Source organism: Dasypus novemcinctus, chromosome 17 (genome assembly GCF_030445035.2).
Source record: "Dasypus novemcinctus isolate mDasNov1 chromosome 17, mDasNov1.1.hap2, whole genome shotgun sequence".
NCBI classification, from domain to species: Eukaryota; Metazoa; Chordata; class Mammalia; order Cingulata; family Dasypodidae; genus Dasypus; species Dasypus novemcinctus.
Window position 1 is genome coordinate 90283415 of NC_080689.1, and position 60948 is coordinate 90344362.

At 39.9% G+C, this 60948-nt stretch overlaps 1 long non-coding RNA gene and 1 other non-coding gene across 2 annotated transcripts; both read left to right on the top strand.

Moving 5' to 3' along the window:
- Nucleotides 1-22819: 22819 nt before the first annotated feature.
- LOC131274092 (uncharacterized) lies at nt 22820-36682 on the top strand. The gene is made up of 3 exons (XR_009181302.1): nt 22820-22895; nt 25132-25218; nt 36375-36682. It is a non-coding gene; the product is annotated as an uncharacterized lncRNA (long non-coding RNA).
- Nucleotides 36683-54938: 18256 nt separating this feature from the next.
- LOC111762516 (U6 spliceosomal RNA) lies at nt 54939-55045 on the top strand. The gene has a single exon (XR_002795614.2). It is a non-coding gene; the product is annotated as a U6 spliceosomal RNA (small nuclear RNA).
- Nucleotides 55046-60948: the final 5903 nt, after the last annotated feature.

A 60948-nucleotide genomic window follows, 5' to 3' on the forward strand; every position in this document is an offset into this window, starting at 1 on the left:
GTTCATAGTAAAGCAGTCTTACAATATTTGTCCTTTTGTGTCTGGCTTGCTTCACTCAACATAATGTCCTCCAGGTTCATCCATGTTGTCAAATGTTTTACAACTTCATTTCTTCTTACAGCTGCATAATATTCCATCATAGGAATGTATCACACTTTATCCATTCATCAGTTAATGGACACCTGGGTTGTTTCCAGCTTTTGACAATCGTAAGTAGCACCACTTGTGAACACAGTTGTGCGGATGTCTATTTGTATCACTGCTTTCAGTTCTTCTGTATGTATACCTAATAGTGATATTGCTGGGTCACTGGCAAATCTATATTCAACTTCCTTAGGAACTGCCCAGCAGTCCTCCACAGTGGCCGCACCATTCTACATTCCCACCAAGAGTGAATAAGTGCTCCTGTCTGTCCACACCCTCTCCAACATTTGTAGTTCTCTGACTTTTTAATAGTGGTCATTCTGAAAGGTATGAAATGATATCTCATTATACTTATGATTTGCATTTCTCTAATCATTACTCGTGTTAAAAAATTTTTCATGTGTTTTCTTGCCATTTGTATTTCTTCTTTGGACAAATATATATTCATGTCTTCCCCATTTTTTAATTGAGTCATTTACTTTTTTATTATTGAGTTGTAACATCTTTTTATATATCATGGATATTAAACCCTTATAGGACATATGATTTCCAAGTATTTCCTTCTGCTGAGGCAGCTGCCTTTTCACCCTTTTGACAAAGTCCTGTGAGGTGCAGAAGTGTTTAATTTTGAGGAGGTCCCATTTATCTATTTTTTCTTTTGTTTTGTGTGCTTTGGGTATAAGGTCCAAGAAACCACCATGTCGCACAAGGTGTTTAAGATGTTTCCTTACATTTTCTTCAAGTAGTTTTTATGGTCCTTACTGTTATATTTAGGTCTCTGATCCATTTTGAGTTGATTCTTGTATTGGATGTGAGATGGGGTCCTGTTTCATTCTTTTGGTTGTAGATATCCAGTTCTTCCAGCACCGTTTATTGAAGAGACTTTTTTCCTGTTAACATGGACTTGGTAGGTGTGTCAAAAACTAGTTGACTGTAGAGGTGAGGGTTTATTTCTGGACTCTAACTTCTATTGCACTGATCGATGAGTCTCTCTTTATGCCAGTGCCATGCTGTTTTGACCACTGTGGTTTTGTAATATGTTTCAGGGTCTGGCAGTGAAATCCCTCCCATCTTGCTCTTCTTTTTTAGAATGCTTTTGGCTATTCAGGTGCACATTCCCTTTCAAAGGAATTTGGTAATTGCCTTTTCTATTTCTGTAAAGTAGGCTGTTGGAATTTTGACTGGTATTCCATTGAGTCTGTAAATCAGTTTAGGTAGGGTTGACATCTTCACGATATTTAGTCTTTCAGGATGTGAACACGGAATGTTATTTCATTTGTTTAGGTCATTTTAAATTTCTTTTACCACTGGTTTGTAGTTTTTCCCCATATAGGCCCTGTACTTCTTTGCTTAAACTGATACCTACATATTTGATGTTGTTGCTATTGTAAATAGAATTTTCCCCCTGATTTTTCCTCAGATTGTGCAGTACTAGTGTACAAAAACACTGATTTCTGCATGTTGATCTTGTATTCTGTGCTTTGCTGAACTCATTATTAGCTCAAGTAGCTTTGTTTTTGACTTTTTTAGAAATTTCTAAATATAGGATCATGTCATCTGCAAATAGTGTAAGTTTTACTTCCTCTTTTCCTATTTGGATGCCTTCAAATTTTTTTTTTCTCTAATTGCTCTAGCTAGAACTTTTAGTACAATGTTGAGTAACAATGGTGATAGCAGGCATCCTTGTCTTATTCCTGATCTTAGATGGAAAGCTTTCAACATTTCCCCACTGAGTACAGTATGGGTTTTTCATATATGCCTTTTATCATACTGTAGAATTTTCCTTCTTTCTTATCTTTTGAAGTGGTTTTTTTTTTTTTAATGAAGAAAGAATGCTGGATTTTGTCAAATGCCTATTCTGTGTCGATTGTGATGAATTTTTTTTTTTTTCCCCTTCAAGTAGTTAATGCGGTGTATTACATTGATTGATTTTCTTATGTTGAAGTAGCTTTGCATACCAGGAATAAATCCCACTTGGTCGCGATGTTGGTGTATAAGTCTTTGATAATGCTGCTGGATTCAATTTACCAATATTTTGTTGACAATTTTTGCATCTCTATGTTGATTAGAGAGATTGTTCTGTACTTTTCTTTCCTTGTAGTGTCTTTATCTGGCTTTGGTATTAGGGTGATGTTGGCTTCATAAAAAGTGTTGGGTAATTTTCCCTCTTCATCCTTTTGTGAGAGTTTAAACAGGATTGGTGTTAATTCTTTTCAAAGTGCTTCCTAGAATTCGTCTCTGAAGTCATCTGGTCCTGAGTTTTTCTTTTTTGGGAGATTTTTGATGATGGAGTCAGTCTTTTTAAATGTGATTGGTTTCTTAAGTTCTTGTATTTCTTATAGTTCTTGTATTTCAGTGTAGGTTGTGCATTTCTAGGAATTTGCCCATTTCTAGGTTGTCTAGATTGTTTCTCATAATATCCTCTTTTGATTCTTTTCATTTCTGTGGGGTTAGTCATTACTTCCTTCATTTCATTTCTGATTGTGTTTATTTGCTTCTTTGTTTCTCCTTTGTTAAACTTGCTAGTGATTTGTCAATTTTACTGATATTCTCAAAGAACCACTTTTGGTTTTGATTTTCTCTATTTTGTTGTTGTTGATCTCAATTTCATTTATTTCTGCTATAATCTTTATTATTTATTTCCTTCTGCTTGCTTTGAGGATTGGTTTGCTGTCCTTTTTCCAATTTCTCTAGGTGTTCAGTTAAGTCTTTGAGTTTAGCTCTTTCTTCTTTTTTAATATAGGCATTTCCATAAATTTTGGTAATTTATATTCTCGTTTTCATTTGTCTCAATACATTTACTGATTTCACTTGCAATTTCTTCTTTGACCCACTGCAAATTTACCTTTTTCCTGTCTATTATTGATGTTCAGTTTCATTCCATTATGCCCCAAGAAGGTGCTTTGTATAATTTCAATCATTTCATATTTATTGATGAGCTATATCATGCCCTGCATGTGTTGTATGCTGGTGAAGGATCCATGGGCCCATGAGAAGAATGCATAACCCACTGCATTTGGATGCAGCATTCTGTGTGTCTGTTAGGTCCAACTCGTTTATTATTTTTTAAGTTCTCTGTTTCATTGTTGATCTTCTGTCTAGTTGTTCTATTTCATGATGTGAGTGGTGTGTTAAGAGACTCCAGTGATTATTGTACAGAAGTCTGTTTCTCCCTTCAATTTTGCCAGTTTGTCTTTTGTATTATGGGGTACCCTAGTTAGGTGCATAAATATATCTTCCTAGTGGATTGTCCTTTTTATTATTATATAATGGCCTTCTCTGTCTCATAGCTTTTTTTCACTTAAAGTCTGTTTCGTCCAATACAGTATAGTTATCCCTGCTCTTTTTTGGTTAACTATTTGTATGGAGTATCTTTTTCCAACCTTTTACTTTCAGCTGGTTTGTATCCCTGAGCCTAAGGTAGGTCTCTTGAAAGCAGCATATGGATGGCTAATGTGTTTATTATCCATTCTCTCAATCTATAATTGTAGCTTGCCTGACTCCCCAAATAGCCTTCTTTCATCTGGATTCCTCAGAAAGGAGAGTGATAGACTCAGTGGGTCCCATGTTTTTAAAAAAAATTTTTTTTTAAATTTATTGAAGTGTATCACTCATACATAAACAGTAAGTGTATAATAATAGTTGTGAATTTACAAAGCAAACATATATAACATCATACAGGACTCTCATACCTCACCCTTCCACCAATACCTTGAATTGTTGTTAAGCATTTTAAACTAATGATTAAAGAGCATTGTCAAAATGCTACTACTAACCAAGGTATTTTTCCCCCAGCCCATCCTATTATTATGTTTTATCATTTATATATGAACGTTCATAAACAATAAGTATGGTAAAAATTGTGAAGCAAATATGTGTAACATCATACAGGGATCCCATACATCAATCTTCCACCAACACTTTACATTTTCATAAGATGTTTGTTACAATTATGAAAGATTATTGTCAAAATCTTATAGTCTTATCTTACATTCCCTATTTTTTTTTAAGTATATTTTTATGGCAGAAGTTGTAAACTTATAAAACAATCATGCATGAATGCAGAATTCCCAAACAACACCCCTCTATCTGAACATTTGTTATAGACAGGATAATATCTGATTGTTACCATGTCCATAGTGTACATTTGGCACACATTTTCCATACTGCCCCATTATCAACACAGTACATCTTTGGCATAGATGCAATAATATATTATTACTGCCTACCACAGTCTATAGGTCACTCCAGTTGTATTTTTTCAGGGCTTCTCCACATTCCCGACACCTTGCAGTAGTAATATACATTTGCTCTAGCTCACAAAGGACACTCTTGCATCTGTACCATCAAACACAATTCTCATACACCTCCTTGTTTACTGTGCTATTCAGTTCCTAGATTATTCTCAAGCATTCTGTCAATTGGCATTTCATATATAGACTACCATTTTCAGCCACATTCCCATTTATAAACTAGCCTTTACTCACTGTGTGTTACCATCCACTCTATACATTTCCACACTTTTACAGCAAAGCTAATTAAAACTTCTACATACATTAACCATCATCAGTCCATCTCAGTCCTCCTCTTATTTCCTTTAGGAATCCACCACCTACCACCAAGTCCTGAAGATAATTTCCTACAGTTTCTTATAGAAATGTTAGGGTTCTTGCTTTTATTTTTAAGTTTTTGATTCATTTTGAGTTAATTTTTAGATAAGCTGTAAGATAGGGGTCCTCTTTCCTTTTTTCGGCTATGGATATCCAGTCCTTTCAACACCATTTATTGAATGGACTGTTCTGCTTGAGCTGTGTGGGTTTGACAGGCTAGTCAAAAATCTCTTGACCATACATGTGAAGATCTTTTTCTGAGCCATCAAATTTATTCCATTGGTCTACATGTCTGTCTTTATGCCAGTACCATGCTTTTTTTTTTTTTTTTTTCTTACCACTATAGCTAGGTAAAATAATTTAAAGTCTGGAAATGAGTGTTTGCTTTACCTTTTTAAGATGTTTCTGGCTATTCAGGACTCCTTACCCGTCCAAATAAATTTGATAATTGTGTTTTCAATTTTTAAAAGAAATGCTGGTGGATTTTTATCAGGATTGCATTGAATCTGTATATCAATCTGAGTAGACTTGACATGTTAATAATATTTAGTCTTCCAGTACATGAGCATGGAATATTCTTTCAGTTACTTAGGCCTTTTTTTGATATTTTTTAACATTGAGTTGCAGTTTTCTGAATACAAGTGCTTTACATCATTGGTTAAGTTTATTCCTGACTATTTGAGTTTTATCTGTCATATTTTATTTCCACCGCTCTTTTGATACTTTTAGTTACTTTTATTGATATAATCTTCATTTCTAGACTCTCTTCCAGGCCCCTCTCTCCTGTCTTTCCTTTTCAGGCTCTAACACACCCTTTAGTATTTCCTGAAAATTTGGTCTCTTTCTTAGAAATTCTTTCAGTTTCTGTGTACCTGTGAATATTCTAATCTCCTCATTTTTGAAAGGCAGTCTTGCTGGATATAAGATTCTTGGCTGGAAGATTTTCTCTTGTAGTATCTTAAATATATAAGACCACTGTCTTCTTGCCTCCATGGTTTCTGGTGATAAATCAGCACTTAATCTTATTGGATGTCCCTTATATTATGCATTGCTTTTCTCTTGCTGTTCTCAGAATTCTCTTTGTCTTTGACATCTGACATTCTGATTAGTGTGTGTCTCTGAGTTGGTCTATTCAGATATGTTCAGATGGGAGTACATTGTGCTTCTTGGACATAGATATCTATATCATTCAATAGGGTTGGGAAATTTTCTACCATTATTTCTTCAAATATTCCTTCTGCCCCTTTTCCCTTCTCTTCTCCTTCTGGGACATCTATGACATGTATGTTTGCAATATTTGCTGTCATTTAGTTCCCTAATTCCTTGTTCAATTTTTTCCATTCTTTTCTTCATCTGTTCTTTGTATGTTCACTTTCAGAGGCCATTTCCTCAGGCTCACCAATCCTTTCTTCTGCTTCCTCAAATCTGCTATTGTATGATTCCGGTGTTTTTTTTTAACTTCATTTATTGCACCTTTCATTCCCATAAGATCTGCTATTTTTCTATGTATGCTTTGAAATTCTTCTTTGTGCTTATCCAGTGTCTTCTTAATATCCCTAATCTCTTTATCCATTTCATTGAATTTGTTAAGCAGATTTGTTTGAACTTCTGTAATTAGTTGTCTCAACTCCTTTGTGTCATCTGGAGGCTCATGTTGATCCTTTAACTGAGCCATATCTTCCTGTTTCTTGCTGTGGATTGTAATTTTTCCTTTGTGCCTTGGAATCTGGCTTACTAGAGTATTTATTCTGGTTGCAGGTTTTCTCTTTAGTTTAGGGCTTCCTGCCCTTTCTCTCTTGCTAGTTGTGCAGTAGGAGCCAAGGATGTAGTTGGTGCTGTAAGCTTGGAGGCTCCAGCTGCCCTTATTGCCCCAGGGACCAATGAAGCTTCTCCCAACTTTCTCCTTTGCTAGAGGTAGGGACAGAATCACAGCTGTGTACAGTAATTCAAGTCATGGAGGCCTAGAGATACTGATGATGTTTCACACCCCTTTCTCCCTGCCTGAGGCAGGGATGGAGCTGCAGGTGTGGGCAGCAATTTATTCAGTGCAGGTCCAAGATGACCACAGCTGTCCTGATAGACTTCTGTTTTTCAGTCTGTGTCCGCCAAAGGTACCTGCAGTTACCTAGATAGGCTTGTGCAGGGCCCACCAGCTTCCTCCCTGCAAGAGGTGGGACTGAAGCCTAGGATAGAGCTGCAGGTGTTCTGAATGAAACTGGTCCCTATGGACACTGTGAGTTTTGGTCAGCCAGGTTTCCCCTCATGCTGGGGGCAAAGTCAAAATGGCAGCTACCAATCTCTTTCCAATTTGGACAGGTTCATACTTTAGCTGTTCTTAGGGTTAGACTTTAGCAAGCTGAATTTGCTAATCAGTAGCAGAAATCAGTGGCCAACCGTCTCTTCCTCCTGTTTTTGGGAAAATGGAGCTTCCAATTCCAGCCACAGAATAGTTCTTGGGGCAGCTTGTGCTGCCATAGTAGGATATTCACCAGCTTCTGCAGCTTGGCCACTATTTTCCTGGAGAGGCTGACGCAGGTCCCCCAAGCTTCTTCCCTTCCGGAGGTGGCACTGGGACCTAGGCTAGAGCTGCAGTCTGACCTGGATGGAAAGAAGCCAGTCCCCACCAACACTGGAATTCTCAGTCTGCCCCGCTTCCCCTTGTGCCAGGAGTGGAGTTAAGATGGTGGCTTCCGGCCTCTTTCTGACTTGGACAAGCTCAAACTTTAGCAGTTCTTAGGATTATATTTAGCTTGCCGAATTTACTCATCAGTTCCTAAAGTTGGTGCCCAACCATCTCTTCCTCCCCCAATTTTGGGAAGTGGAGCTTTCAATTCCAGCCACAGAATAGCTCCTGAGGTGGCTTGTTCCTCCAGTGGAGGATGGGCACCAGCCTCCGTGCTGTGGAATGTTCTACTTACGAATCTTCTCTGCAGATGGGCATCTCCTCCTTCCATTCCTTTAAGGACGTTGCAAGATGCTCTTCTGGTCTCCTGGGGCCCCCAAGCAGGTGCTACACCTAGCTCCAGAGAGCTCTGGATGTTTACTAACTGCACTGTAGCAGGAGCTTACTCTAGGAGCTCCTTACTCTGCTGCCATCTTGCTGGTTGTCCAATCCTGTGCTTTTTAAAAGACAAATTGTCCAGGAATATTTCATATCTTAGACATATGCATTTCACTGTTTACAGAGCAGAGGTGAGGTTTCTTCTCTTGTTCACTCTGGTCCTAGGGCCTTGATGCCAAGCCCATACTCCCTAGGTGAGCTGTAATTTGTTTAAACCTTAATTAAAAGCAAAAAAAGGCACCAGCTTCAAAACAGTACATATACCACTTGTGTTTTAGTGTGTGTACTAGTGATGGTCCAGCCCATTCCACAGTCAGAGTCCCCTTCCCTGGGCCCACTGTCTTGGGCCTCCACCTATGTCTTCCCCTCGCCAGTGCCCTCTTCACCGTTGGCTCCCCATCTACCATTTCTTTCCCCAGGCCACTTTTACCCTGGGTACCCCATCAGTCCTTTCCCTGGATCCACTGTATCTTGAGCTCCCATCCCTTAAAGTCTAAACACATTTTTAATATTTATGTGTCAGGCTTCATACTTAGGTTTCATTTATTTTGCTGCTTTCCCTACCCCATTAGCTGGGACATCAGAAACTTTAAAGAGTTAAGCCTGGCTTCATCTGTCTCCAATTCTATAAGTCAATGGCTTCTCTATACTTGATTTACCGAGCAGAGATATATTATGTAAAAGAAAAAGAACCCGATTTTATTTATAAAACATCTGTAAGACTGACACAGAAAATAGGAAGGGCAGGAGGCACCTGTGGGCAGCAGTGGGTTCAGCCGGCTCCATGTCTAGAGGGGACAGGCTGTGGTCTCCTCTCCTGTCCAAGTATCTGACTGCGGGGATCCTACAGATGACAGCCCAAACCCCCAACTTAAGGAACAAAATTGCAGGGAATGCAGAGGAAATGGAAACATATTTGAGGCTCCAGGTGGCTCTAGGACTGAAGAGAACAGGTGTTGATTTGTATAAACATTTAAACTAGGCAACCCCAGATCCAGGCTACAGGGAAATGAACAAGGCTACTGCCTTTTTAAAAAAATTTATTTATTTCTCCCCCTACCCATGGTCTGCTCTCTGTGTCCATTTGCTGTGTGTTCTCTTTCTGCTTGTATTCTCATTAGGCAGCTCCGGGAACCGATTCTGGGACCTTCCAAAGTGTGAGAAAAACATTCGTTCCCTTGAGCCACCTCAGCTCCCTGATCCGCTCTGTCTCTTATTGTCTCTTCTCTGTGTCTCTTTTTGTTGCGTCATCTTGCTGTGCCAGCTCTCCATGTGGGCCAGCACTCCTGCATGGGGCAGCACTCCTGCGTGGGCCAGCACTCCAAATGGGCCTGCTTGTCACATGGGCCAGCTTGCCTTCAGCAGGGGGCCCTGAGCATCAAACCCTGGACCACCTAAATGGTGGATGGGAGCCCAATTGCTTGAGCCACACCGCTTCCCGAGGCTGCTTCTTGAGGTTCCACTCCCTCAGGCCAGCATTCTCCTCTTAGGCCCTGAGATGGTGGAGCCCCACCTGGAGAGAAGTGAATGGGCTGAGGGCCCACAGTTCTGTCTCATGCAAAGCCCTGCCTCATGATGACAGAACCCTGAAGGCAAGGCTGCTTCTGGTGGGTTGGTGGGAATAAAGGTTGGGATGGGTATGCATGTAAATCCAGTATGGCTGGAACCCACAAGTTCCACCTTGGCATGGGTGGCTGGCTTTGAGTAGAGGTTGAGGTGGGAGCTGCCAGGTTTGCAAACTACAAAGAGTGGTCAGTGCTGATGACTCTATGAGGCTGCCCACCAGGAACTCCAAATAGGAACTGGGGGGTGGCTCTAAGGTTAAAGGGGTCTTTACACTTTCAGGTGGGGCTGCAGAACCCATGTGTGGGCTGGCTGGGGGTGTGTGTGGCTGAGGGAGTGCTGCTACTGGTGTTGCCTGAAGGGCCTGGGCAGATGGGAAGCAGGTGGCACTGGAGCCAGTGGGAGGCCCACGGAGCAGTGGGGCGGGGAAGGGATGTGTATTCATCAGGGTGACCCAAGGTTGGAAGATGGTGGGAAGCCAAGCCTGCAGATGTGCTGAGGGGTTGTGGATTTTTCTTTTTCATTTTTCTTCATTTATTGAAGTATGTCATTCATACATAAAATATGTAAATAATAAGTGTATAGTAATAGTTGTGAATTTAGAAAACATACGTATAACATCATACAGGATTGTCATACTTCACCCTACCACCAATGGCTTACATTGTTGTGAAATATTTGTAACTAATGATTTTTTTTTTTAAAGATTTATTTATTTAATTCCCTCCCGCCCCTGGTTGTCTGTTCTCTGTGTCTATTTGCTGCGTCTTGTTTCTTTGTCCGCTTCTGTTGTCATCAGCGCATGGGAAGTGTGGGCGGCGCCATTCCTGGGCAGGCTGCACTTTCTTTCGCACTGGGCGGCTCTCCTTATGGGGAGCACTCCTTGCGCGTGGGGCTCCCCTACGTGGGGGACACCTCTGCGTGGCAGGGCACTCCTTGCGCACATCAGCACTGCGCATGGGCCAGCTCCACACGGGTCAAGGAGGCCCGGGATTTGAACCGCAGACCTCCCATGTGGTAGACGGATGCCTTAACCACTGGGCCAAGTTCACTTCTCTGTAACCAATGAGTAAAGAGCATCCTCAAAATATTACTACTAACCAAAATATCTTACATTTGGTGTATTTTTCCCCCAACCGACTGTATTATTATTTTTTATAAGATTTATATGTGAATATACATAAACAATGTGTATAGTAAAAGTTGTGAACTTACAAAGCAAACATGCATCACATCATACAGGGGTCCCATACATCAAACCACCACCAAGACCATCCATTGTTATGAGACGTTTGGTACAAATTATGAAAGAATATTGTCAAAATCTTACTACTAACTATAATCCTTATCTTACATTTGGTGTATATTCCTTCAACCTCCTTATTATTACTTTTAAAATATATTTTTATGACAGAAGTTGTAAAACTTACAAAACAATCATGCACATGTGCAGAATTCCCATTCAACACTCCTCCATTAATACATCACACTATGGTGGCACATTTGTTACAGATTACGAGATAATATCGTCAGATTATTGCCAGGTCCATAGTTTACATTTGGCACACTTTTTCCATGCTTCCCCATTATGAAAACAGTACATCTTAGGCATAGATGCATGAATATTCCATGATTACTGTTAACCACAGTTCGTAGATCATTCCAGTTCTGTCTTTCCCATGCTTCTTCACATTCCCACCACCCTGCAATAGTGATATATATCTGCTCTCATTCACAAAGGACACTCTTGCATCTGTACCATCAACCACACTCTGGGTTTACTGTGTTTTTCATACCCTAGAATATTCTCTAGCTTTCTGTGAATTGACATGTACATCCCTAGACTACCCTTTTCAACCACATTCCCATTTTTACACCAACTGTTACTCCCTTAATGTGCTACCATCAACTCTATACACTTCCACACTTTTATGGTAATGTTAATTAAATCTTCTACATGTGTTTAAACATCAGTAGTCCGTCTCAGCACTGCTATTATCTCCTTAAAGAATCCAACACCTGTCACCAGGTCTTGAAGATATTTTCCTACATTTTCTTTTAGTAGCTTTTTGGTTCTTGATTTTATTTAGGTTTTTGTTCCATTTGAGTTAATTTTTGTGTAAGTTGTGAAAAAGGGGTACTTTTTCCTTCATTTGGCTATAGATATCCAGTTCTCCCAGGACCATTTGTTGAGTGGACTGTTCAGCCTGACCTGGATGGGTTTGGCAGGCTAGTCAAAAATCTCTTGACCCTAGATGTGAGGGTCTATTTCTGAAACAATCAACTCAGTTCCACTGATCTATGTGTCTGTCTTTATGCCACTACCATGCTGTTTTTAACCACTGTAGCTAGGTAATATGGTTTAAGGTCCAGAAGTGAGAGTGTCCAGAAGTGAGAGTGTCCAGAAGTGAGAGTCCTCCAACTTTGCTTTTCTTTTTTAAGATGTTTCTGGATTTTCAGGACCCCTTACCCTTCCAAATAAATTTCTTTTTATTTTTAAAATGCTTGTGGAATTTTTATCAGGATTGCACTGAATCTGTATATCTATTTGAGTAGAATTGACATCTTCATAACATTTAGTCTTCCAATCCATGAGCATGGAATGTTCTTCCAAATATTTAGGTCTTTTTTGACTTCTTTTATCAACGACTTGTGGTTTTCTAAGCACAAGTGCTTTACAACATTGGTCAAGTTTATTTCTAAATATTGGAGTTTATCGGCAGATAAATTCACCACTCTTTTGACACTTTCAGTTACTTTTACTGATATAATCTTCATTTTAATACTCTCTTCCAAACCTCTCTTTTCTGTTTTTTCTTTTCAGGTTGTAACACACCCGTTTTGATTTTTTTTTTTTTGCTAGTTCTTAGTGAGTGTCCTCTCTGTGCCAAGGACTATGCTAGGCATTATCTCATTCAACCCAGACCACAGCTATATATGAGGTTGATGCTGCTACTGTCCCATTTTAAAGATTTATTTTTTATTTATTTCTCTCCCCTTCCCCCCCTCCCAGTTGTCTGCTCTCTGTGTCCATTCGCTGTGTGTTCCTCTGTGACCGCTTCTATCCTTATCAGCGGCACAGGGAATTTGTGTTTCTTTTTGTTGCATCATCTTGTTATGTCAGCTCTCCGTGTGTGCGGCACCATTCTTAGGCAGGCTGTAGTTTCTTTCGCGCTGGGCGGCTCTCCTTATGGGGCGCACTCCTTGTGCGTGGGGCTCCCCTACACGGGGACACCCCTGTGTGGCAGGGCACTTCTTGCGCGCATTAGCTCTGCATGGGGGCCAGATCCACATGAGTCAAGGAGGCCCCGGGGTTTGAACCACGGAGCTCCCATGTGGTCAGCAGATGCCCTATCCATTGGGCCAAGTCCACTTCCCTGTAACACACTCTTTATTGTTTCCTGCAAATCTGGTCTCTTGGTTATACATGCTCTCCATCTTTTTATCTGTGAATATATTAAACTCACCCTCAATTTTTCAGGACAGTCTTGCCAGACAGAAGATTCTTCTCTGGCAGTTTTTCTCCTTCAGTATCTTAAATATATAATACCACTGTCTTCTTTCCTCCATGGTTTCTGATGAGAAATTGGCGTTTAATCTTATTGGGTATCCCTTATATGCTATGCATTGCTTTTCTCTTGCTGCTCTCAGAATTCTCTTTTTGTCTTTGGCATTTGACATTCTGATTAATATGTGTCTCAGAGTTGGTCTATTCAGATTTTTTCAGATGGGAGTATGTTGTGCTCCTTGGACATGGATATCCATGTCCGTCAATAGGGTTGGTTAATTTTCTACCATTATTTCTTCAAATATTCCTTCTGCCCTTTTCTCTTCTTCAGTGACACACATGACACGTATATTTGCATGTTTCTTGCTATCATTTAGTTCCTTCAGACCTTGTTCAATTTTTTCCATTCTTCATTTGTTCTTTTGTATGTTTGCTTTCAAGGCCTTTTCTTCAAGCTCACCAATCCTTCTGCCCTCTCAAATCTGTTATTATATGATTCATGTGTATTTTTAGGTTCATTTATTGTGCCTTTCATTCCTGTAAGATCTGCTATTTTTCTATGTATCCTTTCAAATTCTTCTTTGTGCTCATCCAATGTCTTCTTAATATCCTTAATCTCTTTAGCCATCTCATTGAATTTTTTAAGGAGTCTCAACTCCTTTATGTCATATGGAGGCTTATCTTGTTCCTTCAACTGGGCCATATCTTCCTGTTTCTTGGTATGGATTGCAGTGTTTTTTGGTGTCTTGGTATCTGGCTTACTAGAAGTATTTATTCTGAGTACAGTTTTCTCTTTAGTTTAGGGCTTTCTACCCTTTCTCCCTTGCTGGTTGTGCAGTAGGAGTCAAGGATATAGTTGATGCTGTAAGCTGTGGAGGCTCAAGCTGCCCTAATTCCCCAGGGACTGATGAAGCCTCTCCAAACTTTCTCCTTTGCCAGGTGTAGGGACAGAGCCACAGCTGTGTGTAATAATCCAAATTTTGCAGGCCTAGACTGTAGTTGCCCAGAAAGACTGATGAAGCCTCATATCCTCTTCTCCCCTGCCTAGGGGGGGATGGAGCTGCAGGTATGGGCAATAATCTATGCCATGCATGTCCAAAGTGACTGTAGTTGCCCCAGTAGAGTTCCCATTATTCAGCTACCAGCTGAATGTACCTGCAGTTACCTGGAGAGTGAGATGCAGGGCCCACTTGCTTCCTCCCTGCTAGAGGTGGGGCTGAAGCCTAGGCTTGTCCTGCAGGCTGCTCTGAGTGAAAGAAGCTGGTCCCTACCAGCACTGTGATTTTCAGTCAGCCCAGCTTCATGTCATGCTGGGGACAAAGTAAAAATGTTGTCTACTGGCCTCTTTCTAACTTGGCTAGGTTAAACTTTAGGTGTTCCTAGGGTTGTACTTTAGCCAGCTGAATTTACTAATTAATGGCTGAAATCGGTGGCCAACTGTCTCTTCCTTCCCTGTTTTTGGGAAAGAGAGCTTCCAGTTTCAGCCGCAGAAGAGCTCCTGAGATGGCTTGTACCACCAGGGTAGGAAGATTACTTGCATCCATGGTGTGGCCTGTATTTTTCCAGAGAGGCTGGCAAAGGTCCCTCCAACTTTCTCCCTGTTGGAGGCAGGGCTGGGGCTTGGGCTAGAGCTGCAATATGATCTGGATGGTAAGAAGCTGGTTCCTACCAGCACTGGGATGTTCAGTCCATCTGCTTCCCTCATGCCTGGGGTGGAGTTAACATGGTGGATACCAACCTCTTCTGACTTGGGTAGGTTCAAATTTTAGCCGTTCTAAGGATTATACTTTAGCCCACCAAATTTACTAATCAGTAGCTGAAGCTGGTGCCCAGTCATATCTTCCTGCCCATTTTTGGGAAGTGAAGCTTCCAATTCCAGCTGCAGAATAGCTCCTGAGGTGACTTGTGCCTCCAGTGGAGGATGGGCACTGGTCTGCAGGGCATGGGGTGCTCCACTTATGAATCTTCTCTAATCTATATTCAAAATGCGCTCCCCGAAGTGCATTGGGTGGGTTTCGGGCCACGACGGGATGGAAGCGGTCTGTGGTTTCCAATGAGAAATTGGCATTGAATATTTATGGCAAATGAACAAGAAAAACAAAACAAAAAGGTCTAATCTAATCTAATCTAATCTAATCTAATCTAATCTAATCGGTCTCCTTCCTTCCATTCTTTCAAGGATGTTGCAGGATGTTCTTCTGGCCTTTTGGGTCCCCCAAACAGGTGCTTTAGATAGCACTGTGTGATTACTAACTGCCCTGTAGCAGGAGCTGACTAGGAGCTCCTTACTTTGCCACCATTTGCTAGTTGTCCTTGAATTTTGGATGTTTTATATTTATAGGTCTAAAATTTCCGTTTTCATCTTTTTGTTGTTTGTTTCTTTTTTGTGAACTATATTTTCTTTCATTCCAAGAGGATTTACATTTCTCATTGAGCAGAGAGTGCTTTGTCGGATAAATCCGTCTCTGGTTCATTTGGGACTGTTTTGGCTAATTGTTTTTTCCCCTGGAGAATAGATGAGATTTTTCTAATTCTTTATATGTTATGTTGTGTAATTTGGGATGATATCCTGGTTGTGTGTGCTTATTATATAGTTAGAGACTTCTGAAAGATGGTTTTGGCTAGTTGGGGCCTTGCTATTTCATGTGAATTTGAGGATCAACTTTTTCTTTTCCTAAAAAAAGGTTGTAGGGCAGCGGACTTGGCCCAGTAGTTAGGGCATCCGTCTACCACATGGGAGGTCCACGGTTCAAACCCCAGGCTGACTTGACCCATGTGCAGCTGGCCCATGTGCAGTGCTGATGCACACAAGGAGTGCCCTGCCACGTAGGGGTGTCCCCGCATAGGGGAGCCCCACGCGCAAGGAGTACGCCCTGTAAGGGGAGCTGCCCAGTGTGAAAGAAAGTGCAGCCTGCCCAGGAATGGTGCTGCACACAGAGAGAGCTGACACAACAAGATGATGCAACAAAAAGAAACACAAATTCCTGTGCCACTGACAACAACAGAAGCGGACAAAGAAGCAGATGCAGCAAATAGACACAGAGAACAGACAACTGGGGTGTGGGAGCGAAGGGGAGAGAAATAAATAAATAAATAAGTAAATAAATGAATAAATAATGAATAAATAAATAAATCTTTTAAAAAAACCAAAAAACTTTCATGGTGGATCACTGAGGTAATAGCGAGTGGCGCCCCTCGCACTTCCAACCCTTGTTTCTAGGATTGTGAATCCCAGCTACAGGATAAATAGCACCATAGAGTGAATGCTGATTTAGAGCATACAAAGCTTCCTGGGAAGCATCTCCCAGTCCTGCAGGTACTGTCACTTACTTGAAAAGGTAAGTAAGCCCTCATAGGACCAATACACTGAGATGGAAGAACCCTGTATTTTGTTGGGTTTATCTCCCGTCCCCTCTCATCCAAAAGTCAGGTTATTTTTTTAAAAACCATTAGTATAACCCTAGTACACAAATGAGTACCAGGCCTGTAGGAGATTGCAACTAGAATTTGTTTAATAAGTATGTGAATGAACAGGTAAATAAAGGATATAAATCAATTATGTCATCTTTATTTACAAGTAAACTAGAATTCTAAGCAATAAACTAATCAGTAATTTTAGATTTTGTGCTATTTCATAAATTAGTGGAAATGAAAATAGGTTACCATATGGGATACCAATGACAGGTGATATATGGCTGACAGGGAGCTATACAGAACATATGTCCAGGGTGCATGGTAATGATTGGATATACTCATGGTGGCAACAATTGGAAACCACAGCAGGGGGGGTACTGGGTTCCTGGCCAGTGGTGCTCTGTCGTGGTCCCTAGGGGAGCAGCGACAGTCTCCCAGGTACAGCGGCGGGGACCGGGAGGGAGTGAGGGTTCAACGGTGAGCCCCTGATGCTAATGACTATGCTTGTGAGCTGATAAACCTAAAATAAGAACAAGGCCTAGAGCAACATTGTGCCTGGGAATTTCCTCCTGTCAGCCTTCATGTTACTCAAATGTGGCCAGTCTCGAAGCCAAACTCAGCATGTAAATGCAATGCCTTCCCTCCAGCGTGGGACATGACACCCGGGGATGAGCCTCCCTGGCAACGAGGGACCACTATCAAATACCAACTGATGATGCAACTGGAAAAGGACCTTATACGGAAGGTTCAATGCGGATCAGCAGAATATCCATGTCTACATAAAATACCATGACTTTAAAATGCTGTTTGACCTAAAGTAAGGGGGAAAAGGAAAGGAGAAATGAGTTTATATGGCTACGAGTTTCTAAAAAAGAGTCTGGAGGCTGGCAGAAGGATTGCCCTCATGCACAACTGAGCAGAGTCAGAGAGACAGATAAAGCAGATACAACCCCCAGATAATGGTTCCTTTGAAGGCTAAAGAGACCCATGAGAGTTATGGTCATGGCCGATGGGGTTAACTATCAGGGCAGATGGCCCCTCTTTGGAAATGGTGTGTATGTGTGATGAATCTGGACTCAGATGGGATCTCCCTTCATAAGTCTTTCATGCTAATGTGCCGGAGGTGCAGTTAACGTTGGGGTTTAAGATATATTTAGGGGATTTGAATCTCTGGACCGACAATGTGATAGCCAGGTCCTGAGCCTCAACAGACTCCAGCACCTACAATCTGATTTATTGGACTTACCACACTCAGCTAAGATGGAGTTGAAGAAGGACAATCACCACACCGTGGAGCCTAGAGTGATTACAACTGAAAATGGGAGGACTGCATCCAGCATCCATGTGGAATCTGAGCCTCCTCTTGACATAGAGGTGCAATGGACACAACCAATCCAATGTCCACATAGAAGAGGTGGCATGGAATTGGGAAAAGTGGACATGGTGGACGATGGGTATGGGGAAGGGCAGGAGGAGATGAGAGATGGAGGCGTCTTTGGGACATGGAGCTGCCCTGGATGGTGCCTCAGAGGTAATCACCGGACATTGTAAATCCTCATAGGGCCCACTGGATGGAATGGGGGAGAGTATGGGCCATGATGTGAACCATTGTCTATAAGGTGCAGAGGTGCCCAAAGATGTACTTACCAAATCCAATGGATGTGTCATGATGATGGAAACGAGTGTTGTTGGGGGGGGAGAGAGGGGGTGGGGGGGGTGGGGATGAATGGGACCTCACATATATATTTTTAATGTAACATTATTACAAAGTCAATAAAAAAAATTAATTAAAAAAAAAAAAAAAGAAAATGGTACTTACATGGAAAATTGAATAATCTGGTGATAGGTACATAAAATAAGAGAATGTACAGTATGGAAAATCAATAAAATTGATAATACCAATGGAAAAAAAAAAAAAAAAAAAAAAGAAAAGAAAATAGGTTACCATAATCATAATTAATTCAAGGAGAAATTTTTCGATAAAGAGTTATGCTACCAAATATGAAAAATAATTTATAGATTAGTACTCTTGGATGCAAACAACAGAAATGGAGTGTGTTTTGCTAAGCAAAAATGAAAGTACAAAATGAGTATCCTTGGCTTGCAGATCTGATCACAAGCTGGGGCAGCATAGGAAATGTGTCGGAAGTCTGATGGCACTAACAGTCTGGAACATGACAAAAAAGAGAAAGACATGATCCCACTCCTACCACAGATGGATGGTGGACACTCCTGATGGTAACACTAATGCTGGAAGCCAGTCATGAGACATTGGAGTTTGAGGACATCTACTGCCCCCCTCATGGCAGAGGATTCAGTCTGAAATATTTTAGACTCAGAGATGCATATTAGAAAATTTTCTACATGTTCTGTCCAAATTGTGTGAAACTAGCAACTGTAAATAAATTGCTAAATGCAATTACTGTTTTCCAACTTAGTGTTATTAGAGAACCCAAGACGAGATATGACCTCTTCCTGCCTATAAATATATAAGAAAAGAGAAGTAAAACCAGCAAGATGGTGGCAGAGTAAGGAGCTCCTAGAGTCAGCTCATGCTACAGGTCATTTAGTAATCCCCCAGAGCTATCTAAAGCACCTGTCTGTTGGCTCCAGGAGACAAGAAGGTCATCCTGCAACATCATTGAAAGATTGGAAGGAGGATACTACCCATCTGCAAAGAATATTTGTGAGTAGGGCCCTCCGTATTCCAGAAGCTGGTGCCCATCTTCCACTGGCTGCACATTCTGCCTAAGGAGTAGTTCTATGGCTGGAATTGGAAGCTTCACTTCCCAAAAAGGGGAAGGAAGAGATGGTTAAGCAACAACTTAAGGTACTGATTAATGAATGCGGTGGGCTATATTATAATCTTAAGAAGAGCTGGAGTTTGAATATGTGCAAGTCAAAAAGAGGCCTGTAATACCATTTTAACTCCACCTCTGGCACAAAGGGAAGCAGCATGGACTGAAAATCACAGCGTGGTTATGGACCAGCTTCTTTTCATCCTGATCAAATGGCAGTTCTGGCATGAGCCCCATCCTACCTTTGCCAGGAACATAGCTGGAAAGGCATGCACCAGCCTATCGAGGCAAATATAGACCACACCAAGGAGGCTGGTGATCATCCTACCTTGGTGATGCAGGCCACCTCATGTGCTACCATGTGGCTGGAATTGGAAGCTCCATTTCCCAGAAACAGGGAAGAAGAGACGGTTGACCACTGATTTCAGCTACTAATTAATAAATTTGGCTGGCTAAAGTATAACTCTAAAAATAGCTAAAGTTTTAAACTGTCCAAGTCAGAAAGTGATTGGTAGCTGCCATTTTTGACTACACACACAGCATGAAGCGTGAGGATAAGCAGGCTCACTGAAAATCACCGTGATTATAGGGACAGGTATCTTTCACCCTGGTTGGCCTGCAGCCCAAGCTTAGGCTTCCACCCCATCTCTAGCAGGGAGAAAGCTGGCGGGCCCTGCAAAAGCCTTTCCAGGTAACTGAAGTTGCACATTTCACAAAAAGAATAGTATGATATGTACAGGGGCAACTGCAGTCATATTGGGCCTGCGCTGTATAGATTGCTCTCCATATAAGTAGCTCCATCCCAGCCCCAGGAAGGGGAGAGAGGCACTTGAAGCTTCATAAATCTCTCTGGGCAACCATAGTCTAGAACTACACTACTTGGATTACTACACACAGTTGTAGCTTCGTCCAAACACCTGGCAAGAAGAAATGTGGATGAAGTTTCATCAGTTCCTGAGGCACGGGGGGCAGCTTGAGCCTCCACAACTCAGAACACCAACTGCATCCTTGCCTCCTACTACACAACCATCAAGGCAGAAAGGACAAGAAAGCCCTAAACTAAAGAGCAAAACTCCACCCTGAATGAATACTCTAGTAAGCCAGACATCAAGGCACCAAAAAAAATTTCAGTCTACACCAAGAACCAGGAAGATATGACCCAGTTAAAGGAGCAAGTTAGGCCTCCAGATGACAAAAAGGAGTTGAAACAACTAACATAGATGTTCCAACAAATCTCCTTAATAAATTCATTGAGATGGCTAAAGAGATTAAGGATATTAAGTAGACATTGGATGAGAATAAACAAGAAATTGAAAGCATACATAGAAAGTTAGTAGATTTTATTGGAATGAAAGACACAATAAATGAAATTTAAAATACACTGGAGTCGTTTAATAGCAGATTTGAAGAAGCAGAGGAAAGGATTGGTGACCTTGAAGAAATGGCCTCTGAAAGTGGACAAACGAAAGAAAAGATGAAGAAAAGAAGGGAAAAATTGTACAGTGTCTCAGGGAAATAAATGACAGCAAGTGACATGCAAAAACGTGTGTCATTGTTGTCCCAGATGGAGAAGATGAGGGAAAAGGGGCAGAAGGAATATTTGAAGACATGATGGAAGAAAATATCCCAACCCTATTGAAGGACATAGATTTCCATATCAAGAAGCACAACATACTCACTTCCAAATAAACTGAGTTTCTAACCAAAAGACTAGCATTGCAGGAAATACTAAAGTATGTGCTACTGCCTGAAAACAACAGATTGTCAAGAGAGGCCTGGAAGAGCGTAAAGAAATGAAGATTATATCCATAAAAGTAATTAAAGTATCAGAAGAGTGGCAAAAATAATATAAGAAGGAAAAAAAATATTCAGGAATAAACTTAACCTATGATGTAAAGCACTTGACTGAGGTGGGCTACTGATGTTTAATGTATATAGAAGTTTTAATTAACTTTAGTGTAAAAGTGTGGAAATGTACAGAGTTCATAGTAACACATTTAGTGAGTAAGAGCTGTTTTATAAGTCAGAATGTTCCTTAAAATGGTAGTCTAGGGATATAAGTGCCAACTGAAAGAAAACTAGGGAATAATCTAGGGAATGCATAGCACAGTAAATCCAGAAGTGGATGAGAATTGTGGTTGATGACACAGAGGCAAGAGTGTCCTTGGTGAGCTAGAGCAGGTATACATCATTCTTATAGGGTGGTGGGAATGTGGAGAAGCATGGAAAAAAGCAACTGGATAGACTAATGGACTGTGATTAATAGTAATAATGTAATATTCATGCATCTATGCCAAAGATGTACTGTGTTGATAATGGGGGATAATGGAAAAGATGTGCCAAATGTATGATAAGGACCTTGAAATAATTTGATGATACTATGTCATAATCTATAAAAAATGTTTCTCTATGGTGTGGTTTGTTGATAGAGGGGTGTTGTTTGGGAATTCTGCACATGTGTATGATTGTTTTTTAAGCTTACAAATTCTGTCATAAAGATATCTTTAAAAATTAGTAATAGGGTGGGTTGAGGAAACATACACCAAATGTAAGATAATGACTATAGTAAGATTTTGGTAATATTCTTTCATAATTTGTAACAAATGTCTCAAAACAATGCAAAGTATTGGTGGACTGTCGATATATGGGACCCCTGTATGATGTTATGCACTTTTGCTTGTAAGTTGCCAACTTGTACTATACATTTATTATATATGCATGTTCATGTATAAGTAATATAAAATCATAATAGGGTGGTTTGGGGAAAATGGTTTGGTTAGCAGTAATATTTTGAGGTTACTTTTTAATCATTTGTTAAATATATTTCACAGCAATGCAAGGTATTGTTGGTAGGTTGAGGTATGAGAGGACTCTATGATATTATGTATGTTTGACTTGTAGGTCCACAACTCTAACTATACACTTATTGTTTATTTATGTGTATTTATGACTGATATACTTCAATAAATTTAAAAATATATATATAGAGAAATAGATAGATAGATAGATAGATAAATAGATAGATGAGAGATAGATAGATAGATTAGATATAAGGAGAGAGTGGCTTACAAGGTTTTAAACCCTCACACTCTGCTCTGAGAAATGCAACTTCATCTTCCCTGATTCATTGCAGGAACATCCCACAGCCAACATACATTTTGTAGCAGCTTGTTGATCTGAGCCTCACAAATAGAGCCTTTTATCTGAGGTATATGGCCAGAGAAACAACAATTAATAATAAGCTGAAAAATACTCAGGTTTCTGTTCTACTGTGGCCTTATTACAGATTTTTACAAACTTGAAATTTTCCTAGTTCATGATTCTCCTATTCAAGTAGATCTAAGTTATTAAATGGGATATGACTCAAATGCTACCAGCATCACAAGCTTCTCTACCTAACAGTTAGAGACTGTATTTTTGCTTGATTATTTTTCCTATCATGAGTTGCACAACATCTCTGCATCAGTCCCCTGTCATTTCCTCACAACATTAAGACTTTGATCAAATCATTCCTTCTCAGTAGAGACTTCCATGACCTTCCATGTCTCCAGTTTTCTTACTCCTCCATGTTCCATGCTTAGGAGCATGTGCCTTTACAACTTTTCCTACAAAGAAGTACAGAGCATTTGCTTACCTCTTAAATGTGAGCTTGTCCTGGGAATTCCATGGATCAAAACAATGCAAGGATAGGAAATTGTTCTTATTCTAGGTTTTCAAGAAACAAAGAATGGCTGCAATATGATGACACCATCCCAGAACCTCAGGCTCCTGCCCCGCTGTGTTTCAGATGAGAGAAGGTGTGCAAACTTGAACATGGTATTTTCCTTCCAAGGTCATCCTCTTATTCAGATATAAAGTCCATCATATTAAAATAGGATATGAAATAAATGGTGAAATCATCTACAAAGGTAATATCAAATGTAAAAGAAAATTTGATTTTCCCTCATACAAGTTGTAGGTGCCTTTACTCTCCATCCTCTCCTTACCTCACCTATTTTAGAAAATTCAAATTGTAAATTAGTTTTCTGTCCCTTTCAGAGGTATGTATAGTTTTTATTTGTTTTTATTTTAATTGGCTTTTTAAAAAGGATATATAGGTCACAAAAATGTTACATTAAAAATATGAGGTTCCCATATACCCCACCCCACTCTTCAAAGGTATATATTTTTAAAAGATAAATAGTTGCTTAACATACTGATCTGTTTTCTTTTAATAGACACTACATATGTACTCTTGAGATTCTTGACATTCTATTAGAGAATGTAGCAGAACTCACCACGAGGGAAATTTAATACTTTCTTTTTATTTTGTGGGTCTCCACCCAAGAAATGACACCCTAGGACAATATGAACACATTCAGGACCTTAATATTAATGTGAAACTATGAAAATTATCCTTGGAAGGCTGAAACTTAGTGGTTACCAAAGATTCCAAGGGGACAGAGAGGGAAGAATAGGTGGAATAGGGCATATTGAGAGCACTGGAATTATTCTGCATTAATTATCAATGATGCATGCATTATGATACATTATGTCAAAACCAAAAATATAGTACAGTGCAAAGTATAAACCATAATGGAGACCATTGTCCATGGGTAGTAGCAATGCTTCAATATTTGTTCATCAATTGTAACAAATGGACCATACTCATGTCAGATATTATTAATAGGTTAAAATGTGAGAGAAGGGGGGATGGGGTGTATAGGAAGTCCCGATATTTTCTATGTGACGTTTCTGTGACTTAAAGCTTCTTTGAAAATAAAATAACAAATAAGACACTGAGGGAACATACTGAAGAAATTTTCAATATATATGAAAGACAGATCATACACTGATAAAAGATGCAAGGGAAAAAATTTGGTTTTGTTTTTGTGGAGGTTTCAGATGACATAAAAGTTACATCTATGGCAGGAAAGGATAACTGGTGCAATTATTGTGTAGGGCAAATTGTGTGGTCAAAGTATAAACCAAATTGTAAGCTATAGATCATGGTTAATAACAATGTTTCAATATTTAATCACCATTTTCAATAAATGTACCACACTAATGAAAGGTTGTTAATGGGGGGAAGAATGAGGGATGCAGTATAGGAATCCCTCATATTTTTGATGTAACTTTTATGTAATCTAAAACTTCTATAAATATAGAGGAATATCTTTCTCAATCACCTGGGAACCATCTCTTGGAAATGGAATAATCAGGAAGATAATGCCCTTCTCTCCCATTTTCTGTGGGAGAGTAGGTGGAAAACTTAAATGGACACCTGGCTCCAAGTTGAAAAACTACCTTATGCCCTAAAAATATTATACTTTTATATTTCTCTTTATGTTTCCTTAGAAAAAGGCAATTAACTGAGCCAGAGGCTCACCTCCATTTCCACATGTGATTAAGATAAACTCTTTGTGATGAATGGAGCTGTCAGTTTTCTCTCTGGAGAACCAGTTATCATTTACCTTGAGAACATGTGTGTATAATGAGTAGTTTTCCCACAGATATCTAAAAAGTTGATATTTTCTTCTGACTTTGTAACCTCTTTACAGTATTGTCTGGATGTACACTTTTCTATATTTAATTAATCAAACTGTTTCCTTTCTCATCTACCCTTTTGGAGTCGTTTCGTGATTGGCAGAAGGTTTTATTTTGAATTATAATTTCCCCAGGTGTGATGCTATGGATTGAATTAGCTGGAAACTTACTGAGTTAGGTAGATAATTTACAAGACTTGTGGGCATGTAGCAGTCAGGTAAAGGACCCTGAATTATTCAGTGTCCCAACTAGACCTTCATTTTTTTTCAAATACTAAGCAAATAAAACACACTATTGAAAAAGTCTGGGAAGTACAGAGTCTCCAATCCTGTGAGAAACAACATATTATTAACTAATTTGGAAGCTAGAGCCTTCTCTGCTAGTATTTCTCCTAAGGAATACTATATCTCTGTCATATTGGCAAAGGGCTTATGAAAAAACAGTATTGATGTTGCCTTATAAGGATTCCTTTGATTTGGATAAATTAATGTATTTGTTGGTTCTTAGGCCTCATCTCAGGCAAATAAATTCCTGGAATTCATGTAATGTACATCATTTTAGAGGAAAGGAAAAACTCTTGTCAAAGGCTTGAAGGTAAGAATGTGAAAACTGGAAGAGGAAATGTAAAATTAAAAGCTACTTTCTCTTTGAAGGTGCCTTCCTTCTTTCTCTATTGTCTTCACTTGATAGGGAGGGTGACTCCCTTGTTAGGTGCTAATGTGGTGGGTGATTATAAATTGAAGCCTATGCTCATTTGCCTTCTGGAAAATCCCAGGACCCTTAAAAAATATGCAAAATCTACTTTGAGTGCTCTAGAAATTGAAAAAGAATTGCTGAATTACCACCCACCTGTTTACAACATAGTTAGCTGAAAAATTTAAGCCCACTGTTGAGATCTACTGCTCAGAAAAAAAGATTCCTTTCAAAATATTTCTGCACACTGACAATGCACTTGGTCCCCCAAAGCTCTGATGGAGTTGTACAATGAAATTCACTGTGTTTTCCTGCCTGCTAAACCCAGCATCCATTCACCAAATCATGGATTGAGAAGTCATTTTTAATTCAGGCCTTATTATTTAAAAATACATTTTATGAGTTACAGCTGCTATAGACATTGAGATTTCTTATGGATCTCAGCAAAGTAAATGGAAAAAATTGTGAAAATGATTAACCATTATAGATGACATTAAGTTTAGTTGTGATTCTTGGGAGGAGTTCAAACTATCAAAACTAACAGGACTTTGGAAGAGGTTGATTCCAGCTCCCATGGAAAATGTTCAGGGGAAGTAACGGCAGATGATATGAATATAGGAAGAGAACTAGAATGTCACTGTTTCATTTTAAAAGAATGAATACAACATTTACTCAAATAAGAAGTAACATCATCTGAAATATAGAATGCTTAAGCTTTGCATATTCCTTCACAAAATTTTTCTCACTTCAGTATTTTTATCTGTGCTTTAGATATACCTATACAAAAGAAAAGAATTATGGTTCTATATATTTCTTAAGTCCATCACTTTTTATATAACATCTTTATTATACTATCATATTCAATTTCCCCAAAGTAGATATTTTTAGCACATTGTATGAATAAGGAAAGTGAGGTCCAGAGAAAACCAAAGATGGAGACCTTGAGGACTTAAACAAAAAGCTTTTTAGTATTGCTTCTTTTATTCTTTCTACTATGTCTTAGCTCCTTCATTTCCCCTACAAGCTAATTGTACGGGATATTCTTTGAAATATGAACGAGGGCATTGTGACACTGTCTAGTTTCTCTTCCTGGCTTTGCTAGTCTCATCTGTAACAAATGTTCCACAACAATGCAAGGTATTGGTGGAGGGGTGAAGTTTGGGGATTTTGCATGTTATACATGATTGTTCTTTAAGCTCACAGTGTTTTTAATAAAAATATTTTAGTTGAAAAAAAAAAAGAACTAGAGTAAGCACTGGAGCCTAAAGATGGGACTGAACTTCTGCAATTTCATGATGCATATTTAACCAATGAGGAGTTGCTTCTTCTGAATGAACAAAGAAATTGTAGTCTTGAAATCTATTCCTGGTGAAGATCCATCTCAAGCACACCTGGAACATTCTCCAGGATACACTACATGCTTGTTATCAGAACTAGTCTCAACAAAATTAGACTGATTGAAATTTACAAACTAATTTCTCTGACCACAAAAGAATGAAGCTGGAAATTAATAAGGGACACAGAACGATAATGGACATAAAGAAATGGAAGTTAAACAACACACTCTTAGCGGGTCAAAGAGGAAATTGATAAAGAAATTAGTAACTTCCGTGAAATGGATGAAAATGAGAGCAGAACATGTCAAAACACATGGGATGCAGTAAAATTAGTAGAGAAATGTATAGACATAAATTCTTGAAGGAAGGAAGGAAGGAAAGGAAGGAAGGAAGGAAATGAAGGAAGGAAATGAAAGAAAGAAAGGAAGAAAGAGCAAAGATCAAAGACCGAATTGAACACCTGGGGGAACTAGGAAAAGAACAAAAAATCCCAAAGCAAACAGAAAACAGGAAATGACAAAGGTTAGAGCAGAATTAAAGGACATGAGAATTTAAAAAAAAAAAATTTTTTTTAACAGATCCTGATGTGGGCTATGGGTGGAAGGCTCTTTGTCTCTTCAGAGATAACTAAGTTGTTTGACTTGTGGGTGTGAAACGGTAAGAGGCTGCAGTCCTGCTCTTAGGGACCAGCAGGCTCCAGTCCCAGGAAATGTTTAACAAAGCAAGGGCTATAAACTTTAAGTATTTAGGGGAAATGCAAAAACCAAGGCTTATCTAAAATGTCTGGAGTCCCTGCTAAAAGCTTACCTAAGATGTGAAAGAGATATATGCTAATTGAAGCCTATTGAGAACTGAAACAAAGGGACCATTTGGCCTTTCCTCTCTGTATAAAAGACGTTTGAAAATCTTGTTCGGGGCTCGGGATTCAAACTGAAAGCTCCCGAGTCCGGCCGGCCGTCAATAAACCATTTTTCCTTCTCAAAATCATTGCTGAGTCCTGGCCTCTCTATACTCAAATAATTGAACTTCTCTTAAATTCCACAACATTAATGGCGACCACGAAGGGACAATAAATGAAGGCCAGAGACGGTAGCATTTTGCTGCCCCTTCCAAATCCCCGAGGAAGCCGGGAGGACTCGGGTGAACCCCAAATCTGGGCGCCCCTGGATTAAATTTAATCCAGAAAAGATGTGGGCTCCACCAGAATCTTCCCGACAAAAATCGAGGGCAATGGAAGGTCTGAAGAGAAAGATTCTGAGAACGAAAAAGAACTCCGAACATGGAAGAAGGTAAGACTCCCCGGGTGAGCACAGTCTGGAAGGCCCTAGCTTTAATTGCTAGGAAGGGGAGGCTGATCACCTCCCGAGAGAACCCTAGTAGCCCCAGAAGGCTGGGGGGAAGCCGTTCTCTCTAGGCTTGGGAAAAGGAGGAAAACCGGGGAAAAGCCCTGGTGTTTTGGGTTTGTCTAACTGCATGTTAGAATCTGGTACTGGTCTTATATCCACTAAAGGAGTGGAGTCTCGATTTTAATAGGAAGGGTATTTATAGGTTCGAGTCCTAATATCCTGGAAATTGGTCTAGATTAAGGAAAACAAAACTTGGTTACAGGAAAATGGATCGGCTTTTCTGGTGGAGCTTGGTCTGGGTGTAAAGTTTAAACAGTGGAAAAGTCTAGCTGGAATCTTTTGTTATGGTGCTAATTTGTGAATGAATTTGCTTTATACCAAATGTTAAGTGTTCTGAGGTTTGTGATGGCTGTGGGGGGCAGCCGTGGTGAAAATAAATATATAAACTTGTGAGTCAGATTAGTGACCTTTGTGCTTCTGTCTGTGTCAGCTCAATGTTAGTATTGGAGTTGTGTCCTTACATGAAGTAGAATTACAGCTGAGCTGGAGCCCTCCCTTGCCATTGGCAAGGGGGTGAAATGATTCTGGGGCAAAAGCTGAGGAGTCTAGATGTTTGTGCATGTTCTGGTGTCTTGTCTCTGGTCTGGCCCTTTGCCGGGGCTTGGAGGCCATCTGTGTCCGCGCCAAGCACCCAAGTCTGTTGGGAATGTCCCAGTCAGGGCGGCTGGGTTCCTGGGAGAGTTGCCAAATTTGAGTAGGTTCTGTCTGCCCATTTTGGCTGAAAGCTGGAAAGGTGGGAGCGGCTTGCCCCTTTCCAGTGAGTCCACCCTTCTATTCATAAGCCGCATTCCTGTTTGTTGTGCACCCGACTGCCTGGAAGGGGGGGAAGTGAAGGAGGTGAAAAGCAGAATCAGAATAAATGCAGTAAAGTTCCCTCCTTAGGGTGTCAAAGCCAAAATACGTTTGCATTCTGCTCAGGTTCTTAGAAGGTATTGTAGTAACCTTAAGTAAGAGAATGTGTTCTGTGAAGGTAAACTTTGTATTAAGGGTATAAATAATTATAAAAGTTTTACAAAACATTGTTTAAGGTATTTAAGTGGCTAATTGCAGAAAGTCATTATTTAACAAAACTGAATTGATAATAATAATAATAAAAGGCAATTTTATAACAAACTTATTCGGCAGCCAATCTCCCCTGCCAACTTGCTTCCAAAAAAACTGTTTCTGGTATTACATGCTACTAAGTATTTAAAGTGAAGAAAAGTTCATTATTTTAACAAACTTGTTTAGTATTAATGGCAATTATATGTTGTAAGAAGTTTGCCTGGTAACTTAGTATGTGGGATATATGGAGTGGGTTTTTTATTGTTAAGGAAACAGAAGATGATTTTGTCCTAAGATAAAATGATTGATTATTGGAAAGAGTAGAGTGTGGGACAGAACCTGAATGAATACTGAAAGTGTAGAAGGTTTGTGGAAGGGAAATTTTTATGATTAAAATTGAATAAGATCAATATACAAAGAAAATCTTTTATCAATAGCTTCTTGTGCTTTAACCTCATCATATCCTCAATGTTTGAAGAAGAGTTCTTTTAAAAGAACATTTTATGTTCTAGAAATCAAATCCTGAAAAGTAGCCTTTTATTTCAAACTAACTGCAAGAGATTTATTCTTTCACTTTAAAAGGAAAAATTAAAGTAATGGTTAAGTTCATTTAATATGTTATAAGTTGAATGAAAGGTATTTAAAGGTGTTATAAAATTAATAGGTTTTAAAAAATTAATAAAAACTGTAACTAAGAGTTAAAATCATTTATAAATGCATTTATATTGTAAAACAGTGGAAAGACAATAACTGAGATTATAGCTGGGTGAATTTAGCCTGAAACTATTATTTAAGTGTAAATTCTACACTAACCTTTCCTTTGTTTATGGTTACTTCAAGCCTAACCTCACCCTTTGCCTTTGCCTATGGTTATTTCATAATTGAGAAGAGCTGGGACAGCACTGTCTCCTCTCCTGGTATTAGTAACCCTTTCTCTCATGAATTCAAGTGTAAACTAAATAAATTGCTGCCTGATAGAATAAGGTTAAATGACCACTGGAGTTTTATTATCTCCAAAACCAAAAGGGGGGTGGAGGGGGAGAAGTCTCCTGCCTTGACGGTCAGTGTTCCTAAGAGTGGCAATTCATGAGAGAAAGCAGTCTGTCTCCCTGAGGCTTCAAATAGCCTCAGTAAATATATATAAAACTAATCTTGTTGCTTATCCAAAATTCTGCTAATTTCAAGGTAAAATATAAAGTTCTAAAACAAAATGGTGCTAAGGCATTGAGAACATTTTGGTTATTACAATCCATTAAGTAAGAAAGAAAATTCTTGTGGTAAACTGCATGGTCATAGTGCAAATTAAGAAGAGTTTCAAAAGTCTTTGAAAAGTTTAAAGTAACTAAAGTCATGTTGTTGTGTCAAACTATTCATGTCTGCCTATTTGCTCAAATTGTTCAAAATTAAATATGCAGTTATATTTATAAATATTCTTAAAGCCCAAATTGAACTAAGCAGGATGAAAAAGTCATAGAAATCTGATTATGGAAACAATTGGGAAAGGGCCTCCTCTTTGCAAGAGCTTTTAAGGCAAGACTAGGTGTGGCAGATTAAACCTATCTACTAGGCTAGGGAATTAAGAATCAGTTTGCCTGGTAATTTCCCAGTTTAAACCTTTGTCAGCCATAAATTGGAAAAAAAAAAAAAAAAAACAAAGATTAGGTTAATTTTCACAGAAGAAAAATGTTGATGTAACCCGGCGGCCTGCTGCCTCAGTCTCCCACTCCCGGGTTGGACAGCAGTGGAGGAGACCAGTTTAGGCCAGTCCTATGGGCAGTGGAAGGATGCCCAAGAAGGAGCTAACTAAGTCGGTGCCATTTCAGCACTAAATTCTATTCCTTATTTGACAAAGGGGGGAGCAGGTAAAAACTAAAATGGTTGGAATGTGATAGAAGAAGCAGTTAAATCAAACTTTTGCGTGGGAAAGTTAAATCTCAGATAAGCTGTAACTTCTGAAGTATCCAATCTATGGAAAAACAGGAAGAGCTTGCATGCTAGGCTTAGGGGTATAAATTGTGTCATTTTTCTTTGTTCGGGGCACCAGCCATATCTGGCTCTGCGCCCCTTCTTGCAAGATTGAGAATAAAGTATTTTCTTCTCCACAATCTGGTGAGCCTTATTTTCTTCCAGAAGATTTCTTTCCAACAAAATAAGGTAATTAGTGGCTCTATTAACAAATTTCAGTAAGTAAAGGAAAGTCCATAAAAACTATGGAGAGATCTTTCCTGGGTTATGATTTTAAAAAATTAAGTAATTGTGTAATGTGTTTTGAAACCTGGTAGTCAGTATGCATGTGTTTTAAAACCTGGTAGTCAGTTATGCTTTTAAATTAATAATTTTCATAACTTAAAGAAAAGAAGTTTTTAGCTTCCTGTAAGGGAAAAAGAGAACATTCCTTGCATAAACTATAATGGTTTCAATTTTATTTAACTTGAGTGTAATCTCCCATAGTTAATTTATAAACTAAATTAACATATGTACAAAATCTTTACAGTAATGAAAATTGTAAGTGAAAATTGTAAGTTCACATTGGTGAAATTAGGCTAAAGGGAAAAGATTGTAGATATGCTCTCTTAAATAAAGAGTAAATTTCTTTCATTGGTAATTGTAATTTAGTAAGTTTATTTAAACATGAGGTGTCTAGTCAATGCGGTTATAGTCAATTATAAAGAGTTTGTAAAACATCTTCCAAACTGAAAATGTTTAAATAGTTCTAGTTGTAGAAGTCATTGTTAACTAAAGAAACTTAGATTGGTATTGGTAGCAGAAATAACTTCATGATAATAAACCTGTCTGAAGGCCACTGCAAAATACACATTTAAGTAAATGGTAATAAAAAGTTGTCTTGATTCTATTGGAAATATTCTGTTTTCATTCTAACAATGAAAAATAATATTTTTCCTCTATTACTAAAGTAAAGTACCTACTGTTATCTTCATAGTAAAATTGTGTAAGTAAATAGTCATTTGATATATGTATTGCGTTAAGTTGTTTAAAATATATATAAAACAAGGAATAAACTTTAACATTGTCAAACTCTTGTGCATTCGAACCAGGCCTTGTATACATTACAGGTGGCCTCTCCATGTGAGTTATTGGCTAGGCTGGTCACTGACCCCTCAATTAAAAATATGTGCTATATCAGTCTCTGGTTCTGCTCCTGAAGTCGATGGAAACTATATTGCAGTTTCAAGCTCCTGCAAGCAATAATGACTCGGTACAGCCAAGTGTACAATGGATATCGCCTCCAGACTGGCACTGTTCCATGGTGCCAGAGAGCACTATGCACCAGGCTAGTAGAATACTGGAAAATCTCTGGAATACTGGAAGGATGCTGCAACTTGCTCACTGCGTTGAAGAACATGCTAAGTGGAGCCATGATACCAGGAGACTGTAAGTAAAACTTAAACACAATTGGCATTATGGCCTGCTCTCATGGAGAGATAACATGTAAAGTATTACAAACCTGAAACTCAAAACTAATAATGGCAACTCTGAATCCTTATGCATTAAGTAATACATTAGTTAATATTAAGTGCTGTACTTTTATCCTGTACTAAATATATGCCTAATAATTGTAATGTTATCTTTTCTATTTTGGATCAAGTGCAGAAGTATATTAGACATGTTAAATTCCTGGTAAAATCATTTTCTAAACAGTTAATAACATGTCTATAGAATAAGGTGGCAGTCTCAGCCAGTCTCAGTTAGCAAAAGTGAGGCTTGCTTGCTGATGGTGAGTCACCTATTGAACAAGTCGAAATTGCTAGAAATTGTACAATGAAAACCAAGGTGTAAAAATCTTTATTCTGTAGTTCTGATCACTCCCACAGGTGAAAACTAAGAATATTTCCAAATTAGTGTTCTAATCCTGAGTGAAGCCAGTTGCCCAAGGAGTGCCAGTTCACCAGGAGCATCTGACAAAGCGAATGAGTGTCAATCATTGAACAGCTTGGAATGTGTCTTCAGACAAAGCTAAGTGTCTGTTGCAATTTCTCTCTAAAGATGGATAACTTAAAAAAGAACATATATGCTGTTCCCACCAGCTTTTAAGGAATGCCATCTTTATAGGCACCTAAACTTGTCTACCTCTGTAATCCAATGTGTCCTCTTTTAAAAACAGGTATTCCAAAATTTTAATTAAGTTTGTTTCTTTCAGAGTGAACATCTTATTAACCATATGAAAACTTCATCCAACTTCGTACAGAATGCCAGATCCATCTTCCTCCAGTTAGAATAAATTAAAGAGTTTTACACCTTATTAGGCAATGACTACAGCCCATGGCCAGCAGGAAGCAGTTACAGAAAAGAGATCGTCTCCCTTCAGCACCCCTTTTAAATTAAAGGTGTAAACTCTTTAAGAGTAAAATAAAAGTAATAGATGGATCTGGAACCTGACTGGAAATCCACGTGAGTGCCAGTGGCAGCAGAATAACTGCGGGAGGCCCCTGCCCAAGATTCTGCTGTCCAGAATGAAAAGTTCTAAACTTCTAAAAACGGTCCTTGATGCTGTACTAAAGACTGATAAATAATCAGTCAAGACAACAAACAGTCATCCACCTCATAGCTACAACAATAATTATGCCAAAGCTTAGCAAGTAAACTTTGACAAAGGGGGGGAATGATGTGGGCTATGGGTGGAAGGCTCTTTGTCTCTTCAGAGATAACTAAGTTGTTTGACTTGTGGGTGTGAAACGGTAAGAGGCTGCAGTCCTGCTCTTAGGGACCAGCAGGCTCCAGTCCCAGGAAATGTTTAACAAAGCAAGGGCTATAAACTTTAAGTATTTAGGGGAAATGCAAAAACCAAGGCTTATCTAAAATGTCTGGAGTCCCTGCTAAAAGCTTACCTAAGATGTGAAAGAGATATATGCTAATTGAAGCCTATTGAGAACTGAAACAAAGGGACCATTTGGCCTTTCCTCTCTGTATAAAAGACGTTTGAAAATCTTGTTCGGGGCTCGGGATTCAAACTGAAAGCTCCCGAGTCCGGCCGGCCGTCAATAAACCATTTTTCCTTCTCAAAATCATTGCTGAGTCCTGGCCTCTCTATACTCAAATAATTGAACTTCTCTTAAATTCCACAACAATCCAAAGATGGATCTTTGAGAAGGTTAATGAAATTGACAAACCTAGGAAGCAGATATGGCTCAACCACTTGGCAACTGTCTATCATATGGGATGTCCAGGATTCAGGTCCCAGTGCTTCCTAAAAAAAAGAGGCAGACGCCATCCCTCACCACAACAGAGCTAGATGCTGCCACAACAAAGCTAGACACATCCCCACTGCAACAGCAGAGGCTACAAGCCAGCAGACACCACAGCTCACAGGGAGCAGAGGTGGCTCATTCTTTGGATGCTCCCCTCTAATGTGAGAGGTCCAGGTGTGCTTCCCAAGACTACCTGAGCAAGGTGAGCAAACAATTAGCACACAGAGGAGAGAATTATCTGGGGGAAGAGGCAGATAAATAAAGTAAATTTTTAAAAAGTAGTTTAAAATAATAGAAAAACCTTTAGCCAGACTAAGAAAAAAGAGAGAGACAGAAGATGCAATTAAAATAAAAAATGAGAGAGGAGATATCACCACTGATTCCACAGGAAAAATATAAGATGATACTTTGAAAAAATATATGCCAACAAGATGGCTAAATTAAATGAAATGGACACACTTCTAGAAACACACAAGCAACCTACATTGACCAAAGAATAAATTGATGAACTCAGTGTACCAATCACAAGTAACAATATTGAATTAGTCTTCAAAAACCTTCCAACCAGGAAAAGCCCAGGATCAGATGGCTTCACAGTTGAATTCTATCAAGCATTCCAGAAAGAACTAATAGCAATCCTACTTAAAGTCTTCCCAAAAGTACATGTGGAGGGAACATTGTCTATCTAAGTCATTTTATGATAACATAACCTGAATACCCAAACTACTTAAAGATGTCACCAGAAAAGAAACCACTGACCAAACTCTTTAATGAGCTGCATGCTAAAATCCTCAACAAAATATGTGCAAAACATACTCAGCAGCAGATCAAATCAATTTTAGACTGTGATCAACTGGGTTTCATCTGTGGTATGCCAGGATGTGTTAATATAAAAAATAATACACCACATTAGCAGATCAAAAGAAAAAAATCACATGATCATTTATATTGACGCAGAAAAAGCATTTGACAAAAATACAGCATCTTTTTTTTAATAAAAACACTTCAAAAGATAGGAATAGAAAAAAAAAATTCTCACCACGATTAAAGGCATTTATGAAAATCCCACAGCAGACAGGCAGGTCAACATAAGTGCACCCACATTATCTCTCCTACAAAGAAAACGGCTTTGTGGGGATAAAATCGTGCCTGAGTGAGGTGTTTTGGGGAACCCACAAAGCAGGAGGCTTCTGGACATCAATCTGGAGAGTGTGTGATGAAAAAAGTGTCAAGGTAAAACCACAGGTTTCTGGTACTTGTGGAGCTGTGAGAAGGCAAATCCCACCCTTAGGGCAGGAAGCTGCAGCATTCTCTAAACCCTCATGCCCCCAACCCGGTGCTCCTTGAACCCCACCAGCCTCAGAAAAACTACAAGATTTGGAGGGTTCTGGTGTAGGGTGCTGAGGGGTCTGATGAATGTGGGTTCAAATGTATGGACCCTGCTTTTTGAGCATACCAGTTGGCTTGAGGCAAACCTAGGAATAGGTGAGAGGTGAATCTGCTAAGGCAGACTGATTTACCTAAATTCCCTGGGATAGGGAAAATTGGTCTAGGAGAATGTGAATTCAGGCAATTAATCCTGTGCCACACACTTAATGGAGGGGGACAGTAGGAAGTGCTTAGCAGGCTTCCAAGAGCATATTTAGGGTTCCTGGCAAGATGTGGGTGCTCTTTCTCAAAAAGACTAAGAGTCATTATATTCTGTGGTGGGTTGGTTCACCAGGGTCCCATTTGAATCTGGAAGGATAGCTCTTATATGGGCTTCCTGCTAAAATCAGCAGGAAATCAGCACTGAATCTTATTGAGCTTCTGAAGAAAAGGCCAAGTTCTTAACGTTGCACTGGGATTGCGAACCCTCTAAGGAATGAGTCAGGAGACACAGCATCTTGGACAGGTAGAGGAAGTGTGCATGCGCAGAGCTGTGGGGGGAGGAACCAGCTGGTGCAGCAAGGAAACACCTATAGGCAGCCAGGGGAGGGGGTTTGTGCTGGAGGCTGAAGCTCTGTGGGAGGAAGGCTCTTGTCCTGCTGACAGTGATAATGTCCTCCATCTCCTACCTGCAGCTTGGTGATGGTGAGCATGAAATCTGTTCCAGAACCTCTGCCACTGAATCGATTGGGGACTCCAGATGCTTGGGCTGATGCGTAATAGATGAGCAGTTTAGGAGCCTGACCTGGTTTCTGCTGGTAGCAGTCTATGCTTCTGCTAAGACTGCCTGGACTTGCAGCTGATGGTAATGGTGTCTCCTGGAGATACAGCCATGGAGACTGGAGACTGGATCACACAATGTCACCACTGGACCCCGCATCAGAATGGACAATGGCACACATTCCTACCACTTTATCAGAGACAGATTAAATGCATCATTTAATATGTGCTTTCTAATGCTTTCCAATTAAATAATTAAATAACGGCACATAAATGGGTCATTTTGAAAACAGGCATTATGGTCCTTCCATCTTAAAATCATTTCTCAATTCTTCAGAGATATTGTTCTGAAGACATTGGGGCACTTTTAAATTTATCACCAGAAATCAGAGGAGCAAGGACATGAGGACCTGCATCTTTGAGATCATCTTGCTCCTCTGACTACACAATACTGCTCAGTTCACTTTGCAAAGTGCTCATTTATAGAATCTGAGCAGCTGACCTGGGGCTGGGGGAGCCTGTGCAAAGCAATCAGTGCACGTGGAGAAAATGCATGGGCCTTGAGTGGTGAACTATGCAGTGGAAATAAGAGTTAAAAATATCATCACAGAGAGTCTAATTTTGTGACAACTCAGAAGCTTTAATACAAACTTAGAATCTCTAAAACTACAAATGGTATCAGATCTAATGAAGAGATTTTACTTTAAGTAAAAATATATTCAGGCTGGTGGGCTTCCTGATGTCAACCTGTGCCCCCTCTTCACCTCCTCCTGGTCTCTGCTGGCTGCATCTTCAACATGAACTTACTTTTGAAGGGACCACCCCCCAGGCCAAGACAGGGCTGGGCTAAGGAGGCTGGCAGCAGGTTCCTGTAGTTCCTTCAGACCTGAAGTTCTTAGAGACCCCAGGAATGAGCCCCAAGCCTCTGTTTTCTCCTTCTGCAGCTCCTACCTCTACAAACAGGGCTTCATCTTACCAGGTTCCAGCTGCTCAGTGTTTTAGCTGGGCCTTTCTTAGGGCCATGGCTGGGGCACCCGCTGTGCTGTGCTGTGCTGTGTGGTGACATCTGTGGGGGCCATGTGCTGCTGCCTGCTCTCCAAGACTTTTGGCAAACAGTTGGTGGTCTGCTTACTGGTAAGTGACCTATGCAATTTCCTTTAGATTCAGAAAGGCTCCATCCTATCATCCCTCATTCCTCTAGATACTCTTTTCTTCTGGGAAACAGCTCTTAAGTTGACACCATTTCCCTAGTGATCTAAGTTCCTGGGACACTCTTTGAAAAATTTATCCAGAAACACCTGTAATTTGAATGGAACAAGACACTTTCATCATTAAAATAGTAGAAAAGAGAATTTCCTCTGCAATTTCTTGCTAATGACCTATTCTTCTACAATCCAAGGGAAGCAAGCTGATGAAATGCATGGGACTTGCACATGGAGCTGAAATGCACAGTGACTTCTGTGGATCTGTTTATGTTCAGATGCACTAATGTCATCATGTTTATCAAACCTCCTTCTGATCTCATGCCCTGACAATTAAGCTGATTGCAAACACAATGCTAAGGATGAATAGAGCAATCTTGTATGTTTTAGATATCTTCTTGAGAAATTCACATCCATCTAGATGAGAGGGCAATGCCCTTAATTCACCTGAATCCAATGACCATCATTACATTTTCTAATCTGTCCTTCTGTATTGGAGTCCCTTTTACCTCCTCCTCTTAGGAGGAGAGACTCAGCACACCATGATTTTAGTCAATGCACCTTCTGAATGGTCTTCAACTTGTCATTTGGCAAGAAGAGCATAGGAATAACTTTCTTTTTTATTTTAATTAAAAGAGAAAAACTTGGTTTCTGATATTATTATGTGTATTTTAATTACCATATAGTTCCCATTGCTCCCTACAGCTACAGTATTGACTTGGCAGAGGCCATGTTAATATGTCCAAGGGCAGAAGGACCTGGACAGAAAACCTGCACAGCTCTGTGATTTTGTACCTTACAAGAGCAGCTCACAACCACTTATCAGCAGTGATGTCCTTGAGCATCACCTGCTGGAATTTTCATCTTGTCGAGAGCTTTAATCAAGGCCACTTGCACTATATCGATGCTCGGGAATACTCATGTTCCACAGGAAAAGTGACTTCCTAGACTGTGTTTTGGGGCATCTTAAAATCCCTTTCACATCAAGGATTTCCTTTAAAATTGTGTTTCTTTAAAAGAAGCTTTGTGCTGGCATAGGTGGAAGGAAGGATAAACAAGGAAGTATTGCATGGTTACAAGTCCCCCTGCCATTTAGCAGAACTCTTAAATACTTCACCCTTCTGATTTTGCAGCAATGTGTCTTCCCACTTGTGAGTTTACTGGCAATTTCCCAAATAAATGGATATAAATGGGCTCAGTTTCTGAAAATAATCTTGGTGAAATAATAATATACTCTGGGGGGAAAAACAGAAGAAAGAAAGAAGACTAGAGAAGACTAGATAAAAGAAGAGGAAAGAGTAGAGGGGAAGAGAAGAAAATGTATAACTTTGGGTCCAAATTTTATAAAAGTCAAGGACCAAAAATGTGTTTAACTCTAAAGCCATTTTTATCCTGAACGTACTCAAGGACAGTACAAATAGGTGACCTCTGGTTCCAGGGCTATACAAGAGTCAAGAATTTACCCCTGTGGGGTACATTATCCTGAAGGACCCTACCATGTACTATGGGCTAGAGAGGCACAAATCCCAAAGTAAATGTGATCCAAAGTAAAAGTGGAATCTATCCTGCAACAGAGAGGAACTAATAGAAAGGTTTGTTTTGTTACAAAATGGATAATAAAAGATATATTAGGGGTCTAAAGAGAAACATAACTGACAAGAGCTATCTGTAAATACTAGCTTGGTGCAAAATTAATTGTGGTTTTGTATTGTTGAAATTGCCATTTGATATTGGCATATATTGTTAAAAAATGTAATTATGTTATACATTGTTTTAATGTGCATTTCTCACTTTATGTTTCTTTGCAATTGACTTATTGCTGTTTATTTTATATTTATTTTAGACTATGGAAATGATATTAGACAAAAAGCAAATTTGAGCGATTTTCTTATTTGAGTACAAAATGGGTCATAAAGCAGCAGAGACAGCTCACATCATCAACAACGCACTTGTTCAGGATCTGCAAACTAATGTACAGTGCAGTGGTGGGTCAGGAAATTTTGCAAAGGAGATAAGAGCCTGGAAGATGAGGAGCATACTGCCCAGCCACCAGAAGTTGACAATGACCAACTGAGAGCAATCATCAAAGCCGATCCTTTGACAACTACACCAGAAGTTGATGAATTCAACGTCGGCCCTTCTGTGGCATTTTAAGCAAATTGGAAAGGTGAAAAAGCTTAATAAGTGGGTGCCTCTTGAGCTAACTGAAAATTTTAAAAAAATTGTTTTGAAGTCTTGTCCTCTCTTACTCTATGCAAAAACAAATCATTTCTTCATCAGATTGTGACATGGGACAAAAAATGGATTTTATACAACAACCAGTGACAACCATCTGAGTTGCTGGACCAAGAAGAAGCTCCAAGCCCTCCCCAAATCCAAATTTGCACCATGTGGGCGAGTGCTGGCCCATGAGCAAGACCGTGCGCTTCAACGTGCTCAAAGTTGCCAAGGCTGCTGGCACCAAGAAGCTGTTCCAGAAGTTCTGAGACTGGACACCTGTCCACCCCCTTGGCTCAGTATAAATAAGTTTGTTCACATCTACAAACAAAAAACAAAAAAGAACTTGCACCAAAAACTGGTCTTGGTCACTGTTCATCTGCTTCCAGTCTGATCCACCATAGCTTTATGAATCCTGGTGAAACCATTACATCTGTGAAGCATTCTCAGCAAATCCATGAGATACACTGGAAATTGCCATGCCTGCAGCCTGCAGAGAGGGCCCAATTCTTCTCCATGACAGCACTTGACTGCACGTCACACAACCAATGCTTCAAAAGTTGAATGAATTGGGCTACGACGTTTTGCCGCATCCGCCTTTTTCACATGATTTTTTACCAATTGACTACCAGTTCTTCAAGCATCTCAACAACTTTTGGCAGGAAAAACACTTCCACAACCAGACAGATGCAGGAAATGCTTTCCCAGAGTTCATCAATTTCAAAAGCACAGATATTTATGCTACAGGAATAAATAAAAATATGTTGATTGTAATGATTCCTATTTTGATTAAGAAAGATGTGTTTGAGCCTAGTTATAATGATCTAAAATTCACGGTCCAAAACCATAATTCATTTTGCTCTAACCTAAAAATATTAAAAGATTTTATAAAAATTGTCTTACATGACTGTTGGGATGCACACATCCAAATTCTGTAAAGCATTGCAAGCTGGGCACTCCAAAGAAACTTTTTCATATATTTCCCAGGAGAATCTGGCAGGCTGAAGTAGAGACATTTTCTCTTCAGGCTGCTTGCAATTTACTGGTGATTTGAATCTACACTGTAACAATTAGGCCAGTTCTTGCTTCAACAAACAATTGGGTGCCATTACTTGGACAAGCTGACACATGAATCTAACCATCACAAAAGACAAGACTTCAAACCAGAGGCAAGGAACATAGCCTCATGAGCACCACCTCTTCTTTGGTGGGCCTTATTTGGTAATACATGATAATCTACCTCTCCAATATAACAAAGCTATACTCATTTATAATACAACTAACTACTCATGATTCTTCTAATCCTTTATTCATACCTATAATTATAAATATACCTATTAAATATATCTCTCAGAGTCTTATGTCTTTGAAGTGTTCAAATGCTGGTTGAGACCTGAATCCCAGAAGAATTGCTGCTAACTCCTCTCCAGTTCTTCATTATATATAGAATCAGGCCTCTGCATTACCCTCAGAGCAAATGTTTTCTCTGAAAATGAGCAACAAGCTGCTTAGATGTCACCCTTAGCACTGTCCTTTAGGTCAGTTTGTCAAATAACAAAGTGATTAGTATCCTACAGTGTAACTCCTCCACCTACTTGTGATAAGTAAAATGACTTCAGCTCCAAAGTTGTCATAGAGCAGGTTCTTCATTTACTCCCACCAAAAATCAATGATATGTTTAGACTTATGCAAACAACATCAGATCGCTTCTACACTTAGGACACCAACTTAGGAACAAATAAAACAGAAGCCCTGACCTCATAAAGCTTTCATTTTACTGGAAGGGACAAACAATAGACAAATAATATCTCTGTATCCTCTCTTATCCTGCTTTTCTGAGATTTCCTCTCCTGTGTGCTAGGTGCACAGTGTAGGTACCACAGCTCTTTTCTCCTCTGACTTGCCTTTCTGGTTCAGGAAGCTGAGGTGGGTCCCTCAAGGTGGCGCCCACTGCCCCCTTCCCTCCTTTCCCTCCTTTCCCTCCTACTGGGATGGGCATGCTCACAGCACCCCTGTGGTGGGCAGAGATGTCCCTGGGTGTCATGATGCAGTAGTGCCTCACTGCAGTTCCTGGTGCTTAGGGAGATGGACTCCCACTCTACCTCCAGATCCTCTGACTTTTGTAGGAAGAGTGAAGGGACCCAGCTAATTGAGGGGTTGAGTGTGTTATCCACCCCCAGCTGCTTCTTGGAATCTCTAGGAAAGGACAAAGTAAGCCACGGCATCTACAGAGTCCCTGTTGTGCACCAAGCTCTGCCTAAACCAGAGGGCAGAGTGTCCCTGCAGACTCACCTAGCAATCATTATTAGAGTCTACAAATGCTCTAATAATGATTGAAGTGATGAATGCACAACTATGTAATTATGCCAAATACTGTTTGTACAATTTGTATGAATTGTATGCTTTATTAATATGTATGAATAAAATTGATTTGTTCTAAAAATATGAAGCAATAGAATTGATTTTTAAAAACAGAGAGGGTAAGAACTCTTCAAGAATAAGATAAAATCAAATTGAATCGCTCTAACCCTTTGCAATGTAGGAACTTTCCTCTTCAGTATGAGTTTAAATAAATTTCAAAAGTACATAATTTTTTCTTTAAAAAATTATTTTGTCTCCATTTGCAATTCATTTTTACATTTCTGTGCACTACATAGATCTGTGCTGTGTTGACTTTTCCTTTGAATAAGTTATCTCTTTCTGGATCATTCATATCATATGAGTGCTGGAGATTTGGACATGAAGGATATTGGGAATGAAAGAAAGAGAAAAGGGAGAAGGAAATAAAGAGAAAGAACGAGAGAGCTGGGATCAGGGGTTCTGCGAGTAATGACTCCTCAGACATCTTAATTGTGTACAAGGGGCTCTTTACCCAGAGTACATGCCAAGAAGCAGGCATACGTAGCCTATGTGCCAATAAGCACAAACATAGCGTACATGACATTAAACAGCAACATGTATTAACTATCAGCATTGCCTATAGTCTAAGGAATTTTAAAAAATCTTATCTCAAGGTAAAAAGTTTAAGTGTTCTATTCACTATAAAAGATATGTGCTCATCTTTTCTTTCAGCCTTTAACAGCTTCATCCCATTTGCTGGGTACTCTTAATTACCGCATTTCTTAGGTTGCAAGCATAGCCATGGAGACAGCACTAGCATGGAGAAAGCACATCTCTCCTTGAGAGGCCACTATGCCTCAGTTTCCAACATATGAGTAAAATAAAATTTTAACATACATTTTTTATATCCATATAAAAATTATGATTTTATTTTTTCTGAAAAATATATTTTAACAAATCAATTACAGTTTCCCTAAATGCCTCATATTCTCATTTTCCTCTTTACCCAGATTAAATTATATGATCCTGCTTAATAATGATTCCCTTAAGCACATGAAGAAATCACTTGCTGTTCCTGTATTTCCTTATCTTCATCCAGGAAGACCCTACCCATAGCAAAAACCCAACACTTCACATGCCTGTATCCATGCCTCTGTGGCTGGTGAATCGATCTAACTTGCCTCACTTTAAATTCATGAACACTCACCTCATATGGGCACTGAATCTTGCCTCACAAACATACTTCATTTCCCTGGACCCTTCACCCTCTACTCTTTCTTTTTATTATCTCTCAAGTTCTAACATCTCTTCCCTGTCCTAACTACAAAGCAATTGCCTTATTTCCTGTTTACTGTGTAAAAAGAAGCAATAAGAGGAACAAGTCCATTAAGAATAAAGGAGTAAAGTCACTGAGGGGGGAATGAAGATGGCTAGTAAGACTGAGAATCAATAGATGATCTGGAACTTGGCAGAGAGTCCACATGGACATCAGCAACCCCAAGGTGGCTGCTGGAAGAACCCCCCCCCTCCCGCCCCCAACACACACACACAAGATTCTGCCACTCAGATGATTTCCTCCAGAAGTCAGGAGAAGCCCCGAGATTCCCCAAGGACATTATAATTGGGATTTCCTGGGGGACTGATGGGTGGGTTAGTCAATCAAAACAGCAACAGCTGGAACTCCTGGCCTGCCGTTAGCAAAAGGCTGGATTAATTAATGTTTAAAAAGCAGGAAGATCTCTTGCTCTACTGCCTTTGACCTGTCCCAGTGCCTGTCTGGTGCTGGTCCTGCCCTGTTCCTGCCTTCTGTGCCCTGCTCTAACTATTTCCCCACATGGATCAACACACAAGTTGGGCATTTATAATCCATAATGGGAAATTGTAGTCTGTAAATTAGCCCACATTTCAGTCCCTTCTTTTCTACCAGGGACCCATGATCCGTCATTTTCTCTCATTTCTCTTCCTTCCCTACCTGAATAAATTACTGGTCTAACTAAAGAAAAATTAATATATATATTTTTTTAATTTAAAAAGAGGAACAAGCTCACAAGTCCCTCCCATGTATCCTCTGCTTCATGGATAACTATGTCCTCCTGCTCTGCCTTCCTTCTAGTTATTTTGTAGATGAGCAGGCAGCCCTCCTATGTGAGGACAAACCCTCAGATCCTATCCCTCTCATCTGCTCAAGGATATTGCTCATTGTGTCCACCCCTCTCTTTTTGAACTATCAATGTTCCCCTCTCTTCGCATCATTTCCATAAACATGCAAATATCATTTTTTTAAATATAGAAAACTACTGTTAATTTAATAAGGTCATTTACCATATAAATTACTATATGTTATATTTTAAACAGTATATATTCTATATAATAAAATAAATATGTAGACATGTTAATATTAAATATATATTATTCTAACAATATTGTATGCTTATTCTTTATAAAATTAACAATATATACTGATTTATGCTATTTTTAAGTGTTCTTTAAGAAAATTATTCGATGCTCTTTTCAAGACTGTAGCTTTGTGGTATGTTTTGAAGATTTAAAAAATTTCATATTTTTTTCAATATGTCTTTGCCTATTCTAGGTCCCTTTCCTTTCCAAATAAATTTCATAGTTTTTTATTGTTCATTAAAGAATTCTGTGTTGATTTACATTGGGAATGCATTGAATCTGTACATCAGTTTTGGTAGGATAGACATCTTAATAATATCTAGTCTTCCTATCAATGAACAGGGAATATTCTTCCATTTATTTAGGTCTTCTTTGAATTTCTTCAACATTGTTCTGTAGATTTTTGTGTATAAATCTTTTACATCATTAAATTTATTCCTAGGTATTTGATTTTATTATTTACTATTGTAAATGGTATTTGTGTCTTGATTGCCTTCTGAGATTGCTCATTATTGCTGTACAGAAATGTTACTGATTTTTGCACATTGATTTTTTTTTTACAGGTAAGCAACTTTTATTCCTTATTCATATGAAAACTACTTACTTTTCCCTTCCCAAAGTCCCTAAACCCTTAACTCACTCCTCAATCTCAGTAGGGAGTATGTTTTTTTTCTTAAAAAATGGTAAGAGATACACTTCATCCTTTTATTTATTTATATTTCCTCGTGGCACATTCATTGCATTTGGTGAATACATTTTGGAGCACTGCTGCACCACGTGGATAGTGGTTTACATTGTAGCTCACACTCTTCCCAGGTTATAACCTGTGACTTTACTGAACTCAGTTATAATTTCTAGAGATTTGCTGTAGACTTTCCAGGTTTTTTTATGTATAGGATGATGCCATCTGCAAATAGATAATTTTGATTTCTTCCTTTCCACTTTAGAGGCCTTTTATGCCTGGTTCTTGCCTCAGACCAGGAGAGAGTACTTCTAATACAACGTTAAATGGAAGGGGTGATATTGGGCATCCTTGTCCTTTTCCTGATCTTAGAGGGAAAGATTTTAGGATTTCACCATTGTAAATGATGTTAGCTGCAGGTTTTTCATATATATGATTTATCATTTTCAGAAAGATTACTTTTATTCCAATCTTGCAGTGATTTTTGTCAAGAAAGGGTGTTGTATATTGTCAAATGCTTTTTCTGCATCCATAGATATGATCATGTGATTTTTTTCCCCTTCAATCTGTTTATATGATTTATTACATTAATTGATTTTCTTATGTTGAACCATGCTTGCATACCAGGAATGATGTGGGAGGAGTGGGGTAAGGGGGCATATGGGGACATCTCATATTTTGTAATGTAACATTTAAAAAAAATAAAGATAAAAAAAGAAAAAGAAAATTATTCGACTACATACATATTCCATTTTTTGAGCACTTATTTTTATTGTATTTTTGGATAATACATAGATCACAATAAATGTTACATTAAAAAATATAAGAGGTTCCCACATACCCTGCACCCCACACCCACACTCCTCCCACATCAGCAGCCTCTTTCATCATTGTGGCACATTCATTGCATTTAGTAAATGCATCTCGGAGCACTGCTGCACAGCAGGGATTGTAGTTTACATTGTAGTTTACACTCTCCCCCAGTCAATTCAGTGGGTTATGACAGGATATATAATGCTCAGCATCTGTCCCTGCAATATCATTTAGGACAACTCCAAGTCCCAGAAATGCCCCCACATCACAGCTCTTCTTCCCTCTCCCTGCCCTTAGCAACTACTGTGGTTACGTTCTCTACATCAGTGAAACAGTTTCTTCCTTTACTAGTCACAATAATTCTATATAAAATAACAGTAATGTCACTCTAATCCATATTATATTCCTCCATCCTGTGTGCCCTGGGATGGTGATGCCACTCCACCTCTATATTGAGAGGGGGCTTATCCCATATGGCTGATGCATGCAATTCTTGTGCTTGCCATTGTAGGCAATCTTGGTTCCCTGGTGTGGTGGTTGACCACCTTCTCCTCCCTGTTAGCTGACCTAGGGAAGTCCAATGAACCAGAGAGTAGGAGTTGCAACTCTGCTGAGGTTCAGGGTGCAGCTGGCACATGGGCAGTCCAGAGATTCAAGTCTTCTGGGTATTCACCAATGCCAGCATCAACCACAGGTTCAGTGAAAGTGACAGGAGAGGCATGTATAGAGAGATCATATTTGAGGCTAAGTCCATCACACTCAGGAACACAAATTCCAAAGGTGGGCCAACTGGCAAGGCTCTGAACTCCAGAGCCAACTGCCATGACTGTTGAACCTGTGTGTCTCTGTAGCCCTCAGGAGCACCAATATCTGGGGTTGTATCTATTTCGGCTCTCTCTGGGATCCTGCTGAGGCATGTATAAGTGTGACTGCACTGATGACCTCCTAACTCTTTTTAAAGACCCTTAACCATATAAACTCATTCATTTTTACCATTTTCCCTTTTATTCAAGATAGCCCAGGGAATTGGGGGGAGGTTTGGGAGTAACAGTTGAACATAAGAGTTTGTTGGTATGTGGTTGAAAGTATAATGTTGAGAAAACCCTTTAGAAAATATAATATGGAAGGATTACCTGTTTAAGGTTATCAGGGGGAGCTGCTTGCACAGGGACAGTCTTCTAGGAGGGTGTGTATGCTCATCTATTCATAATGTGTTATATCTTTGGGTGGAGACCCCTATAATGAGTGGGAAGGTGTACCCACATCTTGGGGAGGCATGATGATGTACAACATTCCATGGAATGTCCCCGCCCCCCTTTGAATCAACTAATAAAAGCACAAATCTGACGTGCTTGGAATTCTGGAGGACAGTAGAGACTGGAGAAGAAATCCAAAAAACACTGAATCAAAGATAAAGAAAAAAAATACCAAAATCAGTTTGGAGATTTACATTCCAGAACCACCAATCCAGACCCCTCCCCATCACTTGGTTCTACACAGATTAAGAGTCACAGAGAGACACCATGGCCTGAGACCCTCCTAACATGAATAATGACCATAGAGCCACTCACAGCAGTGAGTTAAAATCCTACATATATCCAAGGAAAGGGCCCCAGATCTAAAGGGACCCAGGACAGAACAGAAGCAGTGGAGGAGTGTCACAGGGCAAAAAGAGACTGCAGCAGAATTGTTGGCAAGAAGTACATGCATTCAAGCCAGGATCTGTTTGCTTAGACCATGTAAAGACAAAACAGACCTTCCTGAATGACCCCATCTGACCCCCTGTGATAGGTCCCAGAACTAAAAGTGTAATGAAAAGGAGGCACTGAGTAAGGTAGAGAATTTAAACAAATCATGGGAACTGGGGAGAAAATTCTGCACACATAAAAAACAAACAGAAAAGAGTAAGATTCCAAGGGAAAGAACAGAGAATAGGAAGCTTTCCCCTGGAGGTGAAACAATTGCACACTAAAAGGCCAACTTAAAAATTGTACCAAATAATCTAGGGAAAGAATAAAGTGCAAAAGAGCTGGCAAAATCTGGACTGTTGAGCATAGGGTACTCTAAAGGATCAGAATAAGCTGCACCAAGCATCAAAACAGTCTTTACAGAATTGAAACCAACCATAATACCTTAGGCAATAAAGATAAATTGAGCTTCAGTGTTAGAACATCAAAGTAAGCTGATGCCCAGATTTGTGCAAAAATAATAACAACCCATGCTAAGAAAAAGAAATATATGGCTCAGTCAAGGAAACAATTTAAATTCCAGAGGATACAAAGAATTGGGACCAACTACTCAAAGAATTTCAAACAAACCTACTAAATTAATTCAAGATGAAGGAAAATATGGATAAAAATAAACTGATAGTGGATATAGAGTAATATTATAAATTATGAATATAAAGAATTTATAAGTATGAAAAGAATCATGACAAAAATTACTGTGAAGAAATGCACTATAGTTGAGATTCAAAATCCGCTAAAGGCATACAATAACACCTTTTAATAGAAGAAAGAAAGAATTAGAAAAATGAGGTGACAGGACAAAAAAAATCATACAGTCAGAAAAACACAAAGATAAAAAATACAAAAAATTGAGCAGTGTCCCTGGGACTTGAATGACAACATAATGTGTACAAACATATGCATCATGGGTGTCCCAGGAGTAGAGGATAGAAAAGGGGCAGAAAAAATATTTGAGGAAATATTGGATGAAAATTTCCCAAGTCTTATGAAAGACATAAATATACATGTCCAAGAAGTGCAACATACTGTGAACAGAAAAAACACTAAGAAACCTACACCAAGACACATACTAATCAGAATGTCAAATCCATGGATAAAGAAAGAATTCTGAAAGCAGCAAGAGAAAAACAATTTTGTCATGTAAAGGCATCCCCAATAAGACTAAGTGCTGATTCTCTCATCAGACAACATGAAGTTGAGAAGGCAATGGCATGATATATTTAAGGCACTGAAAGAGAACCCCTGTCAGCCGAAGTCTTTCTTCAACAAAACTGCCTTCAAAAAGGAGAGAGGCTAAATATTCACAAAGGAATAGAAACTGAGTGTATTCATCAACAAATGCCTGCCTAAAATAACTGCTAAAGGACATGTGACCTCTAAGTCTCCTCTCAATTTAGAAGTGGAATGGAAATTGCCATCCCAGGGTCCTCAGGATGGAGGAATAAAATATGGATTAGAGTGGGTTTACCGGTATTCTCCTATAGACTTATTGTGACTCCAGCATTGGAAGAAATTATATCATTGATGTGGAGACAGTGGTCACAGGAGTTGCTGAAGACAGGGAGAAGGGAAAAATATGTGTGATGTGGGGGCATTTTTGGGACTGGGAGTTGTCCTCAGTGATATCGCAGGGACAGATGCAGGACGTTATATACCCTGCCATAACCCACTGAATGGAGAGGGAGAGTGTGTAAACTACAATATAGACTATAATCTATGCTGTGCAGCAGTGCTCAAAAAAGTACTCATCAAGAGAAATGAATGTACTACACTAATGTAAGACGATTTCAATGTGGGAGAAGTGTGGGGTGTGGAAAGTGGGGTATATTTATATTATATTATTTTAATATGATGCTTTGGGTGACAGATGCATCTTTTTTTAACAGATAATAAAAAATTGCTAAAGCAATTCTTGAGGTTGAAATGAAAAGACCAGAGAGTGACTGGGAGTAGGATGAAGATGTGAAGCTCTTCAGTAAAGGTATCTAAAAGTGTAAATTCAACATCCAGTAGTACTGTATCTTCAATATACTACCTTAGTACTGAATCCTCAATACACAACTGGTAGAGAGTTCACATGGACATCAACAACCCCAAGGTGGCTGCTGGAACACTCCCCCCAAACACAAGATTCTGCCACTCAGAATGAGATTTCCTCCAGAAGCCAGGAGAAGCCCAGATATTCCCCAAAGACTTTATCATTGGGATTTCCTGGGGGATTGATGAGTGTGGCAATCAATCAAAACAGCAAACAGTTGGAACTCCTGCACTGCCATTAGCAAAGGGGTAGATTAATTAATGGTTTAAAAAGCAGGCAGCCCTCAAAGGAACCAATACCTGGGGATTGTATCTACTTTATCTGTCTCTTAGACTCTGCTCAGTTGTGCATAAGGGCAATCCTTCTGACAGCCTCCAGACTCTTTTTTTTTTAGAGACATAGCCATATAAACTCATTTCACCTTTCTATTTCCCCCTTACATTAGGTCAAACAGCATTTTAAAGTCATATTATTCTATGTAGACAGGGATATTCTACTGATCCGCATCGAACCTTCAATTCAAGGTCATTTTCCAGTTGCATTATCAGTTGTTAGTTGATAGTGATCCCTCAGTGCCAGGGAGGCTCATCCCCGGGTGTCATGTCCCACGCTGGGGGGGAGGCATTGCATTTAGATGCTGAGTTAGGCTTCGAGACTGGCCACATTGAGTAACATGAAGGCTGTCAGGAGGAAATTCCCAGGCACAGTGCTGCTCTAGGCCTTGTTCTTATTTCAGGCATATAGGCTCACAAGCATAGTCATTAGTATCAGGGGCTCACTGTTGGACCCTCACTCCTTCTTGGTCCTTGCCGCTGCACTTGGGGGACTGCCGCTGCTCCTCTAGGGACCACGGCACAGCACCCCCGGCCAGGGACCCAGTACCCCCCCAGCTGTGCTTTTTAATTGTTGCCACTATGAGTATATCCAAACATTACCATGCACCCTGGACATATGCCCTGTATAGCTCCCTGTCCGCCATATATCCCCTGTCTATAGTATCCTATACCAGTATTCCTCTGCTGCCATTGTTGGACCACTCTGGGATCCAGAACTTCCTGAATATTGAAGCCCCAATATAATGTCAGGATCTCTTACTAACAAAATGGGATATAGCGATGGGTTTAAAGGTTAGATATAGAATACGTGTTGACTTGGAAAAATTCTACATCCTATCTTTTTCTTTTCCTTTTTTTTTCCCCTAATTATTGAACTTCTCTTCACAAGAGCCCTAGACCACAGCAATTCATGTATACAATATACAGCACTCCCACACATCCATCACAAAACCTTTTCCCTTCCACAGCGATACTCTTACAACCTATTCACAACATATTTACTTAAAGTGATGTACAGAGTTTGAGACAATAGCTTTCAAACCAGGTGACATCTGTGCTTACATTGTGGTGCATACTTTAGGACATGCAGTTTTCTAACATTTTTAGTTATCCTATGTTTTACATTATGGTTTACATTATCATTCTGTCATCCCCTATATGTTTATGATGTAATATTACATATTTTATATCCATCCTTGTGTACTCTCACGAAACTCCTCTCTTACCCCACATTTACCTTGGTTCCACACATTTTTTTTTTTAAAGATTTATTTATTTATTTAATTTCCCCCCCTCCCCTGGTTGTCTGTTCTTGGTGTCTATTTGCTGCGTCTTGTTTCTTTGTCCGCTTCTGTTGTCGTCAGCGGCACGGGAAGTGTGGGCGGCGCCATTCCTAGGCAGGCTGCTCTTTCTTTTCACGCTGGGCGGCTTTCCTCACGGGCGCACTCCTGGCGCGTGGGGCTCTCACGCAGGGGACACCCTTGCGTGGCACGGCACTCCTTGCGCGCATCAGCACTGCGCATGGCCAGCTCCACACGGGTCAAGGAGGCCCGGGGTTTGAACCGCGGACCTCCCATGTGGTAGACGGATGCCCTAACCACTGGGCCAAAGTCTGTTTCCCGGTTCCACACATTTAACATCCATTTTCCCATCCCCTTGTTGCCCACAGTGACAGCCAATCTCCGTTTCCCGAGGAGCCATGTCCAGAGATACTTGCAACAGTGTTCAGGTCCTAACTTGCTCAGCTGCCCCAATGTCCTGGGAGCCACCCTTTCTCTCGAGAGATACAGTTCCCTCTATTTGATGGCATTAGTCCTCCCCAGGATGTGGGTCCACCCCCACTCTCACTACTTGGGTCTCTACCCAATGGTATCACCCACTCTGGCAAAATGAGCATTCAGACATTCCCCAGGAGCCCGTCCCGCATCAGACCATCCCTTCCGAGCATCCTAAACAGGTAACCCTCTTAATTATATTTTGATACGATTTTCTCAGCATTCTACTCTCAACCAACACCTGACACTCTCCTGTGTTCGTATGCTATCCCTCCCTCCCCCCACTTTTTGGGCAATATTACCCATCCGCCCATCCCCAGCCCCCCTCAAACCCGCAAAGCCCCACCCAAAGGCAACCCCTTGCCCCCATTTTATCTCTTCTTTGTGTTCATACTTACCACCAGCGCCTTCAACCTGTCCCAGTGGCTGTCTCGTGCAGGTCCTGCCCTGTTCTTGCTATTTCCCCCACATGGATCTTCTGTGCTCTGCTCTTGCTATTTCTTGCTATTAAGTCAAACTTGGGCATTTATAATCCATAATGGGAAATTGCTGTCTGTAAATTAGCCCACTTTATCACTTTTCAGCCCCTTCCTTTCTACCTGGGACCCATCCATGATCTGTTATTTTCTCTCATTTCTCTTCCTTCCCTACCTGAATAAATTACTGGCCTAACTAAAGAAAAAATAAAAAAAATTTTTTTTTAAAGTTTAATAAAGAGGAAAAGTCCACAAGTCCCTCCCAAGTTTCCTTTGATCCAGGGATGCCTATGTCCCCCTGCTCTGCCTTCCTTCCAGTTATTGTAGATGAGCAGACAGTCCTGTTTTGTTAGGCCAGACCCTCAGATCCCATCCCTCTCATCTATTCTAGGATATTTCTCATTGTGTCCAGCCCTCTTTCTGAACTATCAATGTTCACCTCTCTTAGCATCATTCCCATCAACATGCAAATATTATATTTTAAATATAGAAAACTACTGTTAATTTAATAAAGTAATTTACCATATGAATTACTATATGTTATATTTTAAACAGTATATATTCTATATCATAAAATAAATATGTGAACATGTTAATATTAAATATACATTATTCTAACAATATTGTAATCTTATTCTTTATAAAACTAACAATATATACTGATTTGTTCTATTTTTAGATATTCTTTACAAAAATTATTTGATGCTGTTTTCACTACTGTAGCTTTGTAGTATGTTTAGAAGTCAGGTAGTGTTATTCCCCAAGTTTCATTTTTCTTTTTGAATATGTCTTTGGCTATTCAAGGCCTCTTTCCTTTCCAAATAAATAGTTTTTCTAGTTCATTAAAGAATGCTGTGTTCATTTTTATTGGAATTGCATTCAATCTGTAGATCAGTTTTGGTAAGATAGACATCTTAATAATGCTTAGTCTTCGTATTCACTGCATAACAACCTCTTTCATCATTGTGGCACATTCATTGCATTTGATGAATACATTTTGGAGCACTGCTACACTGATGGATTATAGTTTACATTGCAGTTTACACTCTCCCTGAGTACATTCAGTGGGTTATAGCAGGACATATAATGTCCTGCATCTGTCCCTGCAATATCATTTAGGACAATTCAAAGTCCTGAAAATGTCCCCACATCACACCTCTTCTTTCTTCTCCTTGTCTTCAGAAATGCCCATGGCCACTGTCTCCACTTCAATGATACCATTTCTTCCATTGCTAGAGTCACAATTGTTCTATAGTCGAATACCAATAAGTCCACTCTAATAAATATTTTATTCCTCAATCCTGTGGACCCTGGATGGTGATGTATGAGCCACCTTTATATCGAGATGTGGCTTAAATACCACATGGCTGATGGATGCAATTCTCCTGTTTGCAGTGGTAGACACTCTTGGTTCCCTGGTGTGGTGGTTGACCATCTTCACCTTCCTGTTAGCTGACCTGGGTAAGATAGTTTTTTAAAATCCCTAATTATAGTTTGACTGTTATGTTTGGACTTGGTCCTTCCATCTCATTTAGTATTTCTATTTATCATACTTTCCTCTTGGGTTTGATTACCCTGTCCAGAATTTGGCTGGATTGGTTTAGTTATCTTTGCACATCTTGTTCCTTCAAGTGGTTTGGAAGTGTTAAATCCTGTTGCTGTTCTGTGTCTACTAACATTTCCCCTTTTTATGTCCATTACTGTCCACACAGCCTGAAGGGGAGAGCCAAGGTCTCTGAACATGGACAGATGCTACTCCATGTGATTCTACATTCCACTGGCCACCTCACCCAACCTAAGCCCATGAAGAATGAGGTGGGCTTTCCCCAGCTCTGTGCAGACAACTAGCACTGCCTGGTTCAAGGGCTAGTCCTGCTCACACAAAATAATAGAAGTTTCCAGATTCCTGTTTTCCATCAGTTTGATCACATAAGTTAAATCTTTGAGGTTTTCCTCAAAATTTGTTTTCTGCTAAATGAATTCCAATCATGATTCTCCAATTGTGAAATAAATTTAGCAATTTTCTATTTTTCCTCTGATTTCAAAGATTTTGAGAGCATGAAATACTGACATAAAGTACTCATGGACAAGGGTTTCAATCTCTTTACTTTCCTCCTGGTCTGCCTTCATCCTATCTGCTCTTCTTTGTTGGAACTTTATCTAGGTCTCTGTCAGGATTACCAGGGCAGTGTGGGGAATGGGAGACAGTGCACCTTGCTGCTTCTTCCCAGCAACAGACCAGCAGGACTTATCTGTGCACTGAGGAGGATGAGTGGGAGAATCAGGAAGCAGCCTAGCTCAATCCTAACTAGCACACAGAGGCACCAGTCAAAGGAGAACCAAGGCTATGAGAGTGGATTTAAGACATCCCCTAAATCTCCAAGACAAATTATTTTTAATTTTTTTTATTTTTAAAGAAACTTTAGATTACATAAATGTTACATTAAAAATATATATTGCTCACTTTGGCAGCACATATACTAAAATTGGAACAATACAGAGGAGATTAGCATGGTCCCTGCACAAGGATGACACGCAAATTAGTGAAGCATTCCATATTTTTTAATGTGGAGAAAGTGGCCATGGCAGGTGCTGAGGGTAGGGAAAGGGAAGAAGAATTATGATGTGGGGACATTTTCAGGACTTGGAGTTGTCCTGGGTGGTACTGCATGGACAGTTGCTGGACATTGCATGTCCTGCCATGGCCCACTAGGTGGACTGGGTGAGAATGTAAGCTACAATGTAAACCACTATCCATGTGGTACAGCAGTGCTCCAAAATGTATTCACCAAATACAATGAATGTGCCACGATGATTAAAGGTTGTTGATGTGGGAGTAGTGGGGTGAAGGGGGTGGGGGCTATATGGGGACATCATAGATTTTTTAATGTAACATTTAAAAAATTTAAAATTAAATTAAAAAATATGTATATAAGGGACTCCCTTAAGAATACAATGGAAATAAAATATCAACCATCTGTCTAGTAGAGTGGAAAGAATCTGATGCTGATAAGAGCAATTAGGTGTTCTAGGCCCAATTGCCTGCCTCTGTGCTCTGCATGATTTGGTCAGCTGCTTACAGATAATCCAGGAGACATGTGTCTTAGAAACAATTAGGTGTTTACATTCTAACCAAGTAGGCAAAGGTTTTGTCAAGTAGAGGAAGTATTTTCTAAATGCTGAAGGCCACAAAAGATCTTTAAGCAGTTTAGGCTGGTGGGAGCAACATATTCTGAGGGTGGGAGTTTAGGGTTACAAGGGAAACAAGATGACAGTAGATGAAGCTGTTCACAAAACAACGTGAGGTTTTGGTATCCCTGTTTGTGTTCCTATGGAAATGCCGTGGCATGCCATGATTCCCTGGCAGCTCCAAAGACAGCAAGGATTGGGTGAGCTCCGCGGAAATGGTGGCACCTGTTTTGAGCTTTACCTGCCCTACAACAAGAGAACAATCAGTCAAAATAAAATCTACTTGCCTACTCTTTACCTTCATTTTCATATCACATCATCAGTTGCTTAATAGCAAGTACATTTCAAAGAAATGTATATGCCTTGGATTGGTATACAGTTAGTCTGTCTGTTTAGAAACAGCATCATGGCCAAGGAAAAGTTCCAGCAGGAAGACAAGCTGGCATTAATCTTAACTTAGAGACGCTAACAAGTTTCTTAATTACAGTGAATGAGTGTTATCATTTGCAAACCACCTCTCCCCATCAGGAGAAGGTGTGAAGAGGTGACAGTCTTTTTATTTTGCTTGTTTTTTCTTCCCAATTTACATTCAGCCTACATTAGGGGAAGGAGGGAGGGAAGCAATCCTGATGTGGTAAAATGCTAGAGAAAGGGAATGTCGGGCTATGGACAAAAACGTATTAATCTCTAGGACTTCAGATTTCACCTAAGGAAACAAACATTTCCTTCTGCCGGGAGAGCCCAGGGCTCCCGCACCTGCTGGAAAAGGGAGATAAGATTCAGCAGCTGAGCCAGGCTCTGTTCCACTTCAATCAGAAGGGTTTTTGTACAGCAAGAAATCAGAGAAATATCACGGGGTTGGACGTTCGGCCCAGGGACCAAGGTGGAAATCAAACATGAGTAAAATCCAAACTTTCCTCCCTCGGTTGTCTGTGCCTTGTGATCCTGGTGTTATAAAATGACCTATAAGCTCACTCTTTGCAGTCAGACTCTGATATCCTACGGGGTAAAGATAAAGATGAAGCCTTTAAGCAAACTTGAGAATCGAGTGCACATTTTCTCTGTTTCTCTGAAAGACAAGATTCAGTCACTGGGTGAGAATAACTTGCCTGAGCGATAGTTTCAGAAATTTACTGGGGAGCATCATCATAGATTCTGAACAGAGCCTTGTTCAATGGTCAGAAAGGGAAACTCAGTTTTTGTATGAGTGAGACACTAAGAGAAACCACTGTGTGTACAATTTTGGCAAGGGAACCAAGCAGGAAATCAAACGTATATATTTTTCCAACTGTTTCTTACTGTTTCTGTCCATTGGATTTGCTTTTTGTTCCTTTTTGTGTATTGTGGTCCAGGCCAGAGATGTAAAAAATTTCATTCCCAGATTAGATACAGAGAAGGGAAAATTGTTCCATAGGAGGCTAGCTGATGGCTAATTTTTCTGATTTCCAAATGAAAATAATTTAATGGGAGAAGGGGTCTTGGTGCCCCTCTCAGGGAAGGTTTTTGTAGAGGAGGAAACTTAAGAAGCACTGTGGTTCACTTTTGGCCAAAGGACCAAATTGGAAATCAAACGTTAAGTACATTTTTCCTCCATTATTTGTGAAGTTTTTGCAGAGTTGTAACATTTGTGTGAATTTGTGATATTTAGGCTAAATTAACCCTAGTGACCCAAAAGTAAATGGCAGAAAATCTGCCAATTAGGTAAGCCAACAAATTGTTGGATTTTTTAAAGGTGAATAGGATTGGTAGGGAGAAAGAGAAAGAAAGAGCTGGAATTCCCTCCAAATTAGCCAACCTAGTCTGATTAGGTTCAAAAAGAGGAGGTTTTTGTTGAGGGGGAAGTGTGGGTCCTATCACTGTGGCTCACCTTCGGCTTGGGGACCAAGGTGGAGCTCAAACGTAAGTGCCCTTCTCCAACCATTTTTCTTGTAGATTTGTGAAGTTGGGGACTTTTCATATTTGGGATATGGGTTGAAGTCAGTTCTAGGGAGAATGGGATTCTCCCTGAAAGCAGATGAGTAAGGGGCTGACAATCAGCTCATCTCAGTTGATGCGGCATTTAAATGGCCAGATTTTCTCCATATCAGCCAATCTAGTAAGAATGACAACAGGAAGGTATTTTTGTTGAGGAGAAAGTAATTAAGCTAATACTGTGAATCACCTTTGGCCGAAGGAATCATCTGGAGATTAAATGTAAGTAATTCTCTCTACTGCCTTCTGAAATGTATGTCTAATTGCCAGTATTGTCTAATAGAGGCTTAAGCATAAGTTTTGTGGCGATAATAGAGAGCATTTCAGATTTGTCATCAGTTTAAGAAAGTTAGACTCAGTTCCAAATTTAGATTTGGAGACAAAAAAAATGGTGAAAATTGATCTAAATTAAATAACTCAGAAAAAAGTGTGTAGATTAATGAAGAACCCTTGGAATTATAAAGAACAAAAGTAATTTCATTTTCATTGGGTTTTGCCAAATATTTTATTGATTTTTTGCTCATCATATATGATTAAGAAAAGGAGAGAAATGTATTTCTTAGTCTGTATTCTCTCTTCTGCCCGAGAATTATTTTACAAGTAGAAAAATCAATAGTGTGAACTAAAAGCCAGCAAACAGCGAGAAAAGTATACCCAATTGTCAAGTAGAAGAGGTGGCTTAATGTAATTTTTTAGAGTCTGAGTGGTAGACTGTCAAAATCAGCTTAGAATGTTCATGCTCTTTTATAGGAAGAAGGCCTTAACATGTTATCTTCTTTTTGTTGTAATCCAATTTTTACATTAGACTAAACATGAAATGATCTTTTATGATAATGGTGGCAAGACTCTTGTCCCCAAAAGCCCAGTTTCAAAGAAATGTTTAAACAAAGGAAAGTAAAATTTGTGCAGTTTTAATTGGCCAAGGACTTGTATAAAAGCAGGAAACATTTTACTTAAAGAGTGGCCACATTTTTATACCACCAAGGAGGCCATGGCACAGCTAGCGTGGGCCATAGACTTCTTGGCAGTATTTTTTCATGATTGAGTGACTTCCGTGGCCATGGCGCTCATGTGGCAGTGAGTGCCCGGCTGCTAAGGTCTGCAGCAACCTGGCACTGATCCATTTAAATTTGCCATGGCCTGATCTTCGTGACACACAGTGATACAAATAATGCCACGAATGAAATGCGGTGGACATAACCTAATGGGAGAAAAACAAGTAACATATCTGTTAGAGATTGCAGATATAAAATGCACATTCATTTCTATTATTATATCCCCTTAATTAATTTTCACTAGGGGACTATAAAGAACTGAAAGCAATTTTTTTTCAGTGATATATAAATTATTTCAATACCTGTGATAAAATTTATTTAAATGATAAAAGCATAATCCAAAAGAGATAAATGTATATAAGTCTTTCAGGGCAAACTTCACAGCAGCAAAAATCTAATTTAATGTCAGCAGTCTAACCTCTCAGGTCTTGATAAATTTTACTGAGTTCACATCAAATATCATTTATTACTAACAGATTAATAGAAATAAACTAATTTTGTGATGTTTTTAATTTTCAAAAATTTAACTGATTTGGGTAGGAGTATGATATTTCAGTTGTACAAAATACCTAATTATTTATAAATGTGATTGATAATTTTACATATATATATTTTCAATACCTTAATTCTTTGATAGAAAAAATTAATCTAGGTATTATAATCCCATCGCCTCTAAAAGAATTTATTAATTTGGCTTTCCTTAGCATCAGCTGATTTCAAAAGTGATGTTTAAGGGGGATTATTCTGGTCTCGACCAACTTGGCAGGAGTATTTAGGGCCTATAAAACTCTATTAAAAGCTAATAAGATTACTTGAAATAATGCCCAGATCTAATGGAGTAATTGTTCGATGTTTAAATGTGTAGGGAAACAAAGATGGGAATATCACAGAATGTTTCCCTCTCCTTAATTTCTACAGATCACATTATTTTTCCACCATGGCTAATTTTATACAATTCTTGGGAAAATTAGTCATGTAAGTTTAAAAGAGAAATATAAAAAGTGCAGTGTCTTACGTTGAACTGCTTGGCTAGCTTTATAAAAACCATAAACTCATCTGCTGACTTCTCGTAGCAAAGGATTCTTCATTTGTTTTGTGACTTTAAACGAGAGCAAACTGAATGGGCTGTGGGGGACTTGCTGTCCCACTGGGGGCTGGAACACAAGGGGCATTTCCAGGGGCCACCTGGCAGCTGCTCAAGGTCAGAGCTGAAGCCAGCCAGCTCCTCCTGGGCAGGTGGCCAGGGTCGCAGTGGACCCCAGATCATCTCAGCACCCCTGGGCTGGCTGAACCTTGCCCCCGCACAGCTAGAGACTCGGGCCAGGGCCCAGGACTCACCTAGAACCTCTGGGGAGGGGAGAGTGGGTGGCAGGGCCCAGAAGGCAAAGGGGCCTCCCCCCTCCAGGGCAGACACGGGCTTGGGGCCCACTCTGCAGGTGCATCCAGCCCTGCCACGGCGAGGGAAGCACGGGGCGGGGGCAGCCTCGAGCCTAGGGCAGCTCTGGAAGGGGACGGGGCAGTGGGAGCCGGAGTCTTCCCCAGCGGCCGCTGCCTCGTCTTCCTCCACGGGGACAGCCCACACCTGTCCTGGGTTCTGAAGGAGGGTCAGAAGAAGAGGTGTGGGTTTCTCTGTCCGTGGCACTGAGATCACTGCACGAGGCAGGGAGAGCAGGGGAAGGACAGAAGGTGAGGTCAGACCAGCGAGCCAGGAGACCTCAGGTGGTGTCAGAGTTAGAACAGCGATGAGCCACCCGAACACAATGAGAGAGCCACACGAGACAGAGGTTGTTGATGGGGGAGGAGTGGGGGGGCATATGGGAACCTCTTATATTTTTTAATGTAACGTTTTTTTTTTTATCTCGGTATCTTAAAACAATACAGCCTCGCGGCTGCACTGACACGGAGTAGGCATGCTGCTGTGTGTCTGTCCCCACGCCTCGCCTGACCACCCCTCTGTGCTTCCCTCCCCAGGGAGCGTGGCCAGCCTGTCCCTTCCTCTTCCCCCGTCCCCGGAGCAGCTCGCTTCTGGAACGGCCTCCGTCGTGTGCCTGTGAACGGCTACTGTCCCGGTAACGCCAAGGTCACCTGAAGGTGGACGGAGCCAAGCGGACCAAGGACGTCCAGAGCAGCGCCCGGAGCAGGACAGCGAGGACGGCACCTCCACCTCCACAGCGTCCTGACGCCGCCCGCGGCCCAGCACAGCGCCCACACCAAGGAGGACTGCAGGTCACCCCGAGGGCCTGCGCTCCCG